This window comes from Aethalodelphis obliquidens, unplaced genomic scaffold (assembly GCF_003676395.1).
Source record: "Aethalodelphis obliquidens isolate GAN/ISIS:26980383/991018 unplaced genomic scaffold, ASM367639v1 scaffold25, whole genome shotgun sequence".
NCBI classification, from domain to species: Eukaryota; Metazoa; Chordata; class Mammalia; order Artiodactyla; family Delphinidae; genus Aethalodelphis; species Aethalodelphis obliquidens.
The window spans coordinates 14,140,726-14,212,814 of NW_020837969.1; the positions used below are offsets into that span (position 1 = coordinate 14,140,726).

The 72,089-nt window shown below is 39.2% G+C and overlaps 2 protein-coding genes across 2 annotated transcripts in view; both read left to right on the top strand.

The window, feature by feature from the left end:
* CYP4V2 (cytochrome P450 family 4 subfamily V member 2) overlaps positions 1-13,901 on the top strand; it is a 17,006-nt gene extending 3,105 nt beyond the window's left edge. The window contains exons 2-11 of the mRNA XM_027122667.1: positions 2,169-2,281; positions 2,676-2,761; positions 3,559-3,749; positions 4,158-4,227; positions 5,696-5,822; positions 7,786-7,971; positions 11,030-11,132; positions 11,939-12,073; positions 12,167-12,346; positions 13,577-13,901. Of these exons, the coding sequence (XP_026978468.1) occupies positions 2,169-2,281; positions 2,676-2,761; positions 3,559-3,749; positions 4,158-4,227; positions 5,696-5,822; positions 7,786-7,971; positions 11,030-11,132; positions 11,939-12,073; positions 12,167-12,346; positions 13,577-13,749 (1,364 nt within the window). The 3' untranslated portion in view covers positions 13,750-13,901. The remainder of the gene's footprint in view (positions 1-2,168; positions 2,282-2,675; positions 2,762-3,558; positions 3,750-4,157; positions 4,228-5,695; positions 5,823-7,785; positions 7,972-11,029; positions 11,133-11,938; positions 12,074-12,166; positions 12,347-13,576) is intronic.
* Positions 13,902-32,359: 18,458 nt separating this feature from the next.
* LOC113628971 (coagulation factor XI) lies at positions 32,360-54,063 on the top strand. Its single transcript, XM_027123028.1, has 15 exons — positions 32,360-32,651; positions 33,510-33,565; positions 39,915-40,077; positions 41,373-41,479; positions 42,152-42,311; positions 43,541-43,650; positions 44,364-44,523; positions 46,831-46,940; positions 47,033-47,195; positions 47,286-47,392; positions 49,909-50,077; positions 51,350-51,525; positions 52,175-52,270; positions 52,829-52,968; positions 53,242-54,063. The coding sequence occupies exons 2-15, from the start codon at positions 33,511-33,513 to the stop codon at positions 53,425-53,427; spliced, it is 1,902 nt and encodes a 633-aa protein (XP_026978829.1). The 5' UTR covers positions 32,360-32,651; position 33,510; the 3' UTR covers positions 53,428-54,063.
* Positions 54,064-72,089: the final 18,026 nt, after the last annotated feature.

A 72,089-nucleotide genomic window follows, 5' to 3' on the forward strand; every position in this document is an offset into this window, starting at 1 on the left:
ATCCCACTGTTGTCAATCAGGCATTCCCATTGCCCAGGAGAAGCCCTGGATACCCATATGCCTCCCAACTAGCCTTCCCCTCCACAAAATTGGAAAGGAAGAAGTAAAACTGTTAGTCTTTGCAGATAACATGAAATTGTAGAAAACCCTAAAGATTCCAGCAAAAAAAAATTATTAGAGCTAATAAACTACTTCAGTAAAGTTGCAGGATACAAAATCAATATATAAAAATCAGTTGTGTTTCTATACACTAATAATGAACTATCAGAAAGAGAAATTAAGAAAACAATCCCATTTACAATTGCATCAAAAAGAATAAAATACCTAGGAATAAATTTAACTAAGGAAGTAAAAAAGGTGTACACTGAAAACTATGAGACACTGCTGAAATAAATTGAATAAGACACAAATAAATGGAAAGATATTCCATGTTCATGGATTGGAAGAATTAATATTGTTAAAATTTCCATACTATCCAGAGCAATTCTCAGATTCAATGCAATCCCTATCAAGCTCTCAATGACATTTGCCACAGAAATAGAATAGTACCAAATTTTGTATGGAATACAAATGACCTCAAATAGCTAAAGCAATTTTGAGAAAGAAGAACAAAACTGAAGGCATCACACTTCCTGATTTCAAGATATATTACAAAGCCATGGTAATCAAAACAGTATGGTACTGGCATAAATGCAGACACATAGATCAATGGAACAGAATAGAAACCCAGAAATAAACAGATGGTGGTCAATTAATTTAGCACAAAGAATCCAAGAACAGATAATGGGGAAAGAACAGACTCTCAATAAATGGTGTTGGGAAAACTAGACAGACACTTGCAAAAGAATAAAACTGGACCACTATCTTACACCATGCATGATAATAACTCAAAATTGATTAAAGACTTAAGTGTAAGACCTGAAGCCGTATACCTCATAGAAGAAAACATAAGTGGTAAGCTCCTTGATTTTTTGGATTTGACACCAAAAGCAAAGGCAACAAAAGCAAAAATAAACAATTGAGACTACATCAAATTAAAAAGCTTCTGCACAGCAAATAAAACCATTAAGAAAATGAAAAGGAAACCTACAAAATGGGATATATGATTTGCAAATCATATATCTAATAAGGGGTTAATATCCAAAATATATAAAGAACTCATACAAGTCAACAGCAAAAAACCCTGAACAATCTCATTTAAAAATAGGCAGAGGGTCTGAATAGACATTTTCCCAAAGAAGGCATACAGATGACCAACAGATACATGAAAATGTGCTCAACATCACTACCCGTCAGGGAAATGCAAATAAAAACCACAATAGGACTTCACCCCACACTTTTTAGAATGGCTATAATCAAAAAGACAAGAAGTAACACATTTTGGCAAGAGAGAAGGGAACTCTTGAGCACTGTTGGTGAAAATATAAATTGCTGCAGCCACTGTGGAAAACAGTATGGGGATTCCTCAAAACATTAAAACATTAAAAACTGAACTACCGTATGATCCCTCAGTTTCACTTCCAGGTATATATACGAAGAAAATGAAAACATTAACTTGAAAAGATATATGCACGCCATGTACACTACAGTATTATTTACAGTAGCAAAGACATGGAAGCAACCTAAGTGTCCATCACTGGACGAATGGATAAAGAAAATGTGGTACACACACACACACACACACAGAGGAATATTATTCAGTCATAAAAAAGAAGGAAATATTGCCATTTGTGAAAACGTGGATGAACCTTGAGGGCATAATGCTCAATGAAATAAGTCAGACAAAGCAAGGCAAGTATTTTGTGATCTCACTTCTGTGTGGAATCTAAAACAACAACAACAAATATCTCTCTGGGAGATATTAAGTGACTTGTCCAAAGTAAAACAAAAACAAAAACCCCAAGGAACCAAAAGACACAATAAGGAACTTATTACAAAATTTTTGTCTTTTAAAAACTTTTTATTGGAGTATAGTTGATTTACAATGTTGTGCTAATTTCATGTGTACAGAAAAGTGGATAAGTTATACATATACATATACCTACTCTTTTTTAGATTCTTTTCCCATATAGGCCATTGCAGAGTACTAAGTAGAGTTCCCTGTGCTGTATCCTTATTAGACAAAATTCTTGTCTTGATTAAATTTAAGATTAAATATTTTCTCCCAGATTTTTTTCAGCAGATGATTCAGTACACTGAAGAATACCGACACCTGCCACTGGTGAAACTCTGGCTCGGGCCTGTACCTCTGGTGTTCCTTTATAACGCAGAAAATGTGGAGGTGAGTATGTGGCAGATGTGATCAATATTCCACTGTCTGTCTGATGGTGTGGGAATCTAATTAGATGTGGTCATCCTCCGGATTCACCTGCCTCTCCCCTCTCCCCTCTCCCCTCAAGAAATGACTCTGCTTGGTTCCTAGTTTGTGGGAAGAACCAGGAATCATCTTGGACATTTTCCTTCCTTTCAACTCCATTTAGTCCTCAATACTGAATGACAATTATACGTTCAAAACTCTAATTACATTTCTTTGAGGCACAGGAATGAAAATGAATCACAGAGAAATAACAATTATGAAATCTTGCTTTAAAAATTAGTTGTGTTCTAGCCAGGTGTTCTTATAACTGAAATTGTTTTGATGTCTATATCCCTCAATTTTTTTTTCTCTTTTAAAGGTAATTTTAACTAGTTCAAAGCACATTGACAAATCCTATATGTACAAGTTCCTAGAACCGTGGCTTGGCCTAGGACTTCTTACAAGGTACCTCAGTGGAAATTTGTAAAGCTGTCTTGTAGAAACAGTTATTTCTATGGGTAATTTGTTATTTGAGGAACTGACACAAGGTATTCTTCCAATAGCAAGATTGAGGTATTGGGAATTATGGGAGAAGCTGGAAGGAAAGGTCCAGCTAACAATGGGCCTTTGATAGATAGGGTGTATGGTAATCTCCAGCCACTATATTCAATAATGTTAATCACTAGTGTTCCAAGAAAAATGAGGAGGTACTGATATATAAATGGAGTAAAGCTAAGGATAGTTTGCAGAAGGGAAATCTTGAAAATATAATGAAAAAGGCAGTCACCCTCAGAGAAGTGTATCGAACACAGTAGCCTCACTTCTTGAGTTGGCACCCAGAAACAGGACTCCATCCTCTGAGAAAGGGCCTAGCAAGAGAAAGGCAGGACCCTGGTGGGGACTTTGGAGAATTCAAAGATAGTAGAGATGAAAGAAAATCATGGAGCAGTGGATCATCTGAGGACTAAGATGTTGATAGAGGGAAGAAAAATTCTAATTTTTAGGAACTCAGAGCTTAGAAATTTAGAACAATTCTTAAATGTTTCCATTTTTAATGAATACTCTTCTAAACATTAGTAATATAGAACAGTATTCAAAATATTCATTCTGTAACTATACATGAGTCTTTGTCATTCTGACCAAAGCATTTGAGAATCTGTAGATTAAGCTGTTTCAAGAGAACTTGATGATGACTATATTTATATTTTATTTGTTTCAGGTGTTGCTTCTTTTTTCTTTGTAACCATGTATTTTATTTCTAGTACTGGAAACAGGTGGCGCTCTAGGAGAAAAATGTTAACACCCACTTTCCATTTTACAATTCTGGAAGATTTCTTAGATGTCATGAATGAACAAGCAAATATATTGGTTAATAAGCTTGAAAAACATGTTGACCAAGAAGCATTTAACTGCTTTTTTTACATCACTCTTTGTGCCTTAGATATAATCTGTGGTAAGTCTCACTGATTTATTTTTAAAGTTAGGATGTAATGATAAAATGGCACAAATAGAAAAAGTCCATAGGGCGGGGCGGGGCAGGGGAGAAAGGACATTGGGTTCTTCTGGAAGGTCCTATTGCTAAATTAGCCACCTGAGAAGCAGCAGCCATTCACAGGACTTCGGACAAATGGTCACTGAGCCAACATGACCAGAAGGTTCGAGGGAAGGAAGGGCAGGAACTGGGAGTAAGAGAAACAGTAAGAGAAGCAGGAACTGGGAGTAAGAGAAGTGGGAAAAGAACAATTCTACAATATATATGGACAGAACAGGACATAATGTCTTTTTTCAAGTGTCTGCCACTGGAAAATGTAGCCAAGATATGTGCATTAATTGAATGGTTGCTTCTCACTATATTTTACAGAAACAGCTATGGGGAAGAACATTGGTGCTCAAAGCAACGATGATTCCGAGTATGTTCAAGCAGTTTATAGGTAAATGAAGTCCTAATTATTTCTAAAATAGTTATCGGGAATTCCCTGGCAGTCCAGTGGTTAGGACTCTGCGCTTTCACTGTTGAGGGCCCAGGTTCTATCCCTGGCCAGGGAACTAAGGTCCCGCAAGCTGCGTGGTGTGGCCCAAAAAAATAAAATAAAATAAAATTGTTATTGATCAGGGCTTTAAAAAATTCTTGCTAATAATTTCTGTCTGTACTGTAGCTTTTTCATCGTTTCAAAGTGAAACATTATACTAACAGTTAACCTAACCATTTAAGCATGTCTTTCAACAGTACAGGAATGCTTATGGCACATCCAGATTATGCAGTAATTTTAAATGACTATTTTATAATATATCGAGAGATTACATTATGATGCTAAGTGATAAAAGAAAGACATAAATTTTTTGGTAGTTTGATAACCACTAGGTATAAAAAAATTATTCATAGAAAAAGCTAGGAGATACTATACCAAAATGTTAGCTGCGGTTATTATTGTGTGTGTGCTCTCTCTTATTGTGTTTTGGTTTTGTTGTGATTCATTCTCCTTTCCTATATTTTCTGCACTGAGTATGTATTATTTTTTAATTGAAATAATCAACTTTACTTTTAAAATTGCTTGTGATTATTCAGCTATTAAGAGGCAGGGCCAGGATTTGATTCAATGTATCCTATCTTTAAGTCCACGGCTCATTTCACTTCATCTTAACAACTACTTGTTGAGCATCTATAATCTGCCATTCACTGCACAAGGTACTGACTAGTTTTATATGGGCACATGAAACAGAACAGCAGGAGAGACAGGCATTGAAGCAAATGAATATAAACTTATAAATTATAATAATTGCTTAGAAAGAAAAGATCAAGTTGATATGAGAGAGGAAAACAGGGATGTGTTTTACAGATTGCGTGGTCAGGAAAGGTCTTCTCTGAGGAATTGACATCTAAGCTGGTCATGAAGGAGGAAGATCGTGTAGAGGTCTTTCTGCTTCTCACTGGGAATAATGAGGGTGGTGCTCGTGACAGCTATGTGACGGATGGGCATTTAACGAGCACTTTTCTGTGGAAGAGGGCAACCCGTAGTTTACTGGCACTACGGAGGAGTGAGAAAGCAAATGAGTGGACACTATAAAGAGGCAGATTTCATATCAGCTTGTGCTACAAGAGCCACAGGCAGCCTGGGGTGGTCAAGAACTCTCCCTGGAGAAAAAGAAGCAGAGATCAGATGACCATTTAGCAAGGATGTTTTATAACAGATTCTTCATTCCTCTAAAGGACCCATTAAATGTTTAAGCTTCACTGGATGTGTAATACCCCATGCCTTCATTGTTGAGTGTAAAGCCTGGATCCTAGTAGCCTCTAAGACGAATCATTATCATCCCTACATATTACCCTCATTGAGAGCGGGCATCAATTAGGTGCTCATTTTCAGTGTATCAGCTGATGTGTTTTTATCCTATTTATAGGATGAGTGATTCAATACATCAAAGAATGAAGATGCCCTGGCTTTGGCTTGACCTTTTGTTCTTTATATTTAGAGATGGATGGGAACACAAAAGGAGCCTAAAAATCCTACATAATTTTACCAAAAATGTAAGCCCTTGATTTTTTTAAATTGTGATAAAGTATACACAACATAAAATTTACCATTAACTGCACTCCCAGTGTTCTGAAACCATCACCACTCTCCATTTCTAGATCTTTTATATGTCCAAGATTTTTATCCTGTGTTAACATACCCTGGAGCCTGTGTCTCATAAAATAAAAGTTGAATAATAATGGAAAGAAGGAGACAGTGTGATTACATTTTTATTATGTACTCACCAAATATTAATTAAACACCTGTTAGGTGCCAAACACTGTACCAAGTGTTAAAAACATAGTAATAAGATATGTATGTCCCCTGAAAGAGGTTAGTCTAGTAGAGCAGGTCGTCTATTAAAAAAATTACAAAATGTGATATGAACTATAAATATTTATTAACAACCAGGGTGCTATGTTGAATGAATAAAGAGGAGGGGATCCATGTCATGAGAGTCTTAGGGAAAATGTTTGGATTAGGCAGTAGCTTTCAAAGGCAAAGGGCATTTATAGCAGTATCTCAACTTGGAAAAGATTAAAATTAAGTAGATGTCACTATTTTACTTCCAATTAAAAAATAACAAGGAGATAGTGGTATTGTTTCAGATATAAGATGTCAGTCTTGTGTTAAACATGTGCTTTTGACAAAGCAATATTTAATTGAAAATATACACCAAATTATGATTTAAATGTACTGATAAAAGTACCAATTTAAATATATTCTCTCTTTGCTGTCAGTTTCGGTTTAAACTATATTGGCATTTCTTCCTTACAGTGAGGTACAGCCTGTCACCAACAGATTATGTGGTTCCCAGTCAGGAAACGTTGGATGAATGAGGTGTTGGATTGAGGTGGCCACAGTGGAGGACAGAGTTATCTCCATTACTGGGCAGTAGGAGAATGACCACATTTTTCCTCAAATTACATGCATTACTATCAATATCAATAATTAATGAATTCCAAATTGGATGGACAATATTATTTATTTAATAAATATTGAAAGTTGCATATGGAGTGCCAGGCCCTAGGGGGTTCCCCCAAGAATGAAAGGAGATATGGTGTTTTGTCCTCAAAGCACTTAGGATCTATTCATTCAAATCACTTAGTAGTAGGTTTGGTCAATTGCCTGATAGGAGAAGAAAGTTGAAATGTATAGCCAAATTAAGTTTATGGGCTTTAATTCTTTTATTCATTCAGCAAAGATCTAAGGAACATCCTTAAAATGCCAGACAATGTTCTAAGGGTTGGAATTATATCAATGAACAAAGACAAATTTGCTGCCACATGGATGGTACATTCATGCATTATATTATATAGCAAGTATACTATAATGTCAGGTGTAAGTGAAATGGAAAAAAAAATAAAGTAAGGCTAGGAAGATAGTGAGTGCTAGGGACCAGGTTAGCAGTGATCCGGGAAGGTCTTTCTGATGCTGTGAGAAGGGGTCAAGACCTTAAAAGGAGGGAGGGAGTCAGCCACACTGGCACCTGAAGAAAGAGAAATCTAGGCAGCAGGAACAGTGAGCACATAGGCTGAACTGACTGCTCAACCTGCTGTTTCTTGTCCCCGATGCAAGCTGTAATGAGAGCAATCCATTATTAGTCTATTATATAATGATTGCATTCTCCCACCACCTAAACTTTTTCTCATTAGCTCATCCAAATCTCTAGGGCACCACCTAGGGGACTACTAACTCTATTTCCGTGTTAGAAAGATGGCAGAAATAGCCCTTGAATATTCTGAATTTGTCTGACATTAAATTTGTTTTTAAAAGTCTTATCAAATAATGCCCTAAAATGTTAACAGGAAGCTTTACTATATTTTCCACGAGAGCCTAAGTTATTGTTGAGTTAGAACAGGAAAGGTTTCATGGAAAAAAAATCCATGAAAGAAGCTAGTATATTTTCATAAGAAAATATATTATGAGGCTACATCAAATTCCAAACAAGAGCATATGATTGTTTAACTCGTACAGGTCATCACTGAACGGGCCAATGAAATGAAGAGACATGAAGAAGGTAGAAGTAATGACAAGGACTCTCCTCCACGCAATAATAAACGCAGGGGTTTTCTTGACTTGCTTTTAAATGTGACTGATGACCAAGGGAACAAGCTGAGTTATGAAGAGATTCGAGAAGAAGTTGACACCTTTATGTTTGAGGTATTTTATCTCATCACGTTATTTTCGGGTATCATTAAACAAATTGCAGTTATTTTCTAGAATCTTTAGCATCATTTTTAAAAGTTTATTCAAGTTTTAAAGTAGCTTCATATAACTGAGGATGAGTCGCTACATTATAATTAGAAATTACAAAATGTAAGAACCTGATTAAGTACCAGATCAGCTTTCTTCTTCAGAAAAAGCCTTTGACTCGTGTTGAGTATAGCGCTAGACACATTGTTTTCTCAGGAAAACCTAAAACCCATTGGATTTTTCCAAGTAGAAAAGAAGTCAGAAATTGCTTTCCCTATATTGCTTCATGCTTTTTAAAAATTTCTGAAACCCACACGTCTGTCTTTTCTCTACCTCCTTTTTGAAGTTCTAGCAAATGAGTGCTTAGCTCTTGCTTTGAGCTGCCCAAACTAGAGAAGATAGCAAGAGCCCTCCGACAGAGAATTTAACTAGATTGTGATTCTAAAGGGATTTCTGACCTTCAAATAATGAAAAGAAAGATGCAGTTTTTACAAAAGGTAATTCTAGCATTATTAAATATTACAAAGAGTGAATCTCTCAGTGTGTGGATTGCCAAATAAAGATGAAGAAATGGTTTTAAAAAGCTCCCTGTGGTAATATCCTGGAAGTGGAGGAAAGTGAAGGGCATGGGTGGCTTTGGATGGCTCAGTACATGCCAGCCATGGACGGTGTGAGCAGCCCTGCTTGCAGGCACCTGGGTACAGTGTGCCTCTGGGTACAGTGTGCCTCTGGGTACAGTGTACCTATGGGTACAGTGTGCCTCTGGGTATACTGCCAGATCGCACATTCTCCCGGGGGCACAGTATAGGAAAGCAAGCTGTGTCAAGGGTCCCTAGACCCGAGTTCTCATTCTGGCTCCATGCTGACTAGCCTTATGAGATGGTGCCAATCATCTCAGATTTCTGTCACAGCTTCCCTGTGTATAAAATAGAGAGATGGATTAGATCAGTGGTTTTAAACTTCTTTTTTAAGCAGAGTGCTTCACTGAAAAGAAATTTTATGCAGAAAATGGACATCTAAATTAGCTAAAATGTGGAGCAGTGTTAAGCTGGGGTCTCTGGGGCCAAATCCCACCTCTAACCTGTACTAGAGGTGGGACCTCGGGTAACTCATGGAGCCTCTCTGGGCTTTGGTGTCCTCACTGTTATAGCACGGGCCTCGCAGGATAATTATAAGGATTAGATGAATGATTTTTTAAAGCGCACGAAGAATCTTGCCCGGAGCATGGGAAGGGTGTGGTGGATATTGGCTATTATCATTTGAAGTTAAAGTGGAGAGACCATCTCACATCTCCGCCCTGCATACACACGCGCACACACACACACGCCCACATACACTCTCATGCACACGTGCACACACACATCCTTCTCCTACCAAAAACCTCTCACTTTCATGAAAACAACCAGAATAATGATCCGTTTCTTCCAGCTCTAACATTGTTTGAAATTCTAAGTTCTTTCTTCTTTGCATCAAATAGGAGACACACCTCGTATGATTATAATATGGTGACCTCCTCCATAGAGAGGTTGCAGGTTATTACAACCACACCTTTCCTGCCCCAGGTGCTGGCCACTGGATACTAAGGTTCCTGCCCCTGCCCTGTCCCACTTCTATAAACTGTGTGCTTTGTGCTTTGCTTAATCCTGCTTTCCTCGGGTAGCAGACGCGTGGAAGCAGGAAGTTCAGCCGACATCTCTTACACATTGGGATCAGGCTTCCGCCTATAAATTCAAGCGAAGTTATTAAGAATTCTTTAGCAAGAGCACTTCCTCCTGTGACTGGTAAACAACTGAGTGAAATGGGTCAGATCTGGTCCACAGCTCAGGGTAGTCTCTGTGAAGGAACAGCAAGCCTGAGAAGAGGCAATGGCACCAATATCAGAGACTCGGAAAATATGTATTTTATAAAATTGCAGAATAAACCTCAAACAATTCAACTTCGAAGCTGTTTTATGAAGCAAATGCTTTGGAGATTTCTGCCCAGAAAAAGAAAAATTATAACCATCACTTTTGTTGCATGGGGAAAATGGAAAAGTAAGAACTTCCATAGAGGAAACAATTTGTTTTCGGTTTAGTTCCCCTAAAAGTCTTATTCATAGAGTTATAATATTATTATTGATTTTCCAAACTTTTTTTTTTCTGCAGAACTCCTGTAAAAAAAAATTTGTCATCTGTTCTTAATCTCTAAAATGTAAATATCTGTATCAGGTATTTCACAGAGTCTTTCTAAAGGAAAATTGAATTAGTTTCTGCAAAGTACTTAGTATTTTGCCTGAAGCTCAGCAAGTATTACGGGAGGCTATTTATCAACTTCCTGACATGCAGGATGTTACTCAGAACCACACACAGACACCCTGGCGTCCAGGGCTGACAGGTAAAGCCTACCTTACAAATGCTAGAAGGTGGAGGAGTACAGATCTGGTAAACTGGCTCATAAAAGTCAGGCTTTTTCCCCTTAAAAACAGTCAAGAGCACCTAGTTCCCTTGGAAGGCCCCCTTATTAGCACAGCCTAGCCACTTCTCACCACACATGCATAATTCTTCTCAATTATGAGAAGAATAACCATTATGATACTTTTCAGATTTAATCATCTACAGCAGATCATTTATAAGTTGACTCAGAGGTTCTCTTCCTATTTCCCTTTGGACGGTGTACTTACAGCCTTCCTTTCATTCCTCAGAGCATCACAATTACCTTTTTATATCATGTATTACTGGAAAAGATTCCTCTTGGTAATCTCCCGTCCCTCACAGTGATTCAGGGAGTTGATTGATGGCTTTTGGAGCTCGAAGGACCGTAGAGTGTTGGAATATCTATCTAAGCATGAACCTTCCCTTTGAAGGGATTGTTTTATTTGTTTGTTTCTCACCAAGGTGAAATACTGTACCGAATACTGTACCGAATTAATTTATTCTGTTTGGAATCGCAGTGCAGCTGTCCAATCCAGAGACAATTCCAAATAGAGTTCTCTCTTCTGATCTTCGCAATACTACTCCACTAAGTTATTTTTTCCTTACATTTGTAGGGTCACGATACAACCGCAGCTGCAATAAACTTGTCCTTATATCTATTGGGTTCGTATCCAGAAGTCCAGCAAAAAGTGGACAACGAACTGGAGGAAGTGTTTGGTATGTTTTGTCCCTTCACTGGTTACACTGTGGGTACCATGTCCATGGAAGCAAGTGCCGTTCCTGCTCATGAAGCACAAACAGCAGGACCTGTTCTAAAGATACAGCAATAAGCAGGAAGCCTCCCCTATGGGATCCCTTCCAGTCCCAGTCTTCTTAGCAAAGCCTTATTCATCACTTACAGAATACAGGCATTTGCTAATTGCATGGCATGTGACTGCACTGGGCTAGATGCTGGGGATGCACAGATAAATGTTACTGTCCTCAAGCATCTCACTGCTTAATAGATGAAGCAGACATATCTACATAAAGCACTGAGTCATGGGGTCAAGGAAAACTGTTTCATACAGCATTGCGTCTGGCCACGAATGAGAGAAAAGATGCATTAAGCCGGTAGGACAAACTTTTCTATGACACAACCAGCAGTCCGCAGGTAAGCTGTCCTAGGCTGATGCCAGCAGTGATGTCACTGGAGTCCCAGCACCCCAAAAGGAAACTCTGTCCCATTAATCAGCCACTCTCCTCTCTTCCCCCAGCCCCTGGCAACTGCTAAGTTACTGTCTGTCTCTATGGATTTACTACCTGTTCTGAATACTTCCTATAAATGGAATCCCACAACATGTGACCGTTGGTGTCTGGTTTCTTTTACTGAGCATATCTCATTTTATTTTGATTATGGGTAATACTAGAAACTCTACTTTAGCTGTAGGTATTTAACATGTTTTGATGCATGTATTCTTCAATGTCCCATCCTCCAAGCTCAAATAATCCTTTCCTTGTTATCTCATGTATTTACTTACAACCAGGGAGATCTGATCGTCCTCCTACCTTAGATGACCTGAAGAAACTTAAATATCTGGAATGTGTTGTTAAAGAGAGCCTTCGCCTTTTTCCTTCTGTTCCTTTCTTTGCCCGTAATCTTAATGAAGACTGTGAAGTTGGTAAGAATTCTATAATTTGAATAGGAGGGAGAGTGGATTATTTTAATGTCTGTCTTGCTCCATACTCATGGCCTATTGACTACTTCTTGACAGCGGGTTACAAAATCGTGAAAGGCTCTCAAGTAATCATCATGCCCTATGCACTGCACAGAGATCCAAGGTACTTCCCCAATCCTGAGGAGTTCAAGCCAGAACGGTTCTTTCCCGAGAATTTGAAAGGACGTCATTCATACGCATATGTGCCCTTCTCTGCTGGACCCCGAAACTGTATAGGTTTGTATCCATCAGAACTTGTTTGACCTTTCAGGCCTGCAGAGTAGGGGGTTTCACACAAAAATTTCTTGAGATGTAGCAGCCCAAAGGCAACTGTCTTTTTAAAAAACTGGCTTCCTCTTCCCTCCACTTTACTATACATTACTGTTTTAAAATGTGACTGTCATAAAGTGTATTAGTTTGCTAGGGCAGCCATAACATGGTACCACACACTGGGTGGCTTAAACACAGGAATTTATTTCCTCCCAAATCTGAAGCTAGCAGTCCAAGATCAAGGTATCAGCAGGATTGGTAATAAATACCTGCTTAGCTTGTAAGTGATCTTCTTCTCCCCGTCTCCCCACATGGTCTTTCCTCTGTGTGTGTCTGTGTCCTAATCTCTTCTTTTTATAGGGACTGCCAGTCAGATTGGATTAGGGTCCACCCATCTGATTATTTTATTTTATTTTTGACCATTTTAATTTAATTACTTCTTTAAAGTTCCCATCTCCAAATAGTCATATTCTGAGATACTGAGGTTTAGGACTTCAACCTATGAATTTGGGGGGACACAATTTAGCCCATAACATAAAGCATAAATAGTTTCATGGTAGAGTTTGAAAATGTTGTAGCTTTTAGATTAAAATAGAACACACTTCATATGGTACAAAACCTATTTAAAACAATTAGTTATATTTAGCTTAATTTCTGTGTTTGTTGATTTTAAGAACTGCATTTTGCAAAACCAAAACACAAAATGCTTACCACAAGGCCAGATGAAGTGCTTAAGCAAAGTGAATGCACGTCACCATGCATTATAAACACTTTCAGCTTCAGAATCTCTAGCATTTTATCGTTTATGTAAATGCAGACATTTGTAAATTAAGGCCAGATTTAAATGGATGAATCTGACGCTTATTTAGTACCTCTCGAGTAAATTAAATTTAAGTTAAAGGCCCAAATAAGAAATCAGTCGAGAGTGGTGATTCTCATGCTTAAACGAGCCCAGGATTCATCTCAGTTTTGCTAAAATACAAATACCTGGCCCACTTCAGCTGTTCAGATGCACTGGGTGGGAACAGGAAGGGCACTCAAGAATCTTCATGTTTTACAAGCATCCCAAGTGATTCTGATTCTCCCAGGGCCCACTGCGAAAATATAAAATTGCTTGCTTCCTCTAATTGGACTTGTGATTTCTCACATTTGAGATACATCTATCGTTAAAGTGTTGCTATTTACATTAATTTGAAGGTCAAAAGTTTGCCATGATGGAAGAAAAGACCATTCTTTCCTGCATCCTGAGGCATTTTTGGGTAGAATCCACCCAAAAAAGAGAAGAACTTGGTCTGGCAGGAGAACTGATTCTTCGTCCAAGTAACGGCATCTGGATCAAGTTGAAGAGGAGAAACACAAATGAATCCTAACTATACTACTGGGCTGCTCTCTTACCACAAAAAGGTCTTTCTTTAAAGGAAGCTTTGCATTTACAATTTGTAGATCATGAACTCAATATTCTTAATCCCTAAACCTAATTTTTTTCTTGTCCCCATTTACCTTGGGGTCAAGTCTACCAAAGCGTGAGTTTTCATATCTCCATCACCATCATAGCTCTGACCTCTGGTCTTGATCCCAAAAGTAAACTGATGACTGTACCCAAATAAACACATAAAAGCTTCTCAGCAGAGGGATCCACAGGCCAATCCAATTTCAATCAATGGACCCAAAGGATATAATTTAATTGAAGTTCCAGAATATTTTTAAGGTATTCTTGTAGACTCAGGAACATATACATGCATGTATACACATACATTTGTTTGAAAAGGGTGAGTAATTAAGTACTTAGACATAAGGAGCTTAAGTTTCAAGAATTATATCAGTGGCATCAATTATGAGAAGAATAACCATTATGATACTTTTCAGATTTAATCATCTATAGCAAATCACTCATAAATTGACTCAGAGGTTCTGTTCCTATTTCCCTTTGGACGGTGTACTTATAGCCTTCCTTTCATTCCTCAGAGCATCACAATTACCTTTTTATATCATGTATTATTGGAAAAGATTCCTCTTGGTAATCTCCCGTCCCTCACAGTGATTCAGGGAGTTGATTTATGGCTTTTGGAGCTCGAAGGACCTTAGAGTTTATCAAGTTATGCCGGGGGCTCTCCCTATCCATGAATTCTGAATCCATGGATTTAACGAATGGCTGATCGAAAATATTTGAAAAAAAATTCCAGAAAGTTCCAAAAAGCAAAGCTATTTACATAGCATTTACATTGTATTAAGTATTATAAGTAATCTAGAGATGATTTAAAGTATACAGTTGGAGGTTCAAGATGGTGGAGTAGAAGGATGTGCGCTCACTCCCTCTTGCGAGAGCACCGGAATCACAACTAATTGCTGAACGGTCATTGACAGGAAGACGCTGGAACTCACCAAAAAAGATACCCCACATGCAAAGACAAAGGAGAAGCCCCAGTGAGAGGGTAGGAGGGGCACAATCACAATAAAATCAAATCCCATAACCGCTGGGTGGGTGACTCACAAACTGGAGAACAATTATACCACAGAAGTCCACCCACTGCAGTGAAGGTTCTGAGACCTGCACCAGGCTTCCCAATCTGGGGGTACAGCAACGGGAGGAGGAATTCCCAGATAATCAGACCTTGAAGGCTAGTGGGATTTGATTGCAGGACTTCAACAGGAGTGGGGGAAACAGAGACTCCACTCTTGGAGGGCACACACAAAGTAGTGTGCACATTAGGACCCAGGGGAAGGAGCAGTGACCCCATAGGAGACTGAACCAGATCTACCTGCTAGTGTTGGAGGGTCTCCTGCAGAGGTGGGGGGTGGCTGTGGCTCACCAAGGGACAAGGACACTGGCAGCAGAAGTTCTGGGAAGTACTCCTTGGCATGAGCCCCCCAGAGTCCACCATTAGCCCCACCAAAGGGCCTGCAGGCTCGAGTGCTGGGTCACCTCAGGCCAAACAAACAACAGGGAGAGAACTCAGCCCCACCCAACAGATTAAAGTTTTACTGAGCTCTGCCCACCAGAGCAGCACCCAGCTCTACCCACCACCAGTCCCTCCCACCAGGAAGCTTGCACAAGCCTCTTAGATAGTCTTATCCACCAGAGGGCAGACAACAGAAGCAAGAAGAACTACAATCCTGCAGCCTGTGGAACAAAAACCACATTCACAGAAAGACAGACAAAATGAAAAGGCAGAGGGCTATGTACGAGATGAAGGAACAAGATAAAACCCCAGAAAAACAATTAAATGAAGTGGAGACAGGGAACCTTCCAGAAAAATAATTCAGAATAATGATAGTGAAGATGATCCAGGACCTCGGAAAAAGAATGGAGGCAAAGATCCAGAAGATGCAAGAAATATTTAACAAACACCTAGAAGAATTAAGGAACAAACAAACAGATGAACAATATAATAACCGAAATGAAAAATACACTACAAGGAATCAATAGCAGAATAACTGAGGCAGAAGAACAGAGAAGTGACCTGGAAGACAGAATGGTGGAATTCACTGCCATGGAACAGAATAAAGAAAAAAGACTGAAAAGAAATGAAGACAGCCTAAGAGACCTCTGGGACAACATTAAATGCACCAACATTTGCATTATAGGGGTCCCAGAAGGAGAAGAGGGAGAGAAAGGACCCAAGAAAATATTTGAAGAGACTATAGTCAAAAACTATAACCACCCAAGAGATAACCATCCAAGTCCAGGAAGCACAGAGAGTCCCAGGAAGGATAAACTCAAGGAGAAATATGGTGAGACACATAGTAATCAAACTGACAAGAATTAAAGACAAAGAAAAATGATTGAAAGCAACAAGAGAAAAATGACAAATAAAATAGAAGGGAACTCCCGTAAGGTTAACAGCTGATTTCTCAGCAGAAACCCTACAAGCCAGAAGGGAGTGGCCTGATATATTTAAAATGACATACAATGGAGAAAAGACATTCTCTTCAATAAGTGTTGCTGGGAAAACTGGACAGCTACATCTAAAAGAATGAAATTAGAATGCTCCCTAACACCATACACCAAAATAAACTCAAAATGGATTAAAGACCTAAATGTAAGACCGAACACTATAAAACTCCTAGAGGAAAACATAGGAGAACACTCTCTGACATAAATCACAGCAAAATCTTTTTTGACCCACCTCCTAGAGTAATAGAAATAAAACCAAAAATAAACAAGTAGGGGGTTTCCCTGGTGGCACAGTGGTTAAGAATCCACCTGCCAATGCAGGGAACACAGGTTCGAGCCCTGATCTGGGAAGACCCCACATGCCGTGGAGCAACTAAGCCCACATGCCACAACTACCGAGCCCGCATGCCATAACTACTGAAGCCCGTGCACCTAGAGCCCATGCTCCTCAACAAGAGAAGCCACTGTAATGAGAAGCCCGTACACCACAATGAAGAGTAAGCCCCGCTCGCTGCAACTAGAGAAAGCCCACACACAGCAACAAAGACCCAACGCAGCCAAAAATAAATTAATTAAATTTATTAAAAACAAACAAAAAAACCCAGATGGGACCTAATGAAACAAAAGCTTTTGCACAGCAAAGGAAACTATAAACAAGACGAAAAGACAACCCTCAGAATGGAAGAAAATACTTGCAAATGAATTAACGGACAATGGATTAATCTCCAGAATAGATAGACACCTCATGCAGCTCAATATTGAAAAAACTAACAACCCAATCCAAAAATGGGCAGAAGACCTAAATAGACATTTCTCCAAAGAGGACATACAGATGGCCAAGAAGCACATGAAAAGCTGCTCAACAGCACTAATCACTAGAGAAATGCAAATCAAAACTACAATGAGGTATCACCTCACACCAGTTAGAATGGGCATCATCAGAAAATCTACAAACAACAAATGCTGGAGAGGGAGGGTGTGGAGAAAAGGGAACACTCTTGCACTGCTGGTGGGAATGTAAATTGATACAGCCACTATGGAGAACAATATGGAGGTTCCTTAAAAAACTAAAAATAGAATTACCATATGACCCAGCAATCCCACTACTGGGCATATACCCAGAGAAAACCATAATTCAAAAAGACACATGCACCCCAATGTTCATTGCAGCACTATTTACAATAGCCAGGTCATGGAAGCAACCTAAATGCCCACCGACAGATGAATGGATAAAGAAGATGTGGCACATATATACAATGGAATATTACTCAGCCATAAAAAGGAATGAAATTCAGTCATTTGTAGTGATGTGGGTGGATCTAGAGACTATCATACAGAGTGAAGTTAGAGAGAGAAAAACAAATATCGTATATTAACACATGTATGTGGAACCTAGAAAAATGGTACAGATGAACCAGTTTGCAGGGCAGAAATTGAGACACAGATGGAGAACAAACGTATGGACACCAAGGGGGGAAAGTGGTGGGTGGCGGTGGGGGTGGTGTGATGAATTGGGATTAACATGTATACACTGATGTGTATAAAATGGATAACTAATGAGAACCTGCTGTATAATAAAATAAAATAAAATTCAAAAAAGAGTAAACTCATTCAAAAACAAACAAAAAAAGGATATTGACAAATACAGCTCTGATTCTAAGGACCCTGTATTTTCAGTTTATTCTGATGTGAAATCCTCCGTTGTTTTCTTATTTCTTTAAGAAAATATTATCTCCTAATAAAAAGAAAATATGTTCATTATGTAAGATTTATTTGGAAATTAGAGATGAAAAAATAGAAATCACCCATAAAATCACCCTATGGAGATAGTAGTAATATCTCGGTATATCTATTTCTAGTGTTGTCCTGTACCTAAATATAAATACATATTTACAAAATTAAGAAAAAAAATAAAGTATACAGTTGGATGTGTGTATCCATATGCAAATACTACACCGTTTTATATAAGGGACTTAAGCATCCATGGATTGGTGTCTGCGGGAGGTCCTGGAACCAATCACTTGCGGATACCCAGGGATGACTACACTCCCTTTTATTAGAAGGGAATGAATTTAGTGGAAATGTACGTTTCTTCCCAAATTTAGGCCACTAGTGGGTGATAAGGTTGGCAACAGAGGTCTTTAAATCTCTCCACTCCCATTATGATGACACTTCTACAATATGCTCTTGCTTTATGGAACTCATGTCTCGATATGTCATTAGAACACAGATGTTCTGCCTCTGATTTTGGCATATTTCTTCTAGAATTCTTTCATGGTTAAAGGAAAAGAGAAGCCATTCATCTATATTAGGTAACCCAGTCATGTCTCACTTAGTATTGGACTTTCAGTAGATTCAATCCTCCAGAACATACCTGTCAAGCTGATAACTGACGCCCACTCCCTGAATTTTAATGCCATGGACAATGTCTCTAGTCCCTCACTCAGTGACTTTTTAAAACTTCATTTAATAAGTAATTTTAATAAAATTGTTTTTTCAGTTTTTCCAAGGCCATAGCTGATAGAAATGACAAATTAAGAGGATGGAAGATGTATTCTTCAATGGATATCAAATAAAAAGCTTACAAAAGCAAAGCCACCTGGGAAACACCATAGGCTGCAGCCCACTTTAATATCCAAAAGACGCCAGTGTAGACCACCCAGCCCCTAAGCTGGTCGGAAAAGTTAGGAACATATGTGATGCAAGTAGAAAAGAGTCCCATCCTATGGTTAACCTTCTTATCTAGAAAGTGGATATACGTAGAAAACCTTGTTCCCAGATGACCTTGGATAATTGGAGTTTTATTTGTGGAAATCAGTCTTATTTATCAATTTTATGCACTTACGTTTAAACCTTTGTGTTTGTTTGTTTGTTTGAAGTGACCCTACATTAAATGTGAAATTCAATGTAAAGTAAAATATTGCTACATGTTACCTTTTGGACTAAAATCTTCATTTAGCCCCAGAATAATCTGTTACTCATATTTTAATTGGAAATTCTCCAAAACCGTGTCAGAGTTGGAAATGAGAAATTATATCATCTTCTGTAGTATGGAAATGCAGATGCTGATTTTTTTAATTAAAGGATGATCAAATATCCATTTATATCCCCATTACCTGTCTTACTTCTACTCAAAAGAGGTATCTCAAGAAAAATAAATTTTAAACATGGGGGCTACATTTTATTCTAAGCATTGATGTCAGTTTGAAATATGAATGATTTTAAAGGATAAGTTAGTGGATGACTGATTCATAATGTATTTAAAGTAAAAGTACTTTTGAGTTGATGTCATTAGTGTCACTCAGGCTTTCTAACAAAATGATCCTCACGCTGTTATCACAGACTGATTTAGAGTTTCCCATACTCTGAAGAATAAACTAGAGGAGAAATAGAAATACCAGAACGTTTTGCTTAGCTGATAGCAAAAAGTAAAATCTCTTAGGGCTACCTGGGAGTCAGCAAAAACCATAAGCATCATTGGGTCGCAGGGATTTACAGCTTAGAAATCTCTCCAGGTGGTGGACTGTTGAATTGATGTTCTATTCCTTGTCACAGACAACCAAAGAATGTCAGCTTTGAACCAACAGACCTTTCTCACAAAGAGATACTGGGCACAGAAGGGTCAGTTTTTACCCTGGAAGGTATCTGGATCAAATGCATTTATTTCCAGCATCTAATGAGATGCTGATAGAAACATTTAACTTTGACCCCCTTTTGCTAGGAACAGCACCTTCTTTATTTTTGGAGTTATCGTGGGATATCCCCACCTTCTGTTCTCCTCATCCTTTTGCTTCCCCAAACCACACCCGCTGTAAACATGTGGTTCTAGAGGAAGCAATGGAGAGCCTCCCTCCTGCCCAGTCGCTCTCAAACTTTGAGTCTCTAGGACTTCTTTTATACTAACAGCAGAAGGAAACTCTGTTTTTAAAGGGGTCATGTGATGAGATTAGGCACACCCAGATAAGCCCCATTTTGATTAGCTCAAAGTTGACTGTTTAGTAACCTTAATTACATCTGCAGAATTGCTTTTGTCCTGTAACATAGTGTAATCATGGACAGACAGGGTACCCCAGCTTCTTCAGTCCCTGGGATCTGAGTGGGAAATCTTGGGAGACATTTCAGAATTCTGCCTACCACTGCCTCTTTCCAACTTCATTCTGATTTGGTTCTTCTGAATCTACAAAGAAATTTTTAGTTTTAATGTATTATGAGAACATATGTTTCACTGTAAGAAAAATTCAAAAGAAACACAGAAGTATATTTAAATAGGTTAAAATTGGTAATTGCACCTTTTAGGGAAACAACCTCTGAGGGTTTCTGCTGTGATTCGGAGAGAGGGTAGTTTTTCTCCCAGTCACCTTTTTTTCCTGATGAGGCCAGTAGCAGATGAAATCTCCAATTTAAATTCTTTAACATTGCACAAGCCAGAGGATTCCCTTTTGTCGTTTGCTGGTGTACCAGTTGATACCCTGAATTTAAATGGCGGTACAGCATGAATATTTGAAATATGCTACTTCACTACAGCCAGAAACTATTTTATTGGCAACATTATCCTACATTTTTAATAAACACTGTTCTGCATTGCAGTAACATGCATTAAATATTTATTTAAGAACTAACTCCCTAAAAATCTAATTTACTAGTCAGAAAGATGTATTGCATTTTTGAAGACTAGTTAGAAAACAAAGGGGATTTAGTGGGCAAGGGATTATAGTCTTTAAATATTTTTAAAAGCACAAAAAAGAGAATAAATCATTTTGTATGGATCTAGTAGGTTAATCTAGGAATGATGGATAGAAGTGGCAAGGAGGTATACTTCAGTATATAGGGAGACTTTTTCTTAAAAATAAAAATAAAATAGAATTCCCTGAACAGGAACAGGCTCCTAGGAAAACCAGTATGTTCCTTTCAGGTCTAGGTGTCCTGACAGAGAAGTCTAAACTCTATGCTAGGAGTGGTAACTTTGACAAGGGGCAGATAGGAAGTCATTTCAGCTTTGCAGGCCGTACGTACTGTTTCTGTCACAACTACTTAACCCTGTAGGGTGAAAGCAACCATGGATAATACAGGAATGAATGAGCATGACTGTGGTCCAATAAAACTTTATTTACAAAAACAGTCTGTGCACAGTGGTTTGTCAATCCCTGCTATATCGTATTTCCTGAACTGGATGGCAGGAAGACCTAAAAATTGACCAATTCCCTTCCATCCTTAAAACTTCAGTGTTACAGGATTCCTTCACTAGGATATAGGAAGGCATGGATACCATTTGCCAAAAGGGTCTTCGTGCCTTCCAGGATGATCTATCCATTCCCACCCCTTATTCAGTTGTGTATCCAGGTTATTATACTGGAAAAGTCTAGTTAAGATTTATTATGACCCCAAATAACTAGGAATGTTATTATGGATCTTTTAAAAAATGGAAGCCCCTACATGAATTCTGTGGTCTTATTATGAAATAGTTAATGTATTTAATAGCTGAACACAGGAATGGGATGTTCACAGAATATGCTGACAGGACGAAAAGTTGAAACTGTTGGCAGAAAACCAAAGTCAATATCGGAGCCAAGCAAATACTGCCTGCCTAGAGCCCCATAGGGAAAGCTCAAAGACTGGCCATTTTTAAGTGGCGAGAGACACCCTCACCTCCAGAACCACGAAGCAATTGTGTTTTCAGGTAGAGAATTTCTGTTATTCTGATTGCTTCCAAATAGTTTTTTTTTTTTCTTTAAGCATGAAGAAACTACTAGTTGATGTTCTAATTCCCTGTGTATCTAGAGAATGTAGAAGGAATTAATATTCTTATATGTGGAAATATTTAAGTGGAAGATATTTTTAAATCAGAGAATACTGAATGATTTAAATTTTAAAACGGGCTTGAAGATTTTGAATATCGTTCCTTAGGGACTCTGGACCGATACTATTGCTGTGGTTTACAATAATTTTCTTTTTGTTCAAATCAAGAGGCTTCACAAGTGTTTAATTGCCATAATTACTAAGAACATAGGTGCCAAATGAACAATAAACACAACAGTAGTCTAGAGGTCTCAATTTGTATCTTGTGCCAAGTCCTTGGGTACAAAATGTACAGAAAGCCCTTGCTTTCTATACTGGTAATTGTGTGCTTAGATTTGCTATTCAGACATTTACAAGAAAATCTGTAACAGTTTAAATTAAGGTTCATGTTGAATATGATCTACAACCACTAGAGTTATGTGTGTGTTGCCTTCTCTTTTAGGATGATTTCATTCAGACAAGCAGCTTACTTCATTTGCTTGCTTGCTAGTTTCCTGTGGTGAGTGGATTATCTATAAGACATAAAGTTAAGGGTGAATGTTTCTCTTCCACTGCTCATTGATAATTCCAGCATGAAATATTACCTGTATTGCTGCACAGACCTTGCAGTCTGGGAAGTAAACTAACCCCTTTTTCATGCTAGCACTCCAAAACATATTGGAATGTGTTTATTTCAAGTAGAGTTTGATAGTTTAGTGATGTAATAAAAATTCTAAATCCCCTAATTAATGGGGCAGTTGCCAAAAATGGAATATTATCCTTCAGAACTACCCAGCCCAGACTTCGAAAACAAACTTATGGTTACCAAAGAGGAAACATGGAGGGGAGGGATATATTAGGAGTTTGGGATTAACATATACACACAACTGTATATAAAACAGGTAACCAACAAGGACCTACTGTTCAGCACAGAGAGCTCTACTCAATATTCTGTAATAACCTATATGGGAAAAGAATCTGAAAAAGAATGGATATATGTATAACCGACTCACTTTGCTGTACACCTGAAACTAACACAACATTGTTTTTTGTTTTTTGTTTTTTTTTTTGTGGTACGCGGGCCTCTCATCGCTGTGGCCTCTCCCCCTGCGGAGCACAGGCTCCGGACGCGCAGGCCCAGCGGCCGTGCCCCACAGGCCCAGCCGCTCCGCGGCATATGGGATCTTCCCAGACCGGGGCGCGAACCCGTGTCCCCTGCATCGGCAGGCGGACCCTCAACCACTGCGCCACCAGGGAAGCCCTAACACAACATTGTAAATCAACTATGCTCCACTATGAAATAAAAAATAAACCACTACCCGGCCCAAATTGATGATTTACTTCCAGAAGGGAAACTGATTGAATTTGCTCTATGCGTTTTATTTGGACAGCTTGCCACCAAAACATTTATAAAGGAATTGATATGAGAGGAGTCAATTTCAATGTATCTAAGGTGAGCAGTGTTGAAGAATGCCAAGCAAGGTGCACCGATAGCGTCCGCTGCCCATTTTTCACATACACCACGCAAACCTTCTTCAGTGCAGGGCACCCGTGAGTAAAATTCACAGTGTCTGTTCTCTCTCATGGTGTTTTTAGGATTTAATTGTATTCTTCATAACCTTTTTTTTTTTCCCAGCTGAAAACCGGACAGGGCTTTTAGATCTAACCACTCTTCTTATTAACTCAATTTTGGCGCCATTTCTCCTGAAAAGAGTAATTTCCATTTGGTCTGCAAATTTCCATTTGTGCGTGCAGAATGAGGGTTCAGCAAATAATGCAGAAGAATGGCTCCCACTGCATCCTCACCTTAACCCTCCCTCTGCAGAGGGGGGATGTCTATTTGATGAATAACACAGAACCCTAACCCAGCCACCACCAAGGTCTGGCTTTGTTTATTTTCCACTGACCATGGATCATTTTCAACTGGAAATGGACTTCTGCAGGTACCTGGAAGTTTAGGAAGCAAAGTAACCTCTGCTTTTCACATTCAGGAACAACTGCCTATTAAAGTACAGTCCACGAGGGACACCTACTAGTATAAAGGTGCTGGCTAACATGGAATCTGGATTCTCACTGAAGCCCTGTGCAGACTCGGAAATTGGTAATTGTATGGCTCCTACTTCACTCTGTGATTGTAGTAGGCAGAAAAAGAGCCCCCCAAAGACATCCACATCCTAATACCTGGAATCTGTTACCTTACAGGGAAAAAGAGGCTTTATTAAATATGTGACTACGTTAAAGACTTTGAGATGGGAGATTATTCTGGATTATATGGATGGGCCCGATGTAGTCACAAGCGTCCTTATAAAAGAAAGAGACACCAGAAGGGACAGAGTCAGAGAGAGAGAGAGAGAGAGATTTGAAGAGGTTACACTTCTGGCTTTGAAGATGGAGGAAGAGTCCATAAGCCAAGGAATGCAGGTGGCCTCTAGAATCTGGAAAAGGTAAGGAGCCCTGTTGGCCTCTTGATTAAAAAGCCCAGTAAGACCCATTTCAGACTTCTTGACTGCTGATCTCCAGAACTGTGAGATAATACATCCGTGTTGTTTTAAGCCTCTACATTTGGGATAATTTGTTACAGCAGCCATAGGAAACTAGTACAGTGACATTGTAGAGAAAACTATAAGGTCATTTCTTGGTGGTGTCCGTTATCTAGTGAAATGACTCTAGCATAATGAATCAATGAAACCCTGTAGTCTCAGACACAGAGGTAATTTTAACTGAATTATCCAGAAACTTTGCTATGACATTCTACCTTATTTAGCATATCAGCATGTCAATGATAACATGTTATTGAAGCCAAATAGCCAATAGTCACTTCTACACAGTTATCAAGTACCGACCCTGTGCCAGGCCCTGAATGGGGAGCTCCTGGGAAGACTGGGAAGTTGGCAACTATGCATACCTCTCCCAATCTGTTCCCATCCTCCCCAGACACACCTCCTCCACAGTGTGTTCCAGATTCATTGCTTCGAATTAACTGATTATTTTTTAATATTCAGATTTGGTTTTTTTTTAAAATATAATTTCTCTTTATTGATATTCTCTATTTGGCGAGACACTGTTTTCATACTTCTCTTCAGTTCTTTAGACGTGGTTTTCTTTCGTTCTTTGAACATATTTAAAATAGCTGATGTAAAGTCTTGGTATAGTAAATCCAATGTTTGTGCTTCCTCAGCAATGTTTATACTGACCTTTAATTCTGTGCAGGGGCCATAGCTCCTTGTTTCTTTACATGTCTCATAATTTTTTGTAAAAAAAAAAAATCAGACTTTTTAAACACTAGCATGTGACAACTCTGGAAATCAAATTCCCTCCTTCCTCAGAGATTTTTGTTGTTACCATTTTGTGTTGTTGTTACTGTTTGGTGACTTTCCTGAACTAACTGTGTGAAGTGTTTAGTCTTCGTTATACATGGCCACGGATGTCTCTGCTTGGTTTTCTTCATAGTTAGCTAATGATGGGACAGAAGTTTCCTTCAGTGCCTGGAACCAGTGAGTTTCCCAGCCTTGAACAAGGGGCTTTTTGTGAGAGTTAGGGCATGCCTACATTGCCTCCGCAGGGATTTTGCAACTTTGCCCTGGTCTCCACTTTCTGCTGACACAGAGCTCACAAAGGTCGATGTCAGCCGGCTCAGGGCTTCCTCAGATCTCTCACAGGCTTGTGCACAGCCTCGGTCATGCACACAGTCAGCTCTATACATGCTCATGGCCTTCTAGATGCCCAGGAATATGTCAGAGATTTTCAGGCTTTCCCTGGTTTTCCTTTTAAGATTTTTATTGGCTTGTGGTTTGTCCCAGCTGTTATTGCTTTCTTAGGCAGCTACAATGTTGTGTAATGGCCATACTTGTTTTTTGTGACAAATACTTCCAAGGAAAACGCTGTTAACACTGAGGAAGCTCTGAGTCAGGTGAAAAAAACTCAATCCTTGGGAGTGGGGTTTTCCTGAGAACTTCCACACAGTCAAATAATGACAATGATCTGGGGAGCGAGCTTTGGGGCAGCTCCAGCTCCGATCTGCCCCCTCCTGGGGCTGTTAGGCTGCTGGATTTCCCCATAGTTGAGGGTGTTTTCAAGGCTTCTGTGGAGCTGGGGAGAGGGGCTGGGAACAGGGCAAGTTAAAACCCCACAAAACTTGCTGTTCTTATTGAGATTCGGCTGGTTTTCTTGAATAAACTCTCCCTGGACTTTTATAAACCTTTGGTTAATTCCTAGAGTTCTGAAACAACGTTGATTTTGACAATTCTGCCAGCGCTCTTGTTACTTTTATGGAGGAGAGGATTTTGGGAGGTCCTTACTCTGTCATTCCCACTAACATCCTGTAGTGCTTTCGGTAAACGAAACAAATGAAAAACAAACTAGCTTTAAAAAAGAACATGGTCTTTGGAACAAGATAGCCCTTGTCCTTCTGTCATCTGGACAGGTCAGACTGTGACTGCACTTTCTATTCAGCTCTGTGCTCCACATTTTGTGTGGAGCAACAGACAAGTGGAACACTTCAAAGGAGAGTAACCCGAATGGTGAGATAGCTAGAAATCATGGAAAATAAGATACAGTTAAAGAAGCAGGTTCTTTAAACCTGAAAAAGAGTCAGGATGACTGTTTTAAATTTTTGTTTTTGAAGGACTGTCACTGGGAAAAGGACTAGATTTATCTGTGTAGTTTTATAAGGCAGATACTACTATGATAAAAATAAGAAAAAAATTCCAACACCTGCAATGATCCACAAGTAAGCCTTGTCATGAGGTAGTCAGCTCCTTGTCACTATAAATGTCTTAAATAAATGTTGAACAACTTGTCAAGGGTATCCTTGAGAGGATGCAGTTGTAGGTAGGTATGGATGACCCATAAGTTCTCTTCCAGCTTCAAGAGTCTGGTGTTTTTTTTTTTTTTTTGAAAAATATAAAAAACGATTTAATTAGTTGAGTTCTAATTTCCTAAACTGCCCATCTGAAGATATTATGTTATGGTGAACACTCCCAAAATATGTCCAAGGGGAGCCTGGACACTGGTGGAAATTAAACTATTTGTAAATAAATTATTCTTTGTGAAAAATGCTCACTTACATTTACTCAAAGAACAAAATATTCTTCTATTGTCAAAGGTTTGTTTTTTTTCAAAAATTATATATGTATACTTTTTCCAGTTTTATTGAGCTATAACTGACATACAATTATAAACTTATACATGCATAAGTTTAAAGTGTACAGCATAGTGTTTCGACTTATATGTATTGTGAAATGATCAGTGCTATAAATTTGGTTGGCATCCATCATCTCATACAGATACACACACCAAAAAAAAAAAAAAGAAAGAAAAAGAAAAAAAAAAATTTTTCCCCCTAATGGTGAGAACTCTTAGGATCAACTCTCTTAACAACTTTCAAATATACCATACAGAAGTGTTTTTTATGGGTGAATAATATTCCATCATATATATATATATATACACATATACATATACATGATGGAATATTTTTTATATATATATATATATATATATATATATATATATCACAGTATTTTTATCCCTTCATCTGTCAGAGGAAACATCTTAAGTTTCCATGTCTTGGCTATTGTAAATAATGCTGCCGTAAACATGGGGGTGCAAATAGCTCTTGGACACAGTGTTATTTCCTTCCAATATATTCCCAGAAGTAGAATTTCTGGATCATATGATAGTTCTATTTTTAATTTTTTGAGGATTCTTCATACTGTCTTCCATAGTGGCATTTGTTATCTCATATCTTTTTTTTTTTTTGTGGTATGCAGGCCTCTCACTGTTGTGGCCTCTCCCACTGCGGAGCACAGGCTCCGGACGCGCAGGCTCAGCGGCCATGGCTCACGGGCCCAGCCACTCTGTGGCATGTGGGATCCTCCCGGACCGAGGCACGAACCCGTGTCCCCTGCATCGGCAGGTGGACTCTCAACCACTGTGCCACCAGGGAAGCCCTCTCATATCTTTTTGATAATCATCATTCTAACATGTGTGAGGTAATATCTCATTATGGTTTTAATTTGCATTTCCATGATGATTACTGAGGTTGAGCACCTTTTCATATACCTTTTGGCCAGTCATTCTCTTCTTTGAAAAAATGTCTATTCGAGTCCTTTGCCCATTTGACAATTAGATTATTTGGTTTCTTTTTTTTTCTTTTCTTTTTTTTTCTTGGCTTTTGAATTGTGTGAATTCTTTAAGTATTTTGGATATTAACCCCTTATTAGATAAATGTTTGCAAATGTTTTCCCATTCTGTAGGTTGTCTTTTCATTTTGTTGATAAAAATACTAATTTTAAAATTATTTTGAATATGTAAAACAAAAACTGAAAGATAAGAGTGTCTAGGTTTTCAGAACATAGGCAATAAGAGGGAATTTGAGAGATTTTTTATGGAGATGAGAGGATAGCAGAGAAAAAGAAAGTTCTTTGGTCAACCTAAGGCTCTAGGGTGGTCCCAAAGCTGCATCAGAGCCCAATACAGGGCTCTCTCTCTCTCTCCTTCTCTCTCTCCTCTCTCTTCGTTTGTGTGTGTAACTCTACCTTCTCACCTTTACTATTTTTATCCAAAGAAATGACCTTAATGTAAAAGTCATCATTCTCATTTGTTTTAAACTGTAGTCTTGCTCCTCTATTTATTTGATTGCCTCCTTCTGAAGTTGTACATTGTTTACCTCATAGGGAAAATCCAAAATACCCTACAAAAGACAAATGTTCCTTTGGTATCAAATGATGAATGCCAGAAAAGTTACAGAGATTATAAAATAACCAAACAGATGATCTGTGCTGGCTATAAAGAAGGAGAGAAAGATGCTCGGAAGGTAATGCATTGGATTATGAAAACACATAATAGGCCACTTGAGAAAAATCATTTCAAAATATATTTTTTCCAAGAGTACTTCACTATAGTTTTCCAAATAATTCAGAACCAAACAATCTGAAAACTTCACAAGAAGTCTTTAACAAATCGAATATACACATACAATTTTTTTTTTTTTTTTTTTTTTTTGCCGTACGCGGGCCTCTCACTGTTGTGGCCTCTCCCGTTGTGGAGCACAGGCTCCGGACGCGCAGGCTCAGCTGCCATGGCTCACGGGCCCAGCCGCTCCGCGGCATGTGGGATCTTCCCGGACTGGGGCACGAACCTGCGTCCCCTGCATCGGCAGGCAGACTTTTAACCACTGCGCCACCAGGGAAGCCCTATAATTTTTCTATATTATATATTATACATCTCACAATCTCTGCAGGAGCATGCCATATCTAAGGGAAGACAACTGTAATGCAACAATTGTGCTAAAATAGAAGAGCGTTAGATTTCTCTCACCTTGGGTGAGGATGTCAAAATTTCTTTGTTGGAATGAACAGAAAATGCAGCCATACGCTGCTGACTTAAGTCACTTTCACCCCATTCAACAGCTGAGGCACAGGAGCATCTGAAGAACTGAGAACTTTTTTGTGTGTGGTGTGACTACAGAATTCTAAAGGCACATCTGGCGTAACCTATCATTTTATTTTTTCTACTCACTGTGACACAGGGTGATTCAGGTGGTCCCTTGGTTTGTAAACACAATGGAATATGGCATTTGGTGGGCATCACCAGATGGGGCAAAGGCTGTGACCGCAGGGAACAACCAGGAGTCTACACCAAAGTTGCTGAGAACATGGACTGGATTTTAGAGTAAACACAGGATGGCGATGGTCAGCCTTTGATGAAGTAGCCAGCTTAGAGCATTCGTTTTACAACCTGCGTTCAATTCAAGTACTGAGCCTTGGGGTCCTCATCTGCAAAAACGTGGGGAGTGGTGTCTACCTCCTGTCCTTGTCATAAGAGTAAAAAGGGTCGAAGCATAACACTTTCAACTTTCAGTAATAATGCTGTAATGGGAGAGAAAACAACTGAGGATCTCCACGACTGTTTGTTGTGAAATAAAATGGCAAAAGAGTGTGGTTAAAAAGTGTTTTCTTCTGATAGTGAAACAGACTGGAAGATATGTGACTCCAGATGCTAGCACAGTGCCTGGGATCATTCTAATCTCACCATCTCCTCTGGGTCTCAGTCTATCTCAGAGATACTAAATGCTTCTCTCGACCTCACCTGCGTGGTTGTTCATACCTACTACTGCCTGCCTCACTTGGGGTGAAAAGCTGGTAAGCTTGGATTTTGTTCTGCTGGGTGGAATCGAAGAAACCTGTGTAACATGCACTTTTGCAAGGAAGAGGTGGGTTATCTGAACCTAGAAGAATAGTATAGTGCACCTTTTTACGTTGGCCTCCTACCTTGGGGCTAAGCTTCAAATTTACCTTTTCCTTACTGTCTCCTTCAGTAAGTTCTATTTCCCCCATACATCCCTTCCTGTAAGAGCTTTGAAAGGACCTGCCAGTGTTCCCGATCTGGGGTCATCTTTCTACATAGGCATTTGGCCACCAGGCACTGGCTATTCCACACCTTCAGAAACTGTTCAGATAACGGCAACATTGTTATGATAGACATAAAATGAGATTGTCTCTGTCTCCAAATATTGAAATAAGCCAAGTAAACTGGCAACACTTTCTAGATTTGGAAGATCACACTCATATCAGCAATACTGTCCCTGAACAAAACACAATATTTCCTCTGGCACCTATAACTTCAGCAAGCTCTGAAATGGGGACTGACTTGTCGTTTTATTCTTCCCTTTGTCTTCAGAATATTTTTTAAAAATCATGACTCCATTTATAAACCTAAGATCTTGCTTTGCTTTTCTCTGGAAAATATGAAGTCTTCTCTGAACCGTAACATCTTTCTCTAAAATTTATTTAAATCAAACGTATTTTAAAAGGTTTTAAATTTTTTATTTCTTTTAGGTTTTCACAGGACCACATAGAGATCCTTAGAGCTAGTTAGTGTTTAATGTTCTAAGCGAGGACCTGAAGTTTGGAGAGAGAAAGCAGCTTGGCCAGGGAAGCACAGGTAGCTAGTGTAAGTGCAAGAGTCTGGTTTCTGCTTAAGTTACATGACCAATAAACTAATGAAAGATCTGGGTAACAGAGGACATGCACCATCCTGATTTCCATAGAGCTTCTAGCCCTTCTTCAAGGTCCATGGGAAGGCTCTGAACAGAAACATAATTAAGTGAAACCCCACAAAGTATCTCACAAGCTTTCCTCTCTATGAACTGCAACAAGTCCTACCACTAGGAGGTGCCCTTATGGACAAAGGGAACTGACCTGCTGTTTTGGGATTGCTTGTCACTCAACAGCTAGACAGTCACTTCTTAGCTCTCCATTGGTGTCTTAGTGCACTGAGATCTAAAGAAAGTTATGTGGACTTCCCTGGTGGCACAGTGTTCAAGAATCTGCCTGCCAGGGCTTCCCTGGTGGCGCAATGGTTGAGAGTCCACCTGCTGATGCAGGGGACACAGGTTCGTGCCCCGGTCCGGGAAGATCCCACATGCCGCAGAGCAGCTGGGCCCGTGAGCCATGGCCGCTGAGCCTGCGCGTCCGGAGCCTGTGCTCCACAACAGAAGAGGCCACAGCAGTGAGAGGCCCGCGTACAGCAAAAAAAACAAAAGAATCTGCCTGCCAATGCAGGAGACATGGGTTTGATCCCTGGTCTGGGAATATCCCACATGCTGTGGAGCAACTAAGCCCGTGTGCCACAACTACTGAGCCCACAGGCCGCAACTACTGAAGCCCACGCACTCTAGGGCCCGCATGCGGCAACTACTGAGTCCATGTGCTACAACTACTGAAGCCCACACGCCTAGAGGTCGTGGTCTGCAACAAGAGAAGCCACCGCAATGAGAAGCACACGCACCGCAACAAAGAGTAGCCCCCGCCCACCACAACTAGAGAAGCCCGTGTGAAGAACCAAGGCACCCAAAAATTAAAAAAAAGAAAGCTATGAAAGTCACATATTTTTCCATTTTTCAAAAGAATTTTAAAGTCTAAAGGCATTCAGTGTTTGCAAGTGCGATAAAAGAGAGCTGGGCTCATTAGAATGAATCCTACCTTCCTAGGTCTCTGAGGAGGTAACACTATATAAATGGAAACTGTGATTGCAGAAGAGCAGGGCATCTACAATCGGCCCCTTACTTTCTACCCACTCTGTAACCCCCGAACAGCTGAGTTTCATTTCTCTGCTATTCTGAGCATCAGCAAGTCCATCAGACTTCCCTTGTTTTCTTTTTAAATGGTGAGACTCAAGTTAGCCTGGAATTAATGATTAACAGTTGCTATTTGAAATTGTGGTTAAGTGCAGCTTTGGCCAGCAGGCATCCTAATTGTGAGTCTGACCAACTGCTAAGGCACATGGGCAAATTCAAGTTCTCTAAGCTTCTCTGTATGTCACTTGTTTGAATGCATAGTAAAATGAGAGAGAAAAAAATTAATGTATTGAAAAAGCAAGCACCTCTACCAAGGTATGTGTTTGATATGCAAAGATTTTAAGGACTTTCACAGGCATGCTGTACAAAGAGACGATGTTACATCACACTGGGAACCAGTAAAAGTAAATATTAAAGTTAAGTGAACATTACCTGCAAAATCTCATTTAGAGGAGGATGAAAACCATTTTGGAAAAAGAAAGACATTCTTATTAAGAATTGCAGCAAACAAGGAGTTTCAGGTATGATTTCAAAAATTATTATTTAAGATTTCCCTCAAGCAATTATTCCTTGAAGTGCCTTTTTCTATTGTACCATGGGGTTTTTAAATTTTTTTACAATAGACAATGATTGATTTTTAAAATGTGTCTGATTTAACATTTTGGAGGTTTTTAGTTAATAACCGTAAGCAATATGGGAGGAGATGGGAGATGCAGAACGGAAGAAGAGTAATAGTTTGTACTCAATAGCAAGTATTTTACAAATTAAAAAGATTTTCAAGAGCAATATGAACAAATCAGAAGAGTTGATTTGTCTCATAGCAGGTTTTTCATAGAGCTGTCAGTTCAGGGCTTTGTGGGGATAAGTACATGTATGAGTGACCAAGACAAACTAGGAATAGATTTGTAACATAATTTTTAAATTAGAAAATTTTGTTAGTAAAAAATCATTTATAGCTTCTTTGACAGATTTAGAAAAGAAACTTCAAAGATGGAAAGAAAGGAAATGAATTGAAAGAGAAGAAAGAAATGGAAAAATTGGGATGGGGAGAGAGTCAGATGATGGCAGTGAGAAATGTCTGATTAATAGTGAGCTGGAGGCCGAGGAGAGGGAGGGAAGGGGGGTAAGTGAGAGGACCCTTCCCTTTTAGCCGTTGGTCCTTCGCAACCATGAACGTGTTGACCACTGCACATACGACCATGCTGAGGAACGCTCTAGGGTTGGGGACGGATAAAATTCAGCTTACGATAGGAGCTCTGTGAACACTACTGAATTAACTACTCCTCTCCCTCCGTATTTCTTGTAAACTCTGATATCAGTAAGTTAATTATAAATTCACATTTTGTGTTCTAAACACATGTACATTTTTCTTTTTGTAGGATGACTTTATTATATCAAATGGTACATTTCATTTTATTTGCCTCAGTTTCTGGTGGTAAGTAGAGTTTTATCTTTAGTATGGACTGGGAATAGCTTGGTTCCCTGACTTGTGATGAGAAAACAGAAGGGTATAAGCCCAGAGAGGAAATCACACTATTGTTCAAAGCAGGGAAGGAAACTGAGGTAAAGGAATTGTTCATGATACTAAGAATCTATGTCTATATCTATATCCATATCTATACTATGTTTATGTCTAAATCTATATCAAACATTTAAATGATATTTAAGACCAATATTAAAAAGCAGAAATCTTGACTTGCCTCACTGATTAGTCAATTTTCCATAAAGCAGTCAGTTCAACGCAACACAAACACACACACAGAGGCAATTCTGGACTGAAAAATGTCCCCCAAAATGCAAATATTCCTACATAGTTTATGCATCTCAATAATTTAATCACTGCTGTGAATTCTCCACTCTACGTCATGTCCACTAAGTTTGTTTATAAATTACTTAACCAATATTCAGAAGGACATATCAGTTCAAGTATTTTTAGCCCTTATATTTATTCTTTATTTAAAATGAAAGTTTAAGCATTCCTTTTAAAAAAAGCCTTACATATATTACATTTAATTTCTGCTACTGTTGCTAGCATTTAATGCACAGTAAACTTTTTTCTGGCATATGTGGAAAATGGTAAATCTAGGTAAAGAGATTTAAAATAAAACACTACAGTTCATAATTTCATTTTTCTTTGTGACAAGATTCTTATCCAGGTTATTATACTCCTTCATTGTCATCATTATGAAATGGTATTGTTATTTAATTGATAGGTCAGTAGTAACTCAATGGACATATTTTGAACATTGGACCCAAGAACTGCATCTCTACATATATACATTCTTTACATATGCGTATGGAACATTTACAAAAATTGACCACATAAAAGGCCCTAAAGCAAGTCTCAACGAATTTTAAAGGATTAAAACTCTACAGAGCATGTTATCCAATCACAATAGAATTGAGATAAAATGTAAGAAAAAACAACTGGAAAATCACAAATGTTTCAAAATTAAATAATACCCTTTTAAATAAATATCAGTCAAAGAAGAGATCACAATGGAGATTAGAAAATGTATTGAATTGAATAATAATGAAAATATGGCTTATCAAAACTTTGGGACATAGCTAAATTGGTGCTGAAATCAAGTGTGCACACTTACATGCATATATTAGAATAGGGAAACTGTAAAAATTAATGATGTAAGAATCCAGTTTAAGACGATGGAAAGAGAATAGCAAATTAAATGCAAAAAAACTAGAAAGAAGAAAAAAATAAAACAGCAGAAATTAAGTAATTGAAAAACAAACATATATTAGGGAAGCTTAACTTAGTCACAGTCTCCAAAGCATTTTGTAAGGCCAGTGTGATCTTGATACCAAAACATGACAAGGACATTGAGACAGGGATATTACGACATTTTGACAAATCATAGGCCTTTTTTCCTTGTGAATGTAGGTGCAATTATCAGAAACAAAAAAAATTACCAAACGTCACCCAGCAGTATGTTAAAAGAAACCCAAAAAGGATGATTACATTGTGACAAGTTTGGGTTTATTCCAGGAACGAAAACTTAGTTTAGTGTTCAAAAATCAGTGGATGAACCACTTCTGGGTATACACCCAAAAGAAATGAAAGCAGAGTCTCAAAAAGATATATTCATAGCAGCATTATTCACAATAGCCAAACAGTGGAAGCAACCCAAGTATCCGTCAACAAATGAATAAACAAAATGTGGTATGCACGCATTAATAATGAAATATTATTCAGCCTTAAAAAGGAAGGAAATTCTGACACATACCACAAAATGGATGAACTCTGAGGATATTATGCTAAATGAAATAAGCCAGTCACAAAACAACAAATACTGGATGATTCTACTTACGTAAGTTATCTAGAGTAGTCAATTTCATAGAGAGAGAAAGTAGAATGGTGGTTGCCAGGATTTGAGGGGAGGAGTAATGGGCAGTGTTTAATGGATACAGACTTTCAGTTGGGGAAGATGAAAAAGTTCTGGAGACATATATGTTACTACAATAAAAAATAATAATTTAAAATACATGCAGAAAAAATATATGATAAAATTCCACTTATGCTAAAAATTCTTAGCAAACTGGAATTAAAAGGGAACTTCCCTCTTCTGTTAAAGGATATCTTTAAAGAAACAAACAGACAAAAGTCTAAACCAAAAATCTTCACGAAAGCTAGTAATAGTGAAATACTGAAAGTTTTTCCTAGGAATTGATAAGACAAGAATACTCACTATTACCTTAAACATTATACTGGCCTAGTCACTGCAATAAGAAAAGAAAAGAAGTAAAAGGTAAAGGACGAGAAAGAAACTCTCATTGTTCATGGATGATATGATTGTGTCCCTCAAAAAGTCCAAAATAACCAACACATAAATTAGTTGAGCCAATAAATTATATGAGCAAGAATTCTGGAATACAAAGTCCATATACAAAAACAGGCACTTTCTAGTTCACCAAAAACAGATTAACCAGTTTTTACTGGCAGTAAGAAGCTGTGTTTGGATTTTGAAAATCAATCTGCCTTGTAAATTTAAATGATCCAATTAGTAGGTGGTATACTTTAAGAAATACAGCACCTATATTAAACACGTAAAATCTGTTTAATTTACCAAATAAGCAATAAGCTTCTTAAAAGTAACATTTTAATATAGCATGCTTGCTTTGCACTAAGAGGTGGGATTTCCTTGGTCAACGGGACTATTTCGAGGTGCGAATAGACCCTCTATTAATGGAGGCTGCCGTACAGCTTCCTTAGAAGCAACACAGAGCCTGGGGAGAGGAGGAAGATTCTGTTCACCCTCAGGTCATTCTCAGGGAGCTGCCAATTTTGGAGAAAATCATGTTATATACAGAGGTTATTATAGATGGGTAATACAGAAGGCATATGGGGTGGATTTTTGAGGAGAGCTGTGGCAGGATCCTTGACTCTCTTCTCCCATGTATCCCTTGGCAGTTTAGTGAACTGGACTCCATCCTCAGAATAATGTTTTAAAGAAATAGTGAAAATACATAGGATTACCAAACAAATAAACTATATTTAAATATAGTTAAACTGTAAAAAAAATTTATATAGAAATAGATGTGCTTCTTATTAACACTTTATGTAGTAAGATTTAGTGGTGGGTCTAAAACTGCATAGTAATTACCATCAAACTAGAAATGAGTGATAATGATATTTTGAGATATCTGCAACTATAGTGTTTTTAAATCTGCGATTTTTATTATGACAAAGGCACAGATACTGTGAACCCTAATGCATTTTTTTCTTACATTAATAATGGAAAGATATGCCGTATTTTAGTTAGAAGCTAGGGAAAATAAAGATGAAATTTGCCCCCATTTAAGTCCATGGACTGTATAATCCTATAAGCCTTAGTGATAATTTCTACTGTTTTTTACCTATATACTTTCCCACATATTTATTGGTATGTTGGTTATTACTACAATAGAAATTAGTTATTTTTAATTTTATTTATTTTTGCTACAATAAATTTAAGTGATATTTTATTCTGTCCAAATATTTTATTTTTGTTATATATATTTATATATTTGTTTTTATATTAAGAAAACTAAGGGTTATATTGTAGTATCTGTCAATAAAAATATACCAAAATTAAAAACTACAACACTTTTATTCAGTGACTAAGTAATAATGACCTAAAACTCCACAATCTGGAATATTCAATATCTCTTTCTAGAAACAGAAGCAAATTTTAATTTTATGCAATTTAACTTTGTTTGTATTTTTAACTTACTTATGGTTTCAGTGGAAGGGGATTCAATAATTTTTCCAAGAGTCTTTTTCCTGTTCCTGCCTATTTATTTATTTGTTTGGTTTTTATTTTTCTTCCAGTTTTATTAAGGTATAGTAGACATACAGCACTGTATAAGTTTAAGGTGTACAGCATGATGATTTGACATACATACATTGTGAAATGATGACCACAGTAAGTTCAGTGAACGTCCATCACCTCATAGAGATACATTAAAGAAACTGAAAAAAATGTTTTCTTATGATGCAAACTCTTAGGATTTCCTCTCTTAACAACTTTCATATGTAACGTACAGCAGTGGTATTATACTTATGCTGTACATTATGTCCCTAGTACTTATTTATCTTATAACTTGAAGTTTGTACCTTTTGACTTTCTTTATCCAATTCCCCTCTTCTCCAATGTCTGCCTCTGGTAACCACAAATCTGATCTCTTTCTAAATGAATTTGTTTGTTTGTTTTTGAAGTATAATTGACCCACAAGACCATATTAGTTCTTAAAAAACAAAACAAATGAACAAACATAACGAAACAGAAACAGTCATAGAAAAACAGAATAAACAGGTGGTTGCCAGAGGGGAGGGGGATAGGGGGAGGAGAGAAACAGGTGAGGGAGATTAAGAGATGCAAACTTCCAGTTGCAAAATAAATGAGTCACAGGTATGAAATGTACAGTGTGGGGAATATAGTCAATAACTATGTAATATCTTTGTATGCTGACAGATGGTAACTAGACTTGTCATGATGATTACTTTGAAATGTACAGAAATATCCAATCATTATGTTGTGGGACAGGAACTAACATAGTGTTGTAGGTCAATTAAACTGGTCCATTTAGGAAATAAAACAAAAATAAACAAATGGGACCTAATGAAACTTAAAAGCTTTTGCACAGAAAAGGAAACCATAAACAAGATGAAAAGACAACCCTCAGAATGGGAGAAAATATTTGCAAATGAAGCAACTGACAAAGGATTAATCTCCAAAATTTACAGGCAGCTCATGCAGCTCAATATCAAAAAAACAAACAACCCAGTCCAAAAATGGGCAGAAGAAAAAAAAAAATGGGCAAAACACCTAAATAGACATTTCTCCAAAGAAGATATACAGAGTGCCAACAAACACATGAAAGGATGCTCAACATCATTAATCATTAGAGAAATGCAAATCAAAACTACAATGAGGTATCACCTCACACCAGTCAGAATGGCCATCATCAAAAAATCTACAAACAATAAATGCTGGAGAGGGTGTGGAGAAAAGGGAACCCTCTTGCACTGTTGGTGGGAATGTAAATTGATACAGCCACTATGGAGAACAGTATGGAGGTTCCTTAAAAAAACTAAACATAGAGCTACCATATGACCTAGCAATCCCACTACTGGGCATATATCCTGAGAAAACCATCATTCAAAAAGACTCATGTACCACAATGTTCACTGCAGCTCTATTTACAATAGCCAGGACATGGAAGCAACCTAATTGTCCATTGACAGATGAATGGATAAAGAAGATGTGGCACATATATACAATGGAATATTACTCAGCTGTAAAAAGAAATGAAATTGAGTTATTTGTAGTGAGATGGGTGGACCTAGAACTTGAGTTATTTGTAGTGAGGTGGGTGGACCTAGAGCCTGTCATACAGAGTGAAGTAAGTCAGAAAGAGAAAAACAAACACCATATGGTAACACATATATATGGAATCTAAAAAAAAGGTTATGAAGAACCTAGGGGCAGGACGAGAATAAAGATGCAGACCTACTAGAGAATGGACTTGAGGACACAGGGAGGGGGAAGGGTAAGCTGGGACAAAGTGAGAGAGTGGCATGGACATATATACACTACCAAATGTAAAACAGACAGCTAGTGGGAAGCAGCCGCATAGCACAGGGAGATCAGCTCGGTGCTTTGTGACCATCTAGAGGGGTGTGATAGGGAGGGTGGGAGGGAGGGAGATGCAAGAGGGAGAAGATATGGGGATATATGTATATGTATAGCTGATTCACTTTGTTATAAAGCAGAAACTAACGCACAAAAACAACAACAAGAACAAAACACACACACACAAAACAAACCAAAAAAACTGGTCAATTTAATATAGTGAGGTGATGTAGTACATTATCACATCCAGGGCCATCGGATGCCACCCGAAGATGATCAGTGTGGAGCCTTTGTTTCATATAAACATGGAGTTTAGAGATGGAGTGGCGCTGGGGAAAGGGAAAAGCAGAGGTCATTCTAGACCTGTGAGCATTTTTGCCTGTGAAGATCTGAGAAACGAATCAATTGCTCACAAGGCACCCACGTCTCCAAGACAATCATTCAGAAGCACCATTCCACTGAGGCACACATGATTTTCTTTTCTATCTGGGGCTGCTTATCCAATAAACTAAAAGCTTTTATTGCCCTGATTTCCATGTTCAGGCATATTTCCTGTTAAGTAGCCCTACTTCACTTGCCTTTGTGAGATTATTACCTGATTGGGTACGTGCGCACTAAAATCCCAAATAACACGTGTCATGTATTATAACACAGAGTGTGTGACCAAGCTGTTCCAAGATGCCTACTTTAAAGGAGGAGACATTACTGTTGTTTACACACCAAATGCCAAGCACTGCCAAATAGTCTGCACCCACCATCCAAGGTGTTTGCTCTTCACTTTTATGGCTGAATCATCATCTGAAGATCCTACTAAGTGGTAAATGTTTGCTTTTCTACATAGAGGAAATAGATTTTATACGACAGACGGACAGACAGACAATTACCAACAATAAATTGCCGTCTACCATTTTATAAAATTTAATGTTAACAATTGGAAAATGTATTTTCCTTCCATTGAAATATTAAATATTACAGAAAAAACGGTAGTGTTTAGGCAGGTCAGGAGGAACAGACATGCCCCTCAGTGTGGTTCTTGTGGTCTCAATATTAATGATACTTTCTCTCTGATTTCTTTCTACTTTAATGCCAATTAATCATTTTGTTCTTTGCTTTTCAACTGATTATTGATATTTGATATGACTTAAACTGGTACTTTTCCCTCAATTATTTTATTAGAAAAAAATTCATTATTTATAAAGGTAATTTGAAAGAATAGTACAATGATTTCCTATCGCCCCCAAGACTTTTTGCCATTTTTGTCTTCCCTATTATGTATGTGTAGATGTCCAACCATTTGAAATAATTTGAAACCACCATAACACTTCACCCCTAAATATTTCAACATACATTATCTTACACAAAAAACATTAAAAATGAGTAAGAATCCCTTTATATCATCTCAATTGTCCCCCAAGTGTAATTTATAGCAATTAACCAGAATCTTATTAAGATTTGCAAATAGCATCTGGTGGTTTTGTCTCTATAGTCATATTCTTAAAATTTTTAGGACATTCCATCCACCATTTTTGTTTCCATATTGAGCTTGAAAATTTAATGATAAAGCTTTACGGCAGAATGAAGTTATTAACATCTTTGTGCATTATTACTGCATTCATAGTATTTACATAGTGCCCTGAACTTATAAAATTTACTATTCTAGAATCTACAACAGAGATTGGTAAACTTCTTCTTAACAGGCAGAGAGTAAATATTTCAGGCTTTGTGGGTCCAGAGGCAAAATCAAGGATATTGTATAAATACACAATGATTTCAAATGTAATCATTAAAAAGCACAGAAACCCTTCTTAGCTCATCAACGGTACAGAAACAGGCAGAGAGCTGCATTTTACCAACAGGCATTTAACCAACATTAATCAAACAGGAGTTCACCCACTCCTGTTTCCAGTTAGGGAGGAGCATTACATGTGATCTTTTCAATGTCGGGATGTTGGAATGGAAAACAAGCTCACAGTCTTACTAAGAATATATTTGTTGTGGCATGAGACAGAGAAGTTTGTTTCCTTCTCTTTGACTCTCTGTGTGCTAACTTTTAAGACCCATTATTTTAAAACATAGATTTTCACCCAGTAATGTTATTTTTTTAAAAAACAGGTTTACTTGCATCCTGAAAGACAGTGTTGCAGAAACACTGCCGATGGTCAATATGACGGGAGCAATTTCTGGATATTCTTCTAAGCAATGCTCAGACCAAATAAGTGGTAAGATGTCTTGCTAGAATTGATATATACTAGTTATTGTGATGTGTATGTGCAATTACATCAGGTATGGTTTTGTGGCTATGAAATAAAACCCTGCTATATGGAAACGAGGTCTCCTAATGAAGTTCTTTCCGCATAGAGGAAAAACTAGCATACATGCATGTCCCCCCTACCCCATTATAGTTCATTAAAATTTATCTCATAGGACGTATCTAACTACACCAGTTCATCATTCACTTATTTTCTTTCTCCTTCTCAGCTTAAAGTTTTATATGAAAGTCCTTATTAAATATATTAATTCAAATCAAAGGAAGCAACCATAAAGGTTAAGATGACCCTTGTCTTAATGGTGAGATATTCCAGATACTTGAATAGCTTAATTAGTGAATCAATCCATCAGTGGAGTTAAGGAAACAAGAGACATCAGTTCATAGAGCTGAAGCAGAAATGTACAAGTCTAATATTGCTGCAGTGCAAAAAGGACACTGACATTCTCTTACCGTTTCCACGTGAGAGTAGGAGTTGAGCAGATTAAAATAAAACTAGACGCCTTCTGGGGAAAAGTCAGGGAAAGAATTGAAATAGCAAGTCCGGAGGGACGGTTGCTAAGATAGAATTATCAGATGCCCCCAGAGACTGGAAGATAACCGTATTTTCTGATTTTATTTCCAGCTTGCAACAAAGATATTTATGTGGACCTACATATGAAGGGCCTGAACCATAACAGCTCTATTACCAAGAGTGCTCAGGAATGCCAAGAGAGGTGTACGAATGACAGGCACTGTCACTTTTTTACATTCGCCACAGAGCACTTTCCAAGCGTAAAGTATCGGTGAGTGAGCTGTGGACTGAGCCCAAGGACCTTAGATTATCTGACAGAAAACAAAATGGGATTCTTTTTTTTTTTCCTTCAACTTGTAGGGGTTAAAAATTTATTTTTGACCCCTACAAGACAATTCTGTAAGTACTCCCAGTTTTCTTGATGGAAAATGCATTTAAAGTCCAACTTGGATGCATTTCATTTTGTAGTACGGAGTCTGTCTTTCAATGACGCTTTAAAAAAATGTTTAATGCATCTCCTAGCTAATTTGAAGAGCACTACATTTTTAAAGTGGCAATTTTGAAACAATTACAGTGGTCTGACAGTTCCATTCTCAGCCTAAAGGATGCTACAGTATGAAGCTATAGAATCAAAATGAAAAAGCTACTCAGATACCCTCCCAAACAACAGTTCCCCACCTGAGACAAAGTAACTGAAACCCATGTGAAGTATTTCAAAACTTGCCCCCTACTGGATTTAGAAATATTCCAGGTATAAACCTCCTGTGTAAGAATATAAAAGGATCTGATCTGTAATTGATTAATCTCTTTTCTCTTAAAAAATATTTTTAGGGAAAAATATCATTAACTTTTTAATTTAGAAATATTTGAGATGTTCTGGATTCACACGGGAAGCTACACTTATCTGAAATCCAACAATGAAAGAAAAGTTCAAATGACTGGTATTTGGATTTTAACATTCTGCTCTAGACATTCACAAAAAGGAGATGAGTGGCAATAAAGCGTCAAAGATTTGTTTGAAGAAAAGCAATGATAACACAGCATGAAACCCTCAAATTAATAATTAAGTTTTCAGGGCTTTTCTTTAGCTCAGCTCAAACTACACCTTTTTACATATTTTACGTCTAAGATTCAATGCAGCATGAACAGCGAGCCAGGAAGTTGTGAGTTGCTACGTATTATAAAAAAATTAAAATGCTAAAATTGAGCAGAGCTTGAGAAGTCATCAATTCCTACACCCCTACTCTTCATCTCACCACCCATCTAAAGCTGCCATTTTACTGATGAAAATACAAAGCTGACAAAACTCACAGGACCACCAGCTCTTGGCAGAGTTGGGACTCAAACCAGCTGTCCAATCTCTCAAATCAATACCTTTCAGAGCAATTCTTTAGCTATCATGCCCAGGCTGTCTCTAAATGTGCGTTTCTTATTATCTTATGTTTTTCCGTATTTGCATTTGGAGGGATAAAATGTTTGTCCACTTTGGTCTTTATTTAGTAACATTTGTCTGTTGAAGTACACCCAAACGGGGATGCCAACCAACATAACAAAGCTCAGTGAAGTGGTGTCTGGATTCTCACTGAAGCCCTGTGCGCTTTCTAATCTGGGTAACTATTATTTTCTTAATGAGGTAGTTTAGCCATTAAATAGTAGGTGCTGATTATGTGTACGATGGGCATAACTTAGGATACCAATTTGTGCTTACTGATGAAATGGACCCAATGATCTTTCATCTTCTTCTTGAGAAAAAATTCATTATGTTCTATATGATTAAAGCTTATATTTGAATTTAAAGCTTAAAACAATCACTTCAGTTATCCTAATTTTAAAAAATGTAAAAGATCTTGGGATAAACTCACTTTTAAAAATTACTAAGACCTTGTTTCTTTAGTGCAATTTTAGGTTCGCAGCAAAATTGAGGGGAAGGGATAGAGATTTCCCACATACCCCCTGCCCAGACACATGCACAGCGTCCCCTATTACCAATGACCCTCGCCGGATGGTACATTGGTTACAACTGACGAACCTACACTGACACACGTATAGTCACCCGAAGTCCACAGTTTACATTATGATTCACTCTTGGAGTTGTACATTGTATGGGTTTGAACAAATATGTAATGGCATGTTTCTATCATTAGAGTATCATTCAGAGTATTTTTCACTGCCTTAAAATTCCTCTGTGTTCTGCCTATTCATCCCTCCCTCATCCCCCAACAAACTTTTTATATGGAATTTACGAACACCATGAGTGGGGTTTTACCTTTGCCAATGCTGCTGGTGAACTGACTTTCTAAATATGGTTTCTTCTGTTGCACAGCTTGTATTAGGGACATTTTCCCTAGAACGATGTTTGCAGACAGTAACATTGACAGTGTCATGGCTCCAGATGCTTTTGTCTGTCGCAGCATTTGTACTCACCATCCCAGTTGTTTGTTCTTTACCTTCTTTTCTCAAGAATGGCCAACAATATCTGAAAGGTAAGGAGTTAAGATTGTGTCATGTGTTATCTTTTCAAACAGTTGATCAAAAGCCACCATTCAAAACTCTGAGCAAGGGCTTCCCCGGTGGCGCAGTGGTTGAGAGTCCACCTGCTGATGCAGGGGACGCGGGTTCGTGCCCCGGTCTGGGAAGATCCCACATGCCGCGGAGCGGCTGGGCCCGTGAGCCATGGCCGCTGAGCCTGCGCGTCCGGAGCCTGTGCTCCGCCACGGGAGAGGCCACAACAGTGAGAGGCCCGTGTACAGCAAAAAAAAAAAAAAAAAAAAAAAAAAAACTCTGAGCAACTACAAATTTTATCTAAATGTCTGTCAAGGATACATAAAAGTTGCAAAGAAGAATTCCTAGTTCCTCTTTCTTTCCATTCCCCATCTATTGACTGCAAATCTGGTGTTACCCAGGACTCTCGCCTTTCCTTATGTTAGGGAGGTCTCTGCCTTCAGAGAGTTGCTAGTTCTGAAAGGAATGAAGAAAATAAAGGTGGTCATCTTAGTTCAGTGCCTGGTTAAAATAACTGAACCTGGAGCAGAAAGAAAGAATTGGAAATATCAGTGACTTGTCAAATCCAAAGTGGAGAGGGGTGGAGCGATGGCCTTCATCAACAGAAGCGTGGGTAACTGGTGCAGGGAGATTTAAGAATTTAGACCCTGCTTCCCTACCGATGGGTATTAACATTGGAAAGCGCAGGAAATTGCTATGATCATCAAAGGGATGTTTGCTGGGGTTGCTGCTCCTCACTAACAAAATTCACTAAAAAATAGAAGAAGAAATCTTCAGATTATTTGCTTAAAAATCTAGATTGTATGTATTATCTTAATCTGAATTCTCAGAGCCCTGTTATTTGCTTGACATTGCTGCTCACTGCTGGGGAGAGTGTCCCCCAGAGCCACCCAGCCACAGTAAGCCCCTGAGTTCCTGTTTAGCAAGCAAGACTGGTTTTTTCTCAAGTGAGGGTGTAATTCCGGAAGTATGATGCTAGGTTTGTCACATGAGAATATATCTGTTACTTTCATTTTCTCAACATGGTTCTAAATGCGGGGATACCATTAGTCAACTCAATAGATTAAAAACCCTGCACTACTTGGACCAGCGTGGAAGTAAAAGAGAAGTGATTAGATTGGGATATATGGTCAATGTAGAGCCAGTAAGGTTTGCTGACGGACTGAATGCCAGCTGTGAAGTAAAGAGTCAATGACAGCTCCAAGATTTTTGGCCCAAGAAAATTGGAAGGATGGCAATGCCAATGAAGAGATGGGGGAAGATTTCTTACAGAGATGATTTCAAGAGGCAAGAGGTGCCTGGTAGCCATCCAGAGAGAAATATTGAATTGGTGGTTAGAAAGGGAAGTCTGGGATTTAACAAGGGAGGTTTATGCCCTAGATCTGTGTTAGGTGTCACCAGGATACAGCTGGTAATTAATGCCATTGAAACTGATGAGGTCACCAAAAAATTGAGTGCAGTCAGAGAAAGAGACAAGGTCAAAGACTGAGCCTTGAGGCATTATAAACTTCAGAACTTAGAAAGATGCTTTTGTAATGTGTTATTTTGTCTTAATCACTGCTCCTTTTTTTATTCCTTGTATAAAATTCCCAATCAATACCCATAAGAAGAGCAACACATTTAATCCGCATTACAAGGGGAGAGAGGAACATGGGTGCTACAAGCCAAGACTTGGCGTCTTAAATTTACGTTAATGAATATTAAATAAAACTAAATATCCATTTCCTCAGCTGTATTAGCCACATTTCAAGGACGCAGTATATGGCTGGCTAGTGGCTATTGTACTGGCTGGCACACATGTGGAATATTTACGTCATTGCAGAAAATTCTGTTGGACAGCACAGCTCCAGACCGTGATTTTGTGCTAATTAGGAAAAGTTACTTCCTCCCAGAAAGATGCTGCCTGGGTATGGAGTCTGTGGTGGATTTTGCTTATCCCTGTCTACGCCTACAGCAACTCTGGGTAGCAGATTTGTAGGTAGCATGAAAATTCTTGAATCGTTGAGATAGTCAAGGAGAGTTGAGAGAAAGGAAATAAAAAAGGAAGGTACTAGGAACAGTGCTGTTGAATAGAGCAAGCTTAGAAAATTTAGAGGCAGTTTGGTAAATTTGTCTACAACCTATGGATCATGGAGTCTGAGTCAGTGATTTATGAATAGTACTTTCAAAATGGGAACAACTTCCCTATTAAATGCCAACAGGAGCTGACTTCTGTATGTGCTGTGAAAATGTCTTCTTCTTTGATATGTTTTACATGATATCTCTGTATTTCCCTTTTTTACTGTTAGAAATCTGTGTCTACTTAAAACGTCTACAAGTGGGTTGCCAAGCGCACGCATTAGAAAGAACAAAGCTCTTTCTGGTTTTAGTCTACAAAACTGCCGGCACAGTGTCCCAGGTAAACAATGAAAGCTCTTCCTTCTGATTGACAATCAACAAATGTGCGCTAGGGTTTCACGTCTCATATCTGATATGTGCTTTGTTGTCTAGTGTTCTGCCATTCTTCATTCTACCGTGACACTGATTTCTTGGGAGAAGAACTGGACATTGTTGACGTGGACGGGCACGAAGCCTGCCAGAAAACATGTACCAACAGCATCCGCTGTCAATTTTTTACCTATTCTCCATCTCAAGAACCTTGCAACGGAGGGAAGTAAGACGTATGATGAGTTCCACAGATGCTCCTGCCCCATCTAGCTGCAGGGAGGAATTATGTTTATACCATTTTGTTTCCAACCTGCAGGGGTAAATGCTACTTAAAACTTTCTGCAAATGGATCTCCAACTAAAATACTTCATGGGAGAGGAAACATCTCTGGATATACGTTAAGGTTATGTAAAATGGATAATGGTGAGTTTAATGTCACTTGAAAAAATACATCCCCTGTATACTGAGTATGTCATGACTAAGAGAGTCAGTAGTAGCTACAGAGGGGAGAAAATTAGTAAAGTAATGAACTTAGATGCAATTTTCTGTTATTTTCACTGCTATCACTCAGGCTGACCTGTTTTAAAGGTAAATATTGGGCTTTGACTAAACTCTGTGTTGCGTGGCATTAACTGAATATGTGTTATAATTTGATACATTTGTATAACCAGTATTTCCTGGTGAGACTCAGGCTCAGCCCAAATTTTGATGTCTGATTGTTGTTATCAAGGTCAATAATCTTTCTTATTACCCTTTATAATAGAAATATCAACCAGCATCTTGGTTAATCAGATTAGTCATTTTCTTTCTATTGGCTATTACTTGATCTTTAATTCCAACATAGTCATCATATGTTTGGAAAATTATGTATCTGTGCAAGAAATACTCAAGTGGCTCCTTCTCCAGGGCCTTTAGATTTCCTGCAAGTGTTCTGCATATTTATGAATATTAGCAAGAGTTACAATAAAACCTTATTAATTTGTAACAATGAGTATAGCAGGGTGGAAATAGAAAGACTGTCTATATTAAACAAGACCTATAATAACATAAAAATTATAGTACACATCAGATCAGCAGTGCTTCCATTCCAGTGGCCAATTTCTGAGCATAGAAACAAAAGATGGTTTGTAGGCAAACAACACTGTGTAAGGGATGAAACAGGAAACAGCCTAATACACACATTCCTCTCTAAATTATTGTAATAACCTATTATGACTTTAATGTTCATTGACTTACGTACACTACATGTTTTTAGACTTTTACTGCTTACTGCCCAATATTATAATACAGTATAAATTAAGTTGCAACTGAGATTTAATGAGTGAAATGGAAGTGATAATTATACTTTGTCGTAGATTTCAAAGTATGAAAATCTTCCGTGTCAGAAATATTGGCTCTACTGAGAGGTGAATAAATCCTTAACTTCTGAGAACTTGTTTTGTATAATAGAACATACAATATGACTGTATACTGTGTCCAATGCTAGCATCCTAGCTGGGAAATTCTGCCTTTCTAGGGCTTAGAGGGGCTCTGATGGGAATCTGGATGGCTCTAGCTTCTTTAAAAAGACAGTAAATTGAGTTGTATCTCATACATTCTCTGTTTTTCTTACAATAAACTTACCTAAGACAAGAAGGAGTATTTACAATCATTCTGTTGTCTTGGTTCTACCAAGCAATAGAAAGGATGCAGCAAATTTTGCTGTTAGTGATGTTGACATAGTTTAAAAAAGGGAACCAGCACTTATACCTTTAATTGCAGAATTCATTCTCTACCCTCCTTCCTGCTCTTTTCTAATGAATCTAGGGACTCTGGTCTCTAGAGGTTACAGAATAAATCAGGGGTAGATTGATAGCTAAAGCAGAAAATATAAGATAAAGGAAAATAAAATCTGATGTCTTTTTAGTGCATCTTCTGAAATAAGTGAAACTAGATAATTAGGTTTTGCTGCATTATATTAGATGAAATAATACCCTAAAATGAGAGGGAATATCTAACTGAGATGTTTATCATATCTTGTACTGTCATTTGTCTACGCTATAACTTAACTTTGTGAAGATACACAGCAATTGCCATTCAAAGAAACATCTCTTAACACAAAATGTAAGGCTAAAAACAAATATTTAAAGCATTTTTTTGAACTGAGAAACCAAACAGAATGAACACCAAGACCTATAACTCATCTTAATAAGGTCTTTATTTAGTTGTTCTTAATATATTTTAGTTACTGATCTATTAATTTTCTAAGGCAAGAAAGAAAACAGAAGGGTGAGTTTGAATCAAAGTCCTTGGAAACATCAAAGGTTGAGCAGAAAACCCCAGTCTGTCAACAAGACCAAAGGGCAGGCGCAGCTCACAAACAGAAGAGCAGCCAGGTCTGGGTGTGGGTAGAGCAGGAGTGACTGGGACCAAAGGGCAGCTGGAATGGAAGGGGATGGGGAGGAACTGGACAAAGGCCACAAACTGAGTGGAAGGTGCTGAACTTTTCTTTGTAAAAGTAGTTCTTAAACGTTAGTGAGGCTGATTAAAACTCAGATGACTAGGGTCCACTGTCAGAGTTTCTGATTCACTACGTCTGAGGTGGCTCTCACGAATTTGCACTTCTAACAAATTCTCAGGTGATGCCATTGGTCGGGGGCCACACTTGACAACCATTGCTTTAAGAGAACCATTGAGGTTAGCATTTGATGGAGGGTAAGACTGCCTTGCCGCCCCAGATGAGGTATTACCTGGGGGCATGCGATTACAAGGTGACTCATCATTCAGTTTTTATGTGCATGTTGTGCTTTGCCAACTTGATTCGAAAGTGTCTTCAAGTCAAGGTCATGGTAAATTATTGAATCCAGGGAAGGTTTTCTTCCCTGTGTGCCTGAAGGAACATAACTACTGTTGGAAAATGAAGATGTAGGAACCAACTCACTGCAATCCTTCTGTTGTAGCGTGTACAACGAAAATCAAGCCCAGAATTGTTGGAGGAACCAAGTCTGTTCTTGGAGAGTGGCCATGGCAGATAACTTTGTACATCACATCACCCACCCAGAGACACCTGTGTGGAGGCTCCATCATCGGAAACCAGTGGATATTAACAGCTGCTCATTGTTTCAGCGAGTCAGTACCACTGCTGTTTTTACTCGTTCACCATACTCACACATATATTAAATGTATCCCTAGTATTTTAGTACAATTTTAAAGATGTAAATTATCCTATTTGCCAAATTAATTTTCTGTCTTTAGTGATAAAAAGCAAAAAGGAAGAGCCACTCATGATCTACCAGCATCAGAACAGGTGCAGGAACATGGCTGTTTGACTTCATAATATTCCACTTTTCCAGTTAAATGTATACACATCCCCAGGGGAGTTCTGGTTATTTCCTATTAAGAGCGTATCATCTTCTGTGCACTGTCTGGGCACTGGGTCCAGAACTAAACTCGGAGACAATTTCCTGCTCCCTGAATCTAATTTCCCATTTATTCCCCCACTTCTTCTCCCTCCCCCTCCCCCCTCTGTCTTCTCCTCCCTTGTCCTCAATCTCTCCCTTCCTTCTTCTCCTTCTCCTTCTTCTTCTCCTTCTTCTTCTCCTTCTCCTTCTTCTCCTTCTTCTTCTCCTTCTCCTTCTTCTCCTTCTCCTCTTCCTCTTCTTCCTCTGCTTCTTTCTCTCTCTCTCCTCTCTCATTCTTCCTCCATCTCTCTCTCTTTCTCTCCCGCTGTGTTTCTAGACCCATAAGGAAGAGTTTATTGTACATCACCAAACTGGATTCCCTACTTAAGTCAATTTCAATACTGGTAAACTTAACAGCTCCATCGGGAGAGCATTCAGAGTATATGTAACCCAGGGAATTTTAGCTGGCCAAACTTCCTCTTTGCACCTCAGTATCTTCTGGGTTGTTTCCAGACACAGTTTTGTGTTTTTGTTTATTTTATCAGTATGCAACTTACTCATATTATTACTCAAAGCTTCATTTGAGGTCAGTAGTCTCTTTTACCCTTTACATATGGGAAAATGGAGTACCAGAAAGTCCAAGAGAATTTCTCAGGGTCACAGCCAACGACCCCAGCAATGAAAGTAAAACCCAGAACTTTTTTTCTTTTATGTGTGTGTGTGTGTGTGTGTGTGTGTGAGTGTGTGTTGAAAGGCAGAAAAAGTATTCATTGATTTTTGTGTCTTTAACATAAGGCAAATGATAGCCCAGGACATTCCATATAGGAGGACTATGTGACTGAAAAATCTTAGCATAAAATCACTTCTTTCCACTTAAAAGCCCACCGTTGGCAGAAAATATTACCTAGTTAGTAACAGTCAGTTAAATAGCACTGTACCTCAAATGCTTAGGAATTATTCGGTAAAGGAACTTTCTTTTCCTCGACTGCTTACTCCTTAGGGTAGAGTCACCTAAAGCTCTGCGTGTCTATAGTGGCATCTTAAACCAAGAAGAAATAAAAGAGGATACATCTTTCTTTGGGGTTCAAGAAATAATAATTCATGATCAGTATGAAATGGCAGAAAGTGGATATGATATCGCCTTGTTGAAACTGGAAATGACAATGAATTACACAGGTATGGAAAATTTTAAACAGAAAGCTGTCTACAGTGACTACGTGGAGACGATGTTTCACGCTCCCAGATTCACGGCCAGACCCTGGCAATCTCTCCATGTGTTATTACCATGAAAGGGGGAGGGGTGCCGAGTTAGTCTTAAGACTGTTGGGGGGAGGGGGTGCCGAGCTAGTCTTAAGACTGTTGGGGGGAGGGGGTGCCGAGCTAGTCTTAAGACTGTTGTGCTTTCCTGACGGCTGCATCTTATTTTGGGGTGTGGGTGAAATGGTAGGTTGTCCCCAGGCTTCTTCAGATGCACAGAATGACATAACTTGATAATATACTGGAATATTAAAGAGGATTTTTATCTGCTTTTTAAGGAAGAAAGGATTGTGGGTCAGAATGATGAAGCAATTTCTACAGGGCCCCAGGCCTCGCGAGAGTGACGGAGTTAGTGGAGAGGGCTGTGGCTTGTCTCTCTCGTTCCCTCATCCTGGGATGTGTGACAGATAACGCTGAACACGAGGGATGAAAATGTATGACGAGGAGACAAAAAAAAAGAATATAATAAATAGGGAACACACGAAATAATGGAACATGAAGGAAGTTTTTCCTGGGAAAGAAGATGTATTTTGTTTCTGATCATTAAACTGTGATTTTTAAAATTTAGATTCTCAACGACCCATCTGCCTACCTTCCAAAGGAGATAGAAATGTGACGTATACTGAGTGCTGGGTGACTGGATGGGGGTACAAAAAATTAAGAGGTAAGAAATGATGTTTCTCTGTGTGCTCCAGCTCGAGATACAGAACACAATTTAGTCGTAAGCTTTTCTGCTATATCAATTCATACAGCTAAAATGAGAGTAAAATAATAATATTATTCAATTGCAGAAAACATATTAATAAAGATGGAAAGACAAAAATCACTCAAGTGAAGACGACACCTCGTCTGTTTGACTGGAAATGTTAAATATGACAGTTTCTTTAAAGACATTGTTTTTAATGCAGTTTAATTCAAAACCTAGCACTTTTCAGTAAATGTCTTAGCCTGTTATCCAATTATTTTCTCTGGGAAGTAATTCCAGTTAGAGCCGTAATTAATTTTGGACTTAATTAACATTAACAAAACGGTACTCACAATAGTGAGAATAACATCTTCTCTATACTCTGTAATTATAAAAGATCTATGAAGTAAACCTAATATTTTTTTCCTTCTAGATTTTTAGATAGGTATGGTTTTGATTTTAAATACATATATTTAAATTTGTATATATATTATATATAAGTAGTTGTTCCATTAACAAACTAAAAATTTTTTTCAGACAAAATACTCAATACTCTCCAGAAAGCCCGGGTACCCTTGGTGACAAATGAAGAATGCCAGGCAGGATACAGAGGGCATAAAATAACTAATAAGATGGTCTGCGCAGGCTACAAAGAAGGAGGGAAGGATGCCTGCAAGGTAACAGTGTTCTCAGCCAACTGAATACACTCACATTAGAATGTTTCATGCATTTTTAAAGCAGTCTTCTGCCAATGAGCGGGGAACACAGTGGATTTGTTTTCCTAACCCTGAAATCTGATAGACTGAGGGAAAAACAAGAAATCCGGTTCTTTGAAGTTTATTAAAGGGCCAAGACAGAATTCTAGGTGAAATCACTCTGATGAAAGTGTATTTAAGATGAGAAGTGTCTGAACTGATCTGCGTGCCTTTTCTTTTCTCCATTTGTCATAGGGAGATTCGGGGGGCCCCCTGTCTTGTAAGCACAACGAGGTCTGGCACTTGGTAGGCATCACGAGCTGGGGCGAAGGCTGTGGCCAAAGGGAGCGGCCAGGTGTTTACACCAACGTGGTCGAGTACGTGGACTGGATTTTGGAGAAAACGCAAAGCAGCTTGAAAGAGTCCCCAGATGCCATTTGACTCCCTGAAGGGTAAGCCAGGTTATTCCCTGGAAGAGGGTTTGGATTTCACCCAAGAAGACACTGCACCGTCATCTTCCTCCACAGGCTACACTTCTGAGACTGTAACAGATTGAAGGGGCTTGGTATTGGTAAGAACACACCAAACCTGTCATTTGCAATGCCCCCAGTTCCGCCATCAGCAGAGGGCGATCAGCACCCAGTCTCTTGCTCGCTGGTTGCACCTTTCCTGAGCCAAACGAATACTATAAGATTAAGATATTTGAGGATGAAAACATACCCAGATAGACCAGAAAAGAATTAGGTAGTGGCACCAAAGGATTGGGTAGAACTGCTCAAAGAAACCACTGTAAAAAGATTTGTTAACTGAAAAATGGGAACTGGAGAAAATGGAAACAAGGGCAGTCACCATCAAATCGCGAGACTCTGGGCTCTGCGTACATGCACACATCTCTTTTGTAAAGAAAGAACTCGACTGAATTTGATGGCAGGTTTTCAGAATAATCAAGAATTCTTGTCATGTCATTTTTTAATATTTTTAAAATTAGTTTGGGTAGAGACAAGCTATGAGTGAGTGTGAATGTGGGTTCCAGAATTTCTGTATGGGAAAGGATTAAAAGCAGCAATTCACCTGGAAGTGGGACCTTAGGGGACGAATCTTAAAGGTGTTCTTGCCTAGAAAACTATTTGTGCGTGGATTTCATATTTATTTGCATACTTTTGGGTAGGGGAGGGCTGATGAAGATGAGGGGCTAAGCTAAAGACCTCCTAAAATAAGCTGCCTCTGTGAGTGTGGGTTTACAAATCTACGTTTATAGATGATAAATGTATTGACAGAAATCAAAATAAAATACATCCATACTACGGGGAAAACGATTTGGGAATAAATGGATGGTTACAGTAACGTCTTCAGCATCTTGAAAGTATTCTCAGTACTGGGGTGTTCCCTGTAAATATTTACCTGGTTATATAGTGCAAATATTCACCTGGTTATTGTTGCTGATATAGTTTCATAATCTAGAATTTTCGTTGTCTCCACCAGTTTTCAATCCATGTCAACCACTTATGCCAATATTCAATCCAATATGTGCAGTATTTCTTGAACAGACTGAGTTGGTGGGATACAGTAGTGAGCCAATAAATAGATCCCTACCTTCCTGAACCTTCCGGTCTAGCTAGCAGGAGCCACAAAAATAAAATAATTACACATGTATAAAATATATGATATATTTGTAAATGGAAATGAGAGGGAAGCACAGCGTTCTACGAGAAGTTAAGGAAGAAGAGAGTTTAGGGAAGGTTCAAAGACTGGGATAAAAAGGAATTTGTCTGAGGAAGAAACAATAAAAACAAAAGCAAACAAACAAACAAAACCCCCAGAATCAAACAACTGGAATGGCAATAAGGCCTGAGCTACTGTCCTACCTCATCAAAGACTCAGGGAAACTCTGATCCATTCTGATAAAGAGGCATGTCCCCAACTGGTCCTGTTCAGACCCACTTCTCCCTTTACCTTGTGGGTCCTGCCTTGTCCTCTAATATTCCTTTCTTATGGGCTTTTCCCACATCCTCCATCAACCTGAGTCAGAATGGGCCTTTCCCTGTCCTTGTACGAGAGAATTTTCTACATTCTGGTTAATGTCTTTAAAATTCACATTTAGAGAATTTACCTACTGCCCTGAGGCTCCAGCAGCAGTGAATGGTGGTCCTGTGCTGAGGCAATGGTTTCCTTTCTTAGCCTGCCTCTCCATGAGACGTTCTGAGGCCGCCAGGTACCCTGAGGAAGGCTTCTCTGGGGGCCTCTCCCTACATCCAACCCATTTCCCTCACGGGGTATGTACGCGGTGCTCATTCATCAGAGCAGGGCAAGCTTCTATCTTTCTTTCTGTCCTTCCCAAAGCCATCGACAAACTGAAACTAACTCTTCTGAGCAATTTTTCAATTAGGAATGTGACCGTGTGTGTGTGTGTGTGTGTGTGTGTGTGTGTGTCTGTCTGTCTGTCTGTCTGTCTGTCGGAGGGCGGGGGGAGAAGAGCTGGGGAGAGAGATGGAGAGAATGAAAAGGAATATTTCCAGTAACCACAATACTTAACACACACTCAGCCTCACTGCCTCTCTTGATGATCCCTCATCTTCAGATATAGTTTTAATTTCCTAGGGTTTCAGTAACAATTTGCCACTAACTGAATGCTTTAAAACAACAGAAATTCTTTCTTTCCCAGTTCTGAAGGCTAGAAGCCTGCAATCCCTCTGAAGGCTAGAAGCCCCCTCTGAGGCCCGCAGGGGAGGGTCCTTCCTGGCCTCTTCCAGCTCTGGTAGCCCTAGGCCTTCCTTGGCTTGTGACAGCACCACTCTGATCTCTGCCTCTGTCTTTACATGGCCTTGTCTCCTGGGTCTCTCCGCCTCTTCTCATAAGGACACCAGTCACATTGGATTAAGTGCTCACCCAACTGTGTAGAAGTATGTGCTACATGAAGTATAGAAATTATTGTCATTATCCATTTAGTTCAGACTTTCCGAGAAAAGACTATATTTAAAATACCCGCTGCAGCAACTGGCACAAAACAGATATTCAATGAACAGTTGTCTCTCTTTTGCCCTTGAGCATCAGACAGTTTTATTATAAACGTAGTAGTATGTGGTGGGATTCCCAGGTGGAGATTATGATTGTGCATGCATGTGTTTGCTTTACTTGCTCTTTCTAAAGAAGTGTCAACATTTATCTTTTATCTACTGAGGCAGCTTCCCCACTGCACCCAACACCCCCGGGGGAACGTGTGCACACTTTGTAACTCCAAGAAACTTTCAAAGGACACTGTGCTGTACCCAGGCAGAAACTTCCATATCCTGTGAGGGTCTGTGTTAATGCTCAGACACTGTGAAATAAACAGTCAACGGGCACTCGCGACCTTGGTTGGGAAGGTACCTTAAAAAAGAATACAGGGGGGCCTTCAAGATGGCAGAGGAGTAAGACGCAGAGATCACCTTCCTCCCCACAAATACATCAGAAATACATCCACACGTGGAACAACTCCTACAGAACACCTACTGGACGCTGGCAGAAGACCTCAGACCTCCCAAAAGGCAAGAAACTCCCCACGTACCTGGGTAGGGCAAAAGGAAAAAGAAAAAACAGAGGCAAAAGAATAGGGACGGGACCTGCACCAGTGGGAGGGAGCTGTGAAGGAGGAAAGGTTTCCACACACTAGAAGCCCCTTCGCGGGCGGAGACTGTGGGTGGTGGTGGGGGGGAAGCTTCGGAGCCGCGGAGGAGAGCGCAGCTACGGGGGTGCGGAGGGCAAAGCGGAGAGATTCCCACACAGAGGATCGGTGCCGACGAGCACTCACCAGCCCGAGAGGCTTGTCTGCTCACCCGCCGGGGCGGGCGGGGCTGGGAGCTGAGGATCGGGCTTCGGTATGAGCGCAGGGAGAGGACTGGGGTTGGTGGCGTGAACACAGCCTGCAGAGGGCCAGTGCGCCACGGCTAGGCTAGCCGGGAGGGAGTCTGGGGAAAAGTCTGGACCTGCCAAAGAGGCAGGAGACTTTTTCTTCCCTCTTTGTTTCCTGGTGTGCGAGGAGAGGGGATTAAGAGCGCTGCTTAAAGGAGTTCTAGAGGCGGGCGCAAGCCGCAGCTAAAGGTGCAGACCCCAGAGCCGGGCATGAGACGCTAAGGCTGCTGCTGCTGCCACCAAGAAGCCTGTGTGCAAGCACAGGTCACTATCCACAACCACCTTCCGGGGAGCCTGTGCAGCCCGCCACTGCCAGGGTCTCGGGATCCAGGGACAACTTCCCCGGGAGAACGCATGGCGCGCCTCAGGCTGGTGCAACGTCACGCCGGCCTCTGCCGCTGCAGGCTCGCCCCGCATCCGTACCCCTCCCTCTCCGCGGCCTGAGTGAGCCAGAGCCCCCGAATTAGCGGCTCCTTTAACCCCGTCCTGTCTGAGCGAAGAACAGACGCCCTCCGCTGACGTACATGCAGAGGTGGGGCCAAATCCAAAGCTGAACCCCTGGAGCTGTGAGAACAAAGAAGAGAAAGGGAAACCTCTCCCAGCAGCCTCTGAGCAGTGGATTAAATCTCCACCATCAACTTGATGTACCTGCATCTGTGGAATACCTGAATACACAACGAATCATCCCAAAATTGAGGCTGTGGAATCTGGATGCAACTGTAGACTTGGGGTTTGCTTTCTGCATCTAATTTGTTTCTGGTTTTATGTTTATCTTAGTTTGGTATTTACAGTTTATTATCATTGGTAGATTTGTTTATTGATTTGGTTTATTGATTTGGCTCTCTTCCTTTCTTTATATATAGATAAATGTGTCTTTTACTCTTTTTGTGAGTGTATATGTCTATGCTTCTTTGTGTGATTTTGTCTGTATAGCTTTGCTTTTACCATTTGTCCTAGGGTTCTGTCTGTCCTTTTTTTTTTTTTTTCTAGTATAGTTTTTAGCAGTTGTTATCATTGGTGGATTAGTTTTTTGGTTTGATTGCTCTCTTCTCTCTTGCTTGCTTTTTTGTTTTTTCTTTTTTTATTACTTTTTTCTTTTTAATAATAATTAATTATTTTCATTTTCATAACTTCCTTCCTTCCTTCCTTCCTTCCTTTCTTTCTCTCTTTCTCTCTTTTTTTCTCCCTTTTCTTCTGAGCCGTGTGGCTGACAGGGTCTTGGTGCTCCAACCGGGAGTCAGGTCTGAGCCTCTGATGTGGAAGAGCTGAGTTTAGGACACTGGTCCACCAGAGACCTCCCAACCCCATGTAATATCAAATGGTGAAAGCTCTCCCAGAGATCTCCATCTCAACGCTAAGACCCAGCTCCACTCAATGACTAGCAAGGTACAGTGCTGGACACCGTATGCCAAACAACTAGCAAGACAGGAACACAACCCCACCCATTAGCAGAGAGGCTGCCTAAAATCATAATAAGTCCACAGACAACCTAAAACACACCACCAGACTCGTTCCTGCCCACCAGAAAGACAAGATCCAGCCTCATCCACCAGAACACAAGCACCAGTCCCCTCCACCAGGAAGCCTACACAGCCCACTGAAGCAACCTTACCCACTAGGGGCAGACACCAAAAACAATGGGAACTACGAACCTGAAGCCTGCAAAACGGAGACCCCAAACACAGTAAGTTAATCAAAACGAGAAGACAGAGAAATACACAGCAGATGAAAGACCAAGATAAAAACCCACCAGACCAAACAAATGAAGAGGAAATAGGCAGTCTACCTGAAAAAGAATTCAGAGTAATAATAGTAAAGATGATCAAAAATCTTGGAAATAGAATGGAGAAAATACAAGAAACGTTTAACAAGGACATAGAAGGACAAAAGAGCAAACAAACAATGATGAACAACACAATAAATTAAAAATTCTCTAGAAGAAATCAATAGCAGAATAACTGAGGCAGAAGAACGGATAAGTGACCTGGAAGATAAAATAGTGGAAATAACTACTGCAGAGCAGAATAAAGAAAAAAGAATGAAAAGAATTGAGGACAGTCTCAGAGACCTCTGGGACAACATTAAATGCAACAACATTTGAATTATAGGGGTCCTGGAAGAGGAAGAGATTAAAAAAGGGACTGAGAAAATATTTGAAGAGATTATACTTGAAAACTTCCCTAATATGGGAAAGGAAATAGTCAAGTCCAGGAAGCACAGAGTCCTACACAAGATAAAACCAAGGAGAAACACGCCAAGATACATATTAATTAAACTATAAAAAATTAAATACAAAGAAAAAATATTAAAAGCAGCAAGGGAAAAACAACAAATAACATACAAGGGAATCCCCATAAGGTTAACAGCTGATCTTCTGGCAGAAACTCTGCAAGCCAGAAGGGAGTGGCAGGACATATTTAAAGTGATGAAAGGGAAAAACCTACAACCAAGAGTACTCTACCCAGCAAGGATCTCATTCAGATTTGACAGAGAAATTAAAACCTTTACAGACAAGCAAAAGCTAAGAGAATTCAGCACCATCAAACCAGCTTTACAACAAATGCTAAAGGAACTTCTCTAGGCAGAAAACACAGAGAAGGAAAAGACCTACAAAAACAAACCCAAAACAATTAAGAAAATGGTAATAAGAACATACATATCGATAACTACCTTAAATGTAAATGGATTAAATGCTCCAACCAAAAGACACAGACTGGCTGAATGGAGACAAAAACAAGACCCACATATATGCTGTCTACAAGAGACTCACTTCAGAACTAGGGACACATACAGACTGAAAGTGAGGGGATGGAAAAAGATATTCCATGCAAATGGAAATCAAAAGAAAGCTGGAATAGCAATTCTCATATCAGACAAAATGGACTTTAAAATAAAGACTATTACAAGAGACAAAGAAGGACACTACATAATGATCAAGGGATCGATCCAAGATGAGATAGCAATTGTAAATATTTATGCACCCAACATAGGAGCACCTCAATACATAAGGCAAATGCTAACAGCCATAAAACGGGAAATCGACAGTAACACAATCATAGTAGGGGACTTTAACACCCCACTTTCACCAATGGACAGATCATTCAAAATGAAAATAAATAAGGAAACACAAGTTTTAAATGATACATTAAACAAGATGTACTTAATTGATATTTATGGGACCTTCCATCCAAAAACAACAGAATACACTTTCTTCTCAAGTGCTCATGGAACATTCTCCAGGACAGATCATATCTTGGGTCACAAATCAAGCCTTGGTAAATTTTATTTATTTATTTATTTTATTTTTTGCGGTACACGGGCCTCTCACTGTTGTGGCCTCTCCCATTGCGGAGCACAGGCTCCGGACGCGCAGGCTCAGCGGCCATGGCTCACGGGCCCAGCCGCTCCGCGGCATGTGGGATCTTCCCGGACCGGGACACGAACCCGTGTCCCCTGCAGACTCTCAACCACTGCGCCACCAGGGAAGCCCGCCTTGGTAAATTTAAGAAACTTGAAATCGTTTCAAATATCTTTTCCGACCACAACACTATGAGACTACATATCAATTACAGGGAAAAAATTTGTAAAAAGTACAAACACATGGAGGCTAAACAATACAGTACTAAATAACCAAGAGATCACTGAAGAAGTCAAAGAGGAAATAAAAAAAAAAAAGTGAACAGCTTGTTAAGTGGATATCCTAGACTTAAAATTCAGTGGGCCCAGCAATTACTATCATTAATAAATATAGTAACACCATTTTGACTAACAAGAATAAGAAAAGAATGCAAGTAAGAATATTACAATATGGGACTTCCTTGGTGGCGCAGTGGTTAAGAATCTGCCTGTCAATGCAGGGCACATGGGTTCCAGCCCTGGTCCGGGAAGATCCCACATGCCGTGGAGCAACTAAGCCCGTGTGCCACAATTACTGAGCCCGCATGCCACAACTACTGAAGCCCCTGTGCTCCCCAACAAGAGAAACTACCACAATGAGAAGCCTGTGCACCACAACAAAGAGGAGCCCCCGCTCACAGCAACTAGAGAAAGCCTGCGCGCAGAAACAAAGACCCAATGCAGCCAAAAATAAATAAATAAGTTAATTAATTTAAAAAAAAAGAATATTACAGTATGCCCCTCTTGTGGAGTGCCTGCTGTGTGTTTTACTCCTTGTACCACCATGCAAGATAAGGTATTATTATTATCATTATAACATAATATCATGTTGTTGCTTCTACGGGGGAAAACGAAAGAAAAGACAAGAAGTTTTGCAAGTATTTTCTGCTCAATTCTCCACTTTCCCTCTAGATGGCACTTTGATACCTCCTTTTGCCACATTTTAAACCATAGCATCTGGACAGAATGCATTTAATTTATAAGTAAACAAATTCTATGTATATGTAGTATCTGGAAACATTAGATCAAATCAACTGCTTCAATTCAAAGTCGCTTGACTTTTCAAATATAATTGTTGTAAATATCGAGTCCCTAGACAGTAGTTTGTCTTTTAAACCACGTGCTCCAGAGCCCCCACCCCCCTTTGGGGACCCCTCACTTCCCCTTAGTGACTAACTACAGGAATCCTCAGCAGCGGGTGACACTGGGTCCTGGGTACCAAGGTGTGCTCCTAAAGACCTCTAGGACTGCAGAGGGAGTGATCAACTGTCTTCCACCAAGCCATTCCCGTTGTCACTTGCCACCTTGCTGAGTCACAAGCCTCAGGACTTCTTGCCATCTCTCTGTGGCTTCCCTTCAGCTGTTGCAGCGCTTTCTACCACCCCGCAACCGTCTGGTCATTTCCAGTCTCTTCCCCACCCTTGCTTTGCTCCACATGGGAACGGAATCCCCTCCCTTAATTACTCAGTATTGTAAAGATCACGATGCAATATTTAAAACAAACAAGCAAAAACCTTTGAGTTCTGAGGGCTTGGTGATAAGGAAAAAAAAAAGAAAAATACACCTCCCCTCAACACACACACACACACACACACACACACACACACACACACATCCCACGTTTGGAAGTGGATGGAGATACAACCACTCCAAGACTCCGTGAGTCAAGTTCCTCCTCAAGGTTTCCTTTCCGGCTGTGTGTTTCCCTGGCCCCCCAGCTTGCAGAGACCAGCTGGCTTGGGGCTGAAGCTTATACTATTTCACAACTTTGACAAAGAAACCCTCTTAGGGACAGAATGTGCATCAGTATTTGGGTTTGTCCACTATGTGTGGACAGAGAAAAGGCCTGGACTACAAATCTTCCCTGACTTGTGGACAGTGTCTAGTAAGTCGGCCAGCTGGCTAGTGACTTCAAAAAAAATTTAAAAACTGGTGGGAAGAAAATCTAGGGAAGAGTGATGTAGGTGCAAGTCGTGGAAAGGGCAGTGTGAAATCGTCAGAGCTTCCACGTGTGCCCACCAGAGGGCGCAGCAGTTAGTCTGTGAACAGAAGGCTAATTCTAGACTCTAGAGTCTAGAATTGAGAAATTTCTTGACGCCTTAAATGTCATTCCCCTCGCTGTTCTACCTTAGCGTGTCTTCAATTTGTAGCCCTCGAGTTTTCAAAAATTACTGGAGTCCAGTGTTAGTTCGAGCACCCTATAAAAAATTGTTATTCCTACTAACCAGAGATACTTAAGTATTGTCAAGGGCAAGTTGTGCAGAGCCCATGAAAAGTGACAGGTACTACCTACCCGTCTTTATCTGGCTCCCACAAAGCTCTTTAGAAACTTCTACCCGCAAGCTGTGCCTGGACATCGCAGGGATGGGCTCGAAACGCCTCGGCCACTACACCGTTAAACTAGAATCACCATCTGTGGAAGAAAAAAGATAGGTCCCTTCGTAAAGTGAGTCTAGATGGTGGCCCTCTGCTAAGAGGTGCCTGTTGGGCAGATATTTATTTGAGTGCCACATACTTCGGGGGGAAATGAGGCCTTAGGAAGTCATATTTTATTCCAACATTGCCATTAAATTGTATATCTAAGGAAGAGAGTATAGTCTTAGAGTACACAGCAAACTTTCACATAAAAGTATTATTTCAGAGTGAATTTCAGCTCAAGATCTGACTTCTAAAGTTACCCCAGGCAACAACAGCCACAAAGCAGAGGACTCAAAGATGCTAATGCCAAAAATATTCGACTCTTAGCAACAAACTAACAAAATGAACTGTGTTGCCAACTAGCCAGTTCAGCCAAGAATAATCATTCCAATAGATTCTGAGGCCTGTAACTGTCATTTTATTCCTGAGCGTAAGAGACTGGGAAAGAAACTTTTAAAATGCAGTTGTTAATTATATGAATGGGACATGTTAAATGATGTTTCATTGGGAGAACTTATGAAAATGATATTATAGTTCAGATATTTTAATTTTTTTCTTTCAAAAACAATGAGTGAATCTAAAATATAATTAATGAATTTTAAAATAATGCCAACTTCTTTTTTTTAACATCTTTATTGGAGTATAATTGCTTTACAATGGTGTGTTAGTTTCTGCTGTATAAAAAAGTGAATCAGCTATACATATACATGTATCCCCATATCCCCTCCCTCTTGAGCCTCCCTCCCACCCTCCCTATCCCACCCCTCTAGGTGGTCACAAAGCACTGAGCTGATCTCCCTGTGCTATGCGGCTGCTTCCCACTAGCTATCTATTTTACATTTGGTAGTGTATATATGTCCATGCCACTCTCTCACTTCGTCCCAGCTTACCCTTCCCTGTCTCCGCGTCCTCAAGTCTCTAGAGAAAGCCCACGTGCAGCAACAAAGACCCAATGCAGCCAAAAATAAGAAATAAATGAATAAATAAATTTTTTAAAAATGAGATGAATACAGAATTGATAAGCCGGGACAGGGGCTCCAGCACCACCCGTGTCCCTGGAACAGAGACTGAGAAATCCCTGGGGCACTTTGGAAATAAGTTTCAAACCAAGAATAATCAATACTTGTAAGAAAACAAATCCAGAAAGCTTCCAGGGTCAGCTAGTGGCAGAGCCTGGTGGTCCCTCCACTGCACCCAAGGCTCCAGCACTGCAGTGAGATGTCCTGCCATTATATATATTATGTATAATATATATATATATATAATGCATAAATATATACAATGGAATATTATTTAGCCATAAAAAAGGAAAATCCTATAATTTGTGGAAACTTGGATGAACCTTGAAAGTATTACCGTAAGTGAAATACGTCAAAGCAGCACAATTACTGAATGATCTCAATTACATGTGAAATCAAAAAGCCAAAGTGACCGACACAGAGAGCAGAATGGTGGCTGCTAGCAAGTGGGGGAAATGAGGAGTTGCTGGTCAAAGGGTACAAACTTCCAGTTACAAGATGAATAAGTTCTGGGGACCTAATTCACAGCATGGTGATTATTGTTAAGAACACTGTATTGGTGCTTCCCTGGTGGCACAGTGGTTGAGAGTCCGCCTGCTGATGCAAGGGACACGGGTTCGTGCCCCGGTCCGGGAAGATCCCACATGCCGCGGAGCGGCTGGGCCCGTGAGCCATGGCCGCTGAGCCTGCGCATCCGGAGCCTGTGCTCCGCAACGGGAGAGGCCACAACAGTGAGAGGCCCGCGTACCGCAAAAAAAAAAAAAAAAACAAAAAAACACTGTATTGTATCCTTTAAAGTTGCTAAGAGAGTAGTTAGGGAAAACATCAACGCTCATAAATCAGCTACATTTTACAGATGCAGAATATGAGGCTCAAGAGATTAAGTGATTTCCCCATAATCACAAAGCTAATTAGTGATAAATCTGAGTTTAAACAATGGATCTAAACTTCAGTTTGGAGCTCATTTTATTATACATGCTGCCATCGTGATCGCCAGTTATGGTAAGATTTTCAAAATCCTAAAGACCACACACTTAACATTAGAACAAAGAGAACTCTGTTCTTTCTTTTTGGAGCGTCTCCTCAAATCATCACCTTTTTATGGGAGAGCATTTCTAGCTGTTACTCTGTGCAGACGATGCTCAGATTTGCTGTTCCTTCTATGTTACAGTAAATACTTAATGAAAACACTTGCTTCAGTGTCTTTGTTTAGCTGAAGAAATAATGTCTTAATACTAACTCTTCAAAGATATTGTAAAATGTTTGCTGAAGACAAAAACTATATGTTACCTACAATGAAGCATAATAACAAAAGGAACACCTGTGGACTCCTCTCCTCCCCCAAATACCTTTAATCAACCTGTGTGAATTTTCTTCATTTTATTACTTCCTCTTCCCCCAAGATAATGCTTAGCATTACCTCTTTTAAAAACCTTTTAAAAAAATTTAGTCACAAAATGGAAAAAATTATATTAAATTTCGTTTGTTTTTAAGTTACATAAATTTTTTTTCCTAGACTGTATGCAGTTTTCAGAAAATTGCCATTTCATTCAATATTATGTTCCCAAGATTTTTTCACGTTATTTCATGTAACAGGAGCTAATTGATTTTCTGCCAAATCATGTTCTACCAGGCAAAATACATTTATTCATTTTTTTATCAGTGGATACCAGGTCACTGACAATTTCTATTGTGAACAATGATATCATGACACTTTTATGCTAGTCTACTAGGCAAGTATTCAAATTTATGAGGTACTGCCATATTGACTGTTATAATAATTTATTATATAAATTGCTATAACAATTTGAATAATCAGATCTTTATTTTTCCAAACTAATGTTTATAAAATTGTGCTTCATTGAGATCTCAAGACGTTATTTCCTGAAAAGTTAGTGAGGGTAAATATCTTGTAGTTGTTTGTAATTTGGCTTCCTTCTCTTTGAAATAACTCTTCATGTCTTTTGCCTGTTATTCTACTTGTTTGGGGGTTTTTCTTTTTGACAGGTAGCAGTCTTAAATATGATTCTTTTCTCAGTTATATGTATTGCATGTATCTCCTCCCAGCTTATGAGCTGTCCTTTTTTATTTTATTTAATTTTTTGGCCGTATTGCGCAGTTTGCGGGATCTCAGTTCCCCAACCAGGGATTGAACCTGTGCCACTCGCTTTCACGGCAGTGAAAGTGAGTCCTAACCACTGGACCGCCAGGGAATTCCCAATGGGTTGTCCTTTTAACGTTCTTTATAAAGTCTTCTGATGTACTTTAAGTAAAGAATCTGATATAATTATAGTTATCAGTCTTTTATTAGTAGTAGTTTTAGGTCTTATTGAAAGCCCTTCTTCACTATTAAGTTTATAAAATGATTTTCCTAATTTTCTTCTAGAAGATCTGAAGTTTTTTCGTACTGCATTTAAGTCTTTCATCCATCAGGAACTTATTTTGGGATATGGTGTGTAGAGGGGGTCAATTTTCCCCACATGGATAACCAACTGTCCCAGGGCTGTTTTGGAAGCTTGATCCTTTTTTCAGTTATCTGCAATGCCACCACTGCTTTCTTACTTCGGTTTTGCGTATACGTGTTAGTCTAGTTCTCGGCTCTTTATTGCGTTCCTCTTCTCAGTCTGTTGATTCTAGCGTCAGCACCACATTTTCTTAATTGACCATGTTTTGCAATATGTCTTCCTCTGTGGTAGAAAATGATTTCTCCAATTCTCTGTCTTCAGCATCTTGTCTATTCTTAGGTGTTTGCTACTCCATCTTAATTTTAGAACCATATTGTCAAGTTTGTCAAAAAAAAAGAAGAGAAAGAAAAAACAGAAACTATAGGGGTTTGACTGGAATTGGGTTGAACCTAGATTAATCTGGAGAGTGAATACTATCGAGTATACTGCTTGGAGCTTTATGATACTGAGTTTTCCTACCCAGGAACATAGACGTTCTCCGTGGCTTTTGTCTTTGTTATTGTCTTTCAGCACAGTTTTCTAGTGTTCTCCATACTATTTTTAAACATCTCTCGCTAGATGTATTTCTGAGCATCTGGCTTTTGTTGAAGATTTTACTTGTAAAGCCATCTGGGCCTGTAATTTCTCTGTGCAAAAAAATTTGATTACAGAGTCAGTCACTTTAATGCAAAAATATTTGGTTTAATTTAATACTTGAAAAGCCTGAGTGGTCGCAATGTTTTTCTCTAGAGAGGAAATGCATCTTCTCTTGCCAAGATCCAGGGAGCACTTCTGAGTCAGAAGCACTTCAGCTTCATGGAGGCGGGGGTGGGAGGGGAGTGTAGTCCGGGGTACCACTCACCTTTCTGGTCCTGATTGCTGTACCTTACAGGGACTTTGCTTTTATGTGAATAAAACTTAGTACTTACAGCTCTGAAAGATGTTTAATGCAGGACGTAGGTGTTTTCCAGTGAAAGGGCCCCTCAGAATATCTAGTCCGACATTCTGCCAAAAGCAAACATCTCAAGGCTGACTCTTGGGAGGCCACTTAGCATCATTCATGGCTCCCAATTGCTACAAAAAATAATGTAGGAATGTTGATTCTGATGGAAGGTGGCTGAAGGGCCTTCTCTTCTATTTACAGGGTATGCTTATTTGAGGTGGGCATTGATGAAGGCATCCCTTGACACTGCTGCTCCCCTCTCTGGTTTTCCACACATCTACGAATCGGGGAGTGGTGAAACGAGGCCATTTCAACCTGACAGTGATGCTTGTGGGAGTGCTTAATGCATTTAGGCACCATATGAAGTCACGTGATTCCTAGTTTTGCTTATCAATGTACTCACTTTTGCTGAAAGAATAACCCTGTACATGGTTATTGAACTCCAGTGAGGTCTGCATGTCACAGCCTTGACCTTGGAATGAGCAGCGATGCTATTATTTGTGATTAGGCTCCAATCTTTCCTCTGCTCTCCTTTGTTTACGTGGACCTGCACTTGAGCATTGCTCTCGAACATTTTTTCTGAGAGTTCCTGTCACCCACCACCCTTGAAATGAACAAATATGCCTTATTCATCTCTATGTCAACCACTTAGGCTGGCAAACGTTTGGTGTACTGAACTCTTCAAAGAGTGGGGGAGTGAAGAGTACAACTTGTCCCCTTTCTACACAGTCTTGGTTGTACATACTGTTTAAAATCAAATGCAACGTGATCCTACCCACTCATTTGTAACCTGGTTTATATATAACCTTTTACTGAGTACAACAAATAAGTTGAAGCACAAATATCTTTGGGAGCATCACCCACAGGAATATATAAATTGGCAAGTAGATGAATTGCAGCTCATTCTAAATGTCAGAAACCTATCTGGAAATTACTCATCAGCCTCATTTGAAAGGCGAGCTCCACCGACACAATGCAGCCCAATTAGCACTCATGCTTGTGTTCTCTCTGATTTTACACTACATGCATATACAGTCTGGATTCTATCTTATCTAATTCGTGAAATAGTTCTCACCATTTATTCTTTCAAATAACAAACATATAGTGATTTTACTAAGTGTACACTATGCTGGATATTAGGAATACAATAAAATGAGAGAGACCAAGTACTGACCCTACGGGATCTCAGAGTCTCCAGGAAGAGACAGATACACAGTTGTAGGAGCGTAAAAAGTACTTTGAAAGAGGTACATACGCAATACCCAGGACAATCACTGAGAGTAATGAATTCTGCCTGACAGTCAAGAAAGACTCAACAGAAGAAATTATATTTGAGTCAGATGGCAAAAAAAATACGCAGAAATTTTCCGGGATGAGCACAAGAGGAACATCTCAGGTGGAGGCACAATTATGCTGTGGTGGCTATGAGGACAGTGGATTGGAAAGAGAAAAGCATGAGCTCACATCTGGCCCATTGCTCCTCGCGCTTCCATTGAAAATCATTTTCCTCTGAGAGAATAATTTCTTCTTTGCAAATTAGACATAATTACCTATCACACAAGGCTGTTGTAGGTTTGATTGAGATAAATTAAAAAGTGCTTAGCATAGTACACTGGTTTATAAAAATCAGTCAAAAAGTGGTAGCTTTAACTCACAAAGACAAATAAGTCATGATAAATCATTGTCAAGAAAGGAATTGCAGGTCAATCATTGTTTTTAATATTTTCCAATGAAGTCCAAAGTGTTCAGAGACCCATCTCTCATTGCTAATTTACCACTGCTTTTTAATCTGATTCTAAAAAGATTCTAAAAAGGAGGAGAGAGGAGAGTTTTTTCTTCCCCCACACTTAAATTTATCTTAGTTCTGATTCACTGTGATATCAAGCAATAGTGATTTTAACACTCTGCAGCATTCAGGTTAAAACAGACTGGAACGTAAGTGGTTGACACTTGATAGCACTTGATGTTCTGATAATAACAGCTGGCTGCTTTGTATTTCAAACGTCTTTGAACTTCCAGCTCATTTCTCCTCCTTCTTAGGAAGGAAAGGGTTATTAGCAGGTCTGTAAACAATTTCTCCCTCCTAATGAATACCAGAAGCAAACCTGGCCATGAGCAGAACCCTGTGCAAAGGTGAACCGTTAAATCGGGGTCTCTCAGGGTTGCCATACAGATTACTCATCTAGTAACGCCTTTAGCATGATATGCCGTGTCTGTCTAGAATAGATCACATACTGTCAATAAACTTGCAATGTGTGGGCTGCAGCTGTGTTGAAGAATAAACACTGGAACCAGAAGAAGCTACATGATATGGAAGATAAGTAAGCTGAGAGACCCCTACACGCAGCTTTGTATTACCTATTCTCCACAGACTTCTCTCTCAGACACCAAACCTCATCCTGGCAGAAATGGGGACTCGGGAAGCTCTATGTCATGGGTCTGGGCACTCCTGGGTACCGATGTTGCACATACTATTACTTTTGTTATATATTTTACTAATCATCAGTAACAGTCTGTGCTGGGTATGAAATGTATTTTGTGTGAGTCTGATTGACAGGTAAGGGCTTCGTGTTCATTTGATTTAAAAAATCATAGAGAAATTCAACCTGAAATTGTCTTCACACAAAGGATTGACTCTAACCACACCTCAGACTGAAAAAAATGTAACATTAGGTTAATATACTCTTACTGTTGTTTGGACCCAGAAGTTCTGGAGCTGCGTCTCTGCTCTGCTGTTACCTGCTTCTTCTGTAGTGTTATGAAGCGTGTAAGAAGTTCTACTGAAACAAATACTTTACATTTACTAGTAAAGATAGCTGCTCAGGCTGAACTTTTCTGATAACAGTAATGATCTCATCAGTTATTTAAATAGTTTAAATAGTGCCTTGGAGAGTAAGAAGATCTGCCATTAAGAGAAGAAAAGGCACAGCTGAGTTGTCTCAATGAGTTGAGATGCTCATTAGCTAATCTTCTCCAAAGTCTCCAATGATGTCCTGTTTAATGGCCACTAGAAACACAGAAGCATTTTAGTAGAGGGCTCTCAATCTAAAAGCTTTTTAGCTGTAACATCGATTACTTTGTACATAATAATAGTAACACACATAAGAGCAGCCAACTTTTACTGAGAGCTTACTATATGCCAGACACACTTGGGAGCAGAGAATCCCGGAAAAGACATGCTGCATTAGTTCATTTGGGTAGCCACTGGACGTCTAACTCAAGTTATGTGTACATTCATTAACTTGGGTCAATTGACATAACTGACCAACTGTTCAAAATCGTGCAGATGGCAAGTACAGGCAGGTCCCAAAGGATCATGATTTATGAGAAGATACATACTGCATCCTGCCTCGATAGAGAAGAGAACTGCTTTCTCCCAGGCAGCATTAAGTCTTCATCCTGGGGTAGTAAAGGAGAAGGTTCTGTTGTTGCTCTAATCATTTTTATCCTTAATCTTCCTAACTTGGATTTCAACAATCCAAAATGAACAATGAATATTCACTGACTGAGTGTAATGCTGTACAGTTGGGTGGTATGGAAAAAAGAGAGTTTCAGAGTCCTTCAATAAAATCTCCAACAAACCCAGCGGTTGATTCAGATCATCTAATTCTCATCAAATTCTAAGCAGGACAGAGTTGGTCAGAGGATTTAACCCCTAGTGGAATCTGGTAGCACGGGTGTGGACAGTCGGAAAGAAAGCCTGCCCTCCAATCCCACCTCTGCTTGTGTGACTTTGCCTAACTTATCAAATCTTTCAATATTTCACTTTCCTCACCTCTAAGAGTGGAGACACTAGTAACTACCACATTGGGTTGTTGTAAAAATTGAATCCAAATGAGATGATATACATAATGTGCCAGGACACACCAAGCGTCCACTAGGTGGTGGCTGTTATTATTTTTATGGTTATTGTTAACAAGGACCACTTGGGCCAGTTCATCGCAGTGATATTAGGCCTCCATTTCCTCTGCCTAAGATTTCAGTACCCTTCCTGCCAACTTTGACTGGAACCTTGCCCCAAATCTCTATTCATCTGCCTTAAGCTTCCGTAGCAGACCCTGCTTCCTTTATACCTGTCCCACCAATACCATACATACCTCCTCCCTCCCCCACGGGCTGGCTGTATTTCTGCCACGGAGTAAATAGTCAAAATGATGCCAGTGCCCGCTTGGTGTTTTAGTATGAGCTGACACAGTAAGTTTCTTCTCTATCGCTGCCTTACTTAACAGCTGGACATCCTTAGGTCTCAGAAATAGCCTCCACCAGGGCTAAGCTTGCCTTCTGTACAATGAGTTACTTGGGGGCTATACTTGCTATAGTTGGTGGCATGAATTGGATTAGGTTGTGCTTCCCAGGCTCCTTGCTTAGCTTCGGTCTCCTCTCTGTCTGCTTAGATCCTGGCATGCGACACGTGTGAGCATTTTATATATAAGGACACGCAAAGGAAAAAAATCACGGCAACTTCAGCAAAGAAACTTACAATTTACTTTTCAACACAATCTTATCATTTACTCCAAAAATACTTGAGTAATTGACACAAAACCTATTATTATTTTACTACTATTTCTGTATAGGTAGAGTTCTATTAATAAATACCAGCATAGCATCCCATGCAAACCTGTGTTTTATCCTACCTTATATTGGTGTGCTAGTGTGGATATACAAAGTGCAGTTAAGTCAAAAATAGAGGTGTATCTCAAAATCCTTATCCATTTCTCTCAGTGTATAGGAAAAGTATAGCAAAAACTGTATTTTAATACCACTATAACGTGTCATTAATAATATTCAGCATTAGCAGAAGGAGTTCTGGGTGTTTTTCTGAGATAAAAAAAGTGCTTCTAAGTAGAAATCATAATGTTTCCCCCACAACCAACTCATCCTCTAGATTCTTCGTTTCCCAATAGGTTTTATTTTTGTCCTAGTCATGCAAGCTTATAGCCTTGGAGGCATTCAAATACTGTTTTAGCAGAAGATACAAATATATAACTGGCTGTA

What these genes read in the sequence shown, in the direction of transcription:
- LOC113628971 (XM_027123028.1), top strand. Translation starts at nt 33,511, where the DNA reads ATGACTTTATTATATCAAATGGTACATTTCATTTTATTTGCCTCAGTT. An exon ending in TTTCCAAGCGTAAAGTATCG is followed by an intron (nt 42,312 to 43,540) that starts GTGAGTGAGCTG and finishes GTCTTTATTTAG; the next exon opens with TAACATTTGTCTGTTGAAGT. An exon ending in GTTATGTAAAATGGATAATG is followed by an intron (nt 47,393 to 49,908) that starts GTGAGTTTAATG and finishes CTTCTGTTGTAG; the next exon opens with CGTGTACAACGAAAATCAAG.